Here is a 72,089-nt window from a genome sequence, read left to right as displayed (position 1 = left end):
CCGTCTCTCGATCGTCTCTCCCTCAATATAAGATCAACGCCTAAACTAGAATCGTAGAGGCAAAAATCGTGGCAAGAGAATGAATAATAGGGCGCAAGAATGGAGGATCAGGGAACTTACTGACCGGAGTAGCTTCCGGCGACTCTTCAAACCGATGACGTCCCAAGAATACCAGAGATGCTTCTTCGTGAAATCCAGGTAACGCCTTCACCGCCTCTTTGATCTCCGAAGTCCTTTCTACGATTCTCTTCTTCACTTCTTCTCGAATTCTTCTTTTTCTTTGAATTTCTGCTTTCTGAATCGTTTGCCGTGTTGTATTGAGTCTGAGTATGAGTTAGAATGGACGAGAGCACGAAAATGGCATCACTGAGAGCTTCATCGTTGCCATGTGTTGAGAAGATTGAGGGAGGTGTAGCTCTGTTGATTAGAGTTTCAGAGGTTGAAACTCTAGCAACAGTGGAAGCTGAGCTTTAGTGAGAGGGTGGGGAATTGAGGGTGGACGATGGAGTTCTGAGAGTGGAGAAGGTGGAGTGAGATTGAAGATGAGTGTGAGGGTGACGAAGAAGATGATTGAGAGAGGTGAAGATGATGATGAGTGAAGGTCGAGAAGTGGTTATGGTGTGTGTGATGAATGAAGCGTGTTCTTGAATTATGGAGGGAATGGGACTATATAGGTGAGTTGAAATCAGTTAGAGGTGAGAGATTGTGAGCCGTTAGATTTGCTGATTTAGTTATGGAATGGAGAGTGAGGATTGACTCTGATTTTTCTGTTACACTCTGTTTTGATTCAGTTGCCACTCTGCTTCTTCTCTTTTCTGTTACAGTCTGTTAGTGATGGTTGGAAAGTTGTTATGAAAATCTGTCGGAGTTAGTTACAGTTGGGGATTCTGTTATGGTTGTTAGGATTCGGTTGGGATCTGTTAGTTGTTAGAAAAGTTAGTTATAGGAATGTAACTAATTGGTTTTTTCTGTTATTCTGTTGGCTGAGTTGAGAGGTTTGTTAGTTAGTGAGGAGAAGTTATATGTAACTAATTTTGTTAGGTTAGTTGAAGTTGGTTATGGAATTTGGTTAGAGGTTGTTGGTGAGGTCTTATAGGTAGTTAAGAAGAGGTTATCATTCTGTTATGAGTTAGCTTGGTGGTTATAAGTTTTTTGGTGTGAATGCTGTAGGTTTATTTTTCTGGTTTGAAAGGTTTATGCAGGGCTGAATGTGATTTAGTGAATGTATGGCTGACTGGTTTTAGCTTTATGTGGTACAGGGACTGAACTTGATGTAACTGTATGTTTCTTTTCATTGATAGATTTTCTTGCTTAATTCTGTTTGAGATGTGGATTGTATACTTGCCCTTTGATTTTCTTGCGGTGCCTTGTTTATGGAGCTGGATTGGAATTGCTTTGAATAGATGCAGGTTAGAGATTGTGGCTGGCTGCAGATGAAATTGAAGCATGGCTTGGCAATATAGTATATGTGAAGACATGGTGACCATGGAAGCAAGATGATGAAGACAGAATCGTGGTGGTGGCAGCTTGGTTTTAATGGTTAGGTATGGATTTATAATGAATATCAACATGGAGTAAGAATCCTGGATTAGTGAGTGAATATGTATCTGTTATGATTTTTTGTGGCTGACAATTGTAGATACAGGGCTACCATTATGAAACTTGAATGATGTTGGTCATTGTCACAGACAGGTTTGGATGCACGGGACAGACACCGAGTTTCAGACAGATTCATTACGGTTATGTCGCGTTTTGAGCTTGTATATTGGCCTGAATGCTTTTCCTGATTGCATATGCGGGCAGCCTGTTGTCATCATGTTGTTGGGCAAGTATTCATGGCTGCAGCATTGTTTCTTTTTCACATATTCTGAACTACTTCTTTTCCTTTGCAGACTTTCTATTATGCTTTAGCCTGAATGAACATGTGGTGGTGAGTGTTAGGTTTGTTTATTGTGCCGGTTCTTGAGACGACATGATGCTGATACTTGAAGGCATAGAATATCATAGCCATTGGCACCACATGGTTGAAGATGAGAATTGGATGTACTGAGTTAAAGCGACAACCATAGGATTTGGAGGTTTTGGCAGCATAGGATGAGGACTTGAAACATGTCTCCCTTTGTATTTTCGTTTATGCAATATATGGATTTTTGTAATGGATGAAATATATAATGTTTTTATTGTAATGAAATTTGTATGAAGTGTATGAATGTTTAAGTGTATGGACTTGAGATGAACTTGAAATGGATTTTGAATATTTGTAATGAACTTTGACTCTTGACTTGTACTTTTGCAAAGAGACCTTGAATGTTGTGATGATATTGTATGAATACTTGAACATTTGATTTGATAAATGGTGGACTTGACTTGATGAATGAAATCGGTGAGAGACCTTGAATGACTTTGTATTCTCATCTTAATTCTCAAAAGAACGTGAATTCAATTTCCAAACAATTCACCATGCATTGCAATCAACAAATCAATGAGGGAAATGATAAAGCTTTGATCACAAGCAATCCACGACCTTATTTCTTGCATCATGAATCTAGTATCTTAGCTTGAATTAAATTCTTAAACAAAGTTTGAATAATAAGGCCGATTAAATCATCAAATTCATCCTCAAATCATCGCGACCTTAATTCAATCTCAATCCCTCAATTCAAACCAAACCAACAACCAATTACGCATAGCTGCGCCTTGAACACAATGGACCTATAAGTCTAATTCTCACACCATGATATGCATTGTACTTCAATCTGACATAACAACAATTCTTTGAGGAATTTTTGAGGAAGATAAGAATTGGAGCACATAAGAACATCTCGACCCTTGATGAATCTTCATAGAGAAAAACCTCGTAGCTTTAGGAGAAAGAAGTCCATCATGACTGACCATACAAAAACCCTAGCTTCCAAGATCTTTGATCCCATGCTTTTTAGATGTTTTATTTAATGAATGAATACAAAGCCATGCAAATGCCCTAATGGAGGTATGCAGATGAAATGGGAAGTATAAACCAGATGAAAATAAAAGGGTAGGACAAATTTGGGGTATGACAGCTGCCCCTATTTAATCGTCTTAAACCTGAAGGTGAGATTGGCGCTAGCCTTTCGAACATTCAAGGTAGAAGAAGATTAAATATCAAGTACCAGAAATTTGTCCGGAAGAGAAGATGGTGTAAGTGTTATCTTTATTTTTGTTTTGATATCTGCTGGGGAAAGAGAATTTTGTTTTTTTCTGGTGGAAGAATTTATGGTGGGTAATGGGTTTGAATGGAGATAGCTTATAACGTGATAGCGGTACCGACACGGGGTTTTCAAAGAGAATGGATGTATGAAACAATGACCGAAAGGAAAAAAGGTCTCGTACGATCTATGACTCAACACCGACTCGACACCGGGAGAGGACCTAAGCATGATCTTCAGGACTGAAAGAATAAGATCTCTTACGATCTATGACTCAACACCGACTTGACACCAGGAGAAGACCTAAGCATGATCTTCAGGACTGAAAGAATAAGATCTCTTGCGATCTATGACTCAACACCGACTCGACACCAGGAGAAGACCTAAGCATGATCTTCAGGACTGAAAGAATAAGATCTCTTACGATCTATGACTCAACACCGACTCGACACCAGGAGAAGACCTAAGCATGATCTTCAGGACTGAAAGAATAAGATCTCTTACGATCTATGACTCAACACCGACTCGACACCATGAGAAGACCTAAGCATGATCTTCAGGACTGAAAGAATAAGATCTCTTACGATCTATGACTCAACACCGACTCGACACCAGGAGAAGACCTAAGCATGATCTTCAGGACTGAAAGAATAAGATCTCTTACGATCTATGACTCAACACCGACTCGACACCAGGAGAAGACCTAAGCATGATCTTCGGGACTGAAAGAATAAGATCTCTTACGATCTATGACTCAACACCGACTCGACACCAGGAGAAGACCTAAGCATGATCTTCAGGACTGAAAGAATAAGATCTCTTACGATCTATGACTCAACACCGACTCGACACCATGAGAAGACCTAAGCATGATCTTCAGGACTGAAAGAATAAGATCTCTTACGATCTATGACTCAACACCGACTCGACACCAGGAGAAGACCTAAGCATGATCTTCAGGACTGAAAGAATAAGATCTCTTACGATCTATGACTCAACACCGACTCGACACCAGGAGAAGACCTAAGCATGATCTTCAGGACTGAAAGAATAAGATCTCTTACGATCTATGACTCAACACCGACTCGACACCAGGAGAAGACCTAAGCATGATCTTCAGGACTGAAAGAATAAGATCTATTACGATCTATGACTCAACATCGACTCAACATCAGGGGAAGACCTAGACATGATCTTCAGGACTGAAAGAATAAGATCTCTTACGATCTATGACTCAACATCGACTCAACATCAGGACAAAAGAAGACATTGTGTCAGACACTCATCAGAGATTGAAGATACCTCGCCTCGGCACCGTGGTTGGAAGAGATTTGAAATGTAGTAGCAGATATCAATCAGAATTTGTAAGGACAACCTTTTGTGTGGGGGATGTATCATCGTCTTGATTGAGGGACGATTTGTATTATCTGGCTTATGCTTTGTATGCATGTTTGAATTTTTCTGTGGCGTAATGCTCCACTTTGATGGATATGCTACGCTTTTGAGGATGCAATGCTATATGCAATGAGTACTATATGCAGAGTGCCAAATAAAGGCATTAGTGAGGTAAACACCAGGGAAAATCCCCTTAGTGTTAAGGACCATGTGGAGGTGCCAATAGATATTGGGCTTTGATTTGTAAGATGCACTTTTCTTTGACTTGAAGAATGATTTCTGACTTCTCACCATGTGCCACTGGTTGGAGGATTTTCAGTTTGAGGAGATTCCCTCGATTCACCATGTTGGGGATGAGAAATCCAGATGAGGGGCCTTGATTAGGGAAGTAGGACGACTCCTAGGAGAAATAAACTCATATGCTTGAGAAATGGAACGAACTCTCGGGAGAAATAAACTCCATGCTTGGGGAGAGATCAAGGTTCTAGGAGAAATAAACTCCTATGGTCATGGAGCGACAAAACTCAGAATTGTGCCCCAAGCTTCGTGACTTATGGAGGAATTTGCCCCAAAGGATCCTTGGAGAGATTTGTCGAATCTCGACGTAACTGCCCCAGATCGGTTGAACTCATGAGATATTCCTCGACTTGATTGCCCCAGATCGGTTGAACTCATGAGAGATTCCTCGACTTGATTGCCCCAGATTGATCAAGGCTCGAAGAGATTTATCGACATGATTGCCCCAGATCGGTTGAACTCATGAGAGATTCCTCGACTTGATTGCCCCAGATTGATCAAGGCTCGAAGAGATTTATCGACATGATTGCCCCAGATATGCTGAACTTGAGAGGTCAAACTTCGATTCAATTGCCCCTGATTAGGTACATCTTACTAGAATCCTCAATCTTTCCTTGTTTTGATGCCAAACAAACATGGGAACAACTTTACCACACTCAACGAAGTCTTCAAACTCTTCCCCTCAAGGTAATCAAAGAAAGCATTAAGTGTTCATGCCCAACGGAGTTCTTTTAGAGGAACTGCCCCTTGATGGTCAACATTTGATATGATTAGCTTTTACTCCTCAGAGTTCTCAAGTCTCTTGTATTTTGACATGATCAAGTTGCTCGCTGATTCTCATCCTTGAAAATTTCCTTGATGTTAAGCACATATTTTGTATGCAAAAGGATGTTAATTCTAAGAATGATAATCCTAATGCAAAGTGTATGTTAGTCTTGAAGTTGAAACACTTCTTATGAAATGAGGTTGCGACCTCTTGTGACTGAATCACTAGTTGACACAACCTCGATTTTTGCATATGGAAGATAAGGCAAGCATACGATACCAACATGGAGATGTGTTACGCTTCATTAGGAGTCAATTAAACGCTATCTAATCGGAGTGCGCTTTCGAAATAAACCCTACTTCAATTAGGACTTTTAAGGGTTGTAACTTGGCCGGGTTCACGGTTTTCAGAAAACAAAGGTTTTTAGGCTCAAAATTATTTGGTACCCACCCCCTTCGTGATGTTCTCCATTCCTAGGTTCCATTAACTCGACATGAGTGTTCATTTCTCACAAGGAATTTGGGATGGTTGAGGAATCAATGAGGTTATTTTTGGACATGGCAGTCACGCACTTTTATTCTTTGGTGTCTGGTCACACAACTTTGTTCTTTTGAGAAGGATTTTTATTTCGTAATCCTCATTTTTAGCTTCTGCTTTCCCTAACTTTTGCCTGGACTAATTCTTTTGAATTTTATTTTGGAGTCCAGCGGGATGCCCTAACTTTTGCCTAAGTCATTGTTTTCATGTTGTTGACTTAGCGGGCTCTTTTTTTTTTTATTCTCTTTTTTTTTGAACAAGTCGTGTGATATCGCGTTGCTCTCGATTTGTTTGAAAGATTGTGACTGCCTCATTCTTTGATTGATGAGGGATAACCATTGCGGTATTATCATCTCTTGATCTCTTGATGGAATAAGGATAATCATTGCGATTTTGACATTCCTCAACCTTTTGAAGGATAAACACTGTTGTATCCTTAGATGCATACCCTTTTGGTGAGTTTTGAACACTCAATCAAGTTAAATGAACACTACCCTGTCCCAAGGTTAAAATAAGGGTTTTTTATGATTAGAAAAGAAACTCCTTCTCCAAGGCTCAAAGGGGTTAACGAGGGTCTATCTCCCTTATATCTCCGGTGTTTGGGGATTTGAAACAATGCCTGTACATCCTCAGTAGGGTTTTTATTCGAAAACACATGATTAGAGATTTTGTATTTATTTCTTTCATCATTCTCCCTCGGCTTTTTGCCTAAGCAAGCGATTAGTAAAGTTGGTATCGTATGCAAGCAAATTATTTTATGAGTGATAACGAATGGTTTACTTCAAGACGAACATAAACAATGTATTTTTATTTTCATTCAGAAATTAACAAGTTTTTACATGCTATTAATGCTTAAACAAACAAATGAAAAATTACAATGAGAATGCAGTAAGAAACTAAATGGGTGTCGTTGTTGAGGAGACTTGACTCCGTCTGGACTTATTGAGCTTGAATACTTTCTGCAGTTCCTTCCAAACACTTCAGATTACTTCAAAAGAGAACCCCAACGAAGTCATCCATGAATTGTAAACTTTTGCCTTACTTTAGGGATTCGAGCAATGCGAGTGATGCAATGCTCAAGATAAGAGTACGTCTTGCTTATCCCTCATGCGGGAGCCCCAAGCATATTCATTGAAGAAGTATTTGCCATCAAACATGGAGGAACCTTGCGTAGTCACCAAACTTAGAGAAGCTACTTGTTGCAAGGAGAGCTCAAACACCAACTGAAACACCAACCTCCACGGATACAACTGAGCACAAAAACCTTGAGAATGAGAGATGCTTCTACCAAACATTCTTGATTTCTTTTTTTTTGGAAAAGATTATGACGAAGTTGCTCGAGAATTTGTGGTGCTTTTATTATTACCATACCAACGAGTTCAAACAAGGAGGTATCCTTCTACAAAACAGGAAATACTTGAAATGAGAATACAGAAATGAAATGATGATTTCCATAGTTGAGGAGCCTTGACTCCATTTGGGCTTATTATTATATTCCTTTTTTTTTTGGTGATACTTTCTGGAATACGGACATTCACTTATGTATGAACTCTTCGTCTTATGTGCAGGCCATTTGGAGTGAATGATATTGCTTTGGAGTCAATGAGATCTTGGACTTTGTGTTTCAAAACATTACAATCCTCAGTTGAATGTCCAGACGTCCCAGAATGGTACTCACACCTTGCATTTAAGTCATATCCTTGAGGAATCGGTGTTGGAGGGGGCTTAAACTCCCTTAGTTGGACCAAAGAATCCTTGAGCAAATGAGAAAGCAGCTGACTATAGGTCATAGGAATTGGGTCAATCCTTCTTGGTGGTCTCCTTGGCATTTGCGGACCCTGCTGATGGCAATGATTCCAGTACCCACTCTGTTCAGGTGTCTTCCTCTTTTGATCTGGCTGTGAAACAAATGGAGAATGATGAGGTGGGAAACCTGGAACCCAAGATGGTGCATTATGCTTCTGATTTGAAGTAGATCTGACATAGAAGTATGAATCATCCTTTTCTTCCACCGCAGTTGGAAACCCATTTCCTTGAACAAACATACCCTCGGGGGTGAACAAAATCACTTTTGAATCAATGAGATCTTGAATTTGCTGCTTCAGCGCCCTACAATTCTCAATATCATGACCAGGTGCCCCAGAATGGAACTCGCATCGAGCATTGGCATCAAAGGTGGGGGGAAGCTTTTCAGGCGTAGCCAATTCTCGTAGCTCAATCAACTGAAGCTCTAGCAAACGGGGAAGTAACTGAGCGTAAGGCATCGGGATAGGATTGAGAATTCTCTGAGGTATCTTAGGCTTTTTCCCACACATTTGGCCTCCTTGAAGAACAGATTGGCATGGAGGTAATGGCACATGGAGTTGAGGAGGAACTTCTTGAGGTATTCCATGAGTGGGAAGGGATCCTACTGAAGAGAAGGGATCAACAACTTCTGTTGCAGCAGTAGGAACAACATCCCCCTCCTTTCTTAGTACTGTTTTTAGAATTTCCATGACCAGGCTCACTTGAGTCTTCAACTGACTATTTTCCTCTTTTAGTGCATCCTGATTACGGACCAAGTCTCGCATCTCCAACATAAGATGACCCATTTGTTCCTTCATCTCGTCCATTTCCTCACGGAGTTGTTCCATAGTTGATCTTTGTGGCGGTGAGAAGTCAAATCCGTTATTGATCTTGAAATCTGAAGAGAAAGGGTCCCATAAGTATCTGAGAGAACCATGAAATGCATGATAGTGTGAATGCATGTTTCGTTTATGAGAGATCCTAAAGTCCTTTCGCACGCTTTTTAGTTCTCTTTTGGAATCAAAGCCCCTTTTTTTTTGTATAGAATATCTTTTCTTTTTTTCTTTTTTTTTTTGCTTTTCTATTTCTCTTTTTCTTTTTTTCTTTCCTTTTCTTTTCTGCTTTTCTATTTCCTTTTTCTTTTTCTCTTTTTTTTTGGAAATAGACTTTAGGATCTTTCATAAATGGAGTGGACAAAGCAATGATGTTATGCAATGCAAAAGCATGGGATCAACGGTCCATATAATCTTAGTAACCACTGTACAATCTTCTTATAACTGATACAGGTCAAATGTCACAGGATCAAAGGTCCGACACCTTTTTGAATACCAGGAAAACCAATAGTCACCAACAGAACAGAATAGTCACCAACGGTACCTGTCATGTATATCCCACCCCACTCACAGGTGAATCTAGGTCAAGGTAGGTCAATGGCTTCCAGCGTTATTGTGGTGTCGTTTTCTTTTACCTCCCCGTTTCACTTGGGAGGACGGCACGCTAAACCCTTCACGCGAAATTTGGAAGGAGAATGCGCCCGTGGTGGGATGAATTTTATTTCAGTTCTTCCTACGATATCACACGAACTTTCTTATTTGTCCTACGAGTAGGAAAGGGGAAAAAAGATCTCAACTAAACCCTAGGAGTTTGCTAAGTGTGGGGATTTCACCTAGACTAGAAATTCTGGAGTCCGGGAGGTCGGTTATACATAGGGAAGTGTTTAAACACCCTACATATCTGTAGTATTCTACAGGAACCTTCTCTGTGTCATTGTGTTTGTGTTTATTGCTATGATTGGGAAAGTTTCTTCTTTGTGTTAGGAGAAGGAATTGGATTGATTTGAAAAGACAGACAAACAGACAGACTGACTATTTTTGGTATTTTATTAGCTCGCTGAGATTCCTTGTGAACCTCATGCCTACATATCCCTAGTGGAAGTCAGAGCTTAATGTAGTTCGGGGAACTAACTAGGGAAATTAATTATTTTTGGTGCCTTGCTTGAAGCTCAAGGTTGAAGCTTGGAATTAAATCTCTGTTTACAGTAAAGAGACATGAAATCATCTCTACAGAGAGGTATTTATACTATTCTACCACAAACATTTTGAAAGAGTGACAGAATAACTGAATTCATTTCATTCAAGAGGGGGACCTTACTTGTGTGTGTGCAAGTATGCCAGTCAGATGCCTCTTAAATGAAAGAAAGTTGCTCGTCCAAATTAGGGAAAGTGTACAAGTCTGGGGATGTGCCAGAGCATGTCTTTCAGAGTCCTAAATGGGAGACTTTGATTGAAATTGAAATTGAAATGTAATGTTTGTTTGTTTGAATGTGGTAGAGTAGTAAAAATATCTCTCTATAGAGATAAGCTATGTCTATCTACTGTATAAAAGATTTGACTTTAGCTGGCTTGTATGAGGCCCAAGCTTGAGGCTTTTTGATTGATTAATTATTATTATTGGCTCTGGGAGATGGCTCCACTGGGGGTTAATTACAGGGTATTTTAGTGTTCTGTACAAAAGCCCAGAATTGAGGCTGACTCTACTTAGGGAGACTCTATTTATGTGCCTTGTACAAAGCCCAAGGTTGTGGCGGACTCTTAAATGAATTAAGTATGGATGACTATATGGGGAAAGATCCTAAGTGTTAGGAATCTTTGACACATGAAAGATATGGTTTATTTTCCTTGTACAAAGCCCAAGGTTGTGGCTACTGAGTGATGAAGGACTCACTGGGGAGACTCTATTATCTGCCTTGTACAATGCCCAAGGTTGAGGCTGACTCTTGACAGGGGAGTTTTATTGTTTGGGGTGCCTTGTATGAAGCCCAAGGTTGAGGCTAACTGTTTTTGTTGGTTTTGACTCTATTGAGGAGATTTTATCTATTAAAAGACTGTTTTTTGATGGAAGCTAACCCTTTCCAGGGATTTTGACTCAGCTGGTGAATTTGTCTATTAAAAGACTGACTTTATCATGTTTTTTTGGAGACTGACCCTTTCCAGGGGTTTTGACTTTTTTTTTTTGGGGAAATTATCTCCTAAGAGAATGAAATCTATTTATTTTTTGACATTTATTAATTGACTTTGGAGGCTAACCCTTTCCAGGGGTTTTGACTTTTTAGACAGATGTTGGAGGCTAACCCTTTCCAGGGATTTTTATTGAAATGATGGATGGCAGAAAGATTATCTAGTGGAGACTCTTTGTTTAAAGCCCAAGATGAAGGCTGACTCAATGCTGAGGATGACCAAAACATAGATCCTAGACTCTACTAAGGAGGATTGATGAAGATAAGGGTGACAGAGACTGTCCATGTCTCTCATTCCAAAAATGTACTCAATGTGAAATTGAGACAAACTTAGCTTGTTTTAAGTCTGGTTTAAATTGGAAGAAACTCACCAGGGTAGGCTAAAAGGTGACTAAAGACCTGTTCCTATGTTTATAAGAAACCTGATGGGTCCTTGTATACAAGCTCAAGAGGAAGCTGGAAATGCTTTTAAGAAGCCTGTGGGTCCTTGTACAAAGCCCAAGAGGAGGCTAATCGAGGGTCCTTGTTATAGCACAAGAGAAAGCTTATGTAGTTTTGAACTTATTTTGGTTCTAAGCAAATGGGTAAGAGGTTTCACCGGGAATAATTCCTCTTTGGGTGGATGTGTCCTATTATTTTTGGATTCTAAGGTTTTTGCCAAGATGTTTCACCGGGAATAATTCATCTTGGGGGTTTGAACTACAGATCTCTAATTAGGAAAGAGCCTTCACCGGGAAGACATTCTCAATCCTAGGTCATATTCCTATAATATATATATAGTTTAACTGTCCTAAGGTTTATACTCAAACGTAGTTCTAAACTAATATATGCACAGTTTATATTTGACAGTAATTTAAATAAAGACTGTAAATTGAAAGCTTGTAAAGCCTAACCTGGATGGAGTGGAGGCCATTGAAGAAGTATGTACAGAGCCTCAACAGTAATTTTTGTTGTTTTTGTTGATAACAGTTGAATGTATATGATAAACAGTTAATGGTTTTTGAAAACAGAAGAAGTGAAGATGGACAAAGGTCACATAGGTATCTGAAGAGTTTCACCGGGAATAATGCCCTTCAAATACCAGAAGAATGTTTTTGAAAACAGAAAGAAGATTTTGAAAATATAGTTTTGAAAACAAGCTAAGAAGAGAAGGTTTTTGGGACTTACACTCTATTAGAGGCCCACTTAAAAATGATTTACTGTTTATGAAAACAGTTGAAGAAAAGATTGAAATGATATAAGGTTTTGTTGTTTGAAAACCTTAATCATCTGTTTAATCGGAGATTGAAAACAATTTTGTAGATTGACAAAAGTCAACTTAATTAAGGCAAAGATGAAATCTATACCTAATTAAGACCTAAATAAATAGGGTTTTTATCATAACATTATTCACAAAGTAATTAGGTTAAAACAAAATGAATATATATATTTTAAAGTATTTAAGAAAACATTTAAAACATACTATTTTAAACCTAATTAAAATACATGAAATAAATAATATTTTTATGATTTTTTTTGATTATTTAAAAAATATATATATTAATCAACAAGTGTTTAAAAAATGAAGTCAAAATGAATTAATTTGATAAGTTAAATAATTGGTTAAAGTTGTGAAGGAATTAAGTTAGAAAAGTGATAAAAAAATAGGTTTTGGTCCTAGCAAGGCTTGAACTCACGCCCTTATAGCCACACACTCAAAACAACACCACTGAGCCAAACGCCAGTTGGTGACTATAACACGCGCGCATTTGGTTTTGTTTTAAAACAAGTTAGAAAAATCTGAAAAAATAAAAGGATGAAAAAGTCTGGGGCGAGGGGGATTCGAACCCCAGACTTGTGGCATGATGATACTAAGGGCGCATGTGTGGCCACTAGGGCAAGTTGTTTAGTCGTTAATAAAACGCATACCATTCAAAATAAAATAAAACCTGCCCTGAGATTTCAAATTTGCGCGCCACCACCATCTTCGTCTTCAACCTCAAGCTCTCCATTTTTGGATTTCTGAACTCACTCGTTTCTCAACCATTTGTCATGATGTAAACACGAAACTTGCTCTAATTTCACTCACGATTCTAAATATGTAACTCTGAAAATGGAGATCGTGAGGATGATTGAGAGCACCTGGGTTTGAATGAATGATCTCAATAGCTTCCCTGAGACTCAATGATGCTAACTGGATGCTTATTGTAGCCTGAATCCTTCTGAATTGTTCTATGGACCTCCCTCGATTTGAGCTTCAAGTGGACATGGAGGTTGTTGAATCCTGAGTTACAGATGAGCTGCAGCCATCTGGTTAGCTTCACTATGACCTGAGGAGTGTGTCTGGATGATTGGCTTGCCTTGAAACCTTCTGAATCACTCCATGGACCTCCAACTGCAAGTGCTCCAAAGTGAGAGCAACAATGGTGTTCCTCCACCTACAGAAGTGATCCAGGTGCTTGGATCACCTCAAATGACCTCCCTTGAGATGTTAGAATGCTCACTTCCCAAAGATATGCTTTGGTTTGAAGAAATCGATTCTTCTTGCCAAAGAACTTTGAAAAACAATGAACAAGAGGAGAGAAGGAGAAAGCAAGTAATATGGTTGCTTTGGTGTGTTTTTGAATGAGGAATGCATCTGTATTTATAGGCAAATGGATCAGTATAGCTGCAGAGGAGTGAGCTTCCTTAGTGAAGTTGATTTGCTTTCTTAGCCATGAAGGAATTTTGCAAATATCTCTTATGTAATGATGAGAATTTTGATTCCATTTGATCAATCCCCTAGCCCTCGATTTTGCTTGATCTTAGGGGACAATTCTGAGCCAGAAATGAGCTCTAGTTGGTTGGTGAGAAGATTCCTTGGGTGATTCATCAATTTGCCATAAATTCACAAATGTAATCATTACATAATCACATGTTCTTGTTTTTTAGAATCTTCTTCAATCCTTATGGCATGGTGAAAATGAATGCATGGCATGGTTTCAGATGTGTTATGGGTCGTGTAGCATCCATAAGAGAGGTTATTTGCACAAAATTTGCAAAGTCCAAAAGTGTCCATGACCTATAATTTTACTTCATGAGGCCAACTTTGAACAAGCATAACTCCTAGCTCAAATTGAATTTGGAGAAGGTTGAACACAATTTGGAAAGCCCTAAACATCTACTTCAAATCATTAGTTTATGTCTTCTTCAGAATCATTTAGGAAATTTGTGAAAAATGAGCCCAAAGTTGGATGAAAACTAGGTTAAAACACTTAGAAAAATTTCTAAGTGTTTATGACCTAAACTTCAAAATTTCCAAAACTTCATAAATGGTTGATCTTTTGAAAAAAGTTCCTTTGTAAGATGTTGTTTTATTTTGCAAGATCTACAACTTTCATGTTGGAAGTTTTTTGAGTTGTGTAGGTGAAATTTTGAGATCTCACCATGCCTTCAAAAACCCTAATTCCCGACTTTTCGCTCCTTGATGAATTTCTTTGAATTTCTTTGGCCAAATGACTTTGACATCCATATATTGATGATATTGATCTTTGAAAGTCATTTTTTGACCAAAAACCTTAAAAGTCAATGATGATCCTTTACAGTTGACTTTTTCCTGACAAAGTGAATTTTTGGGCTTTTGTGTAGAAATAAGATCTTCTCCACAAATGGATGATATAAATGGATTATATGGAGGTAGTAGAGATCCTTGAATCATGTCTTGAGTTTTGGATTCATGCCCTGATCAGAAGTCAACTATCTTGGTGAATTAGGTCAAAACCCTAATTTGTCGACCATGTGAAAGTAATGACTGTAGACTTTGAATTGAAGTGTGATGTCCAGTAGACCTTGTAATATGAGTTATTTGAAGATGATTGATGTCTTTGAATGACCCTCTGAGGTTTTTTAGGGTTTCCCAAATGTGATCCCTGATTTCAGTCCTTAATAGGCTCAGAACCCTAGTCTGGCGACCTGAGTAAACCTGTACTCATATGACTGGATGTCTAATCAATCATAGATGAGAAAAGTGAAGTCTTTGAGCCTCATGATTGTATTAGGGACTAATCCTTGTATTGATTGATCCTTTGCCTGAGCTTTCTTGTCTTTGAGCATCCTCGATTAGGTACCAGATGGAGAAATGACTGCTCTGGGTACTTGTCTTGACCTGATGAAAAATCCTGAAGATATGTCATCTCAGGGGGGTCAAAAATTAGGGTATGACAGATGCCCCTATTTAAGTTTCTTTTATCTGGAGGGAGAGAGATTGAGATCTCGATCTCTCCTGCGTAAAAGAGACTTAAATATCAAAGAATGCCCGAATTTTGGGCGCTCCTGAGATGTTGTAATTGATAAAATCTTTGCATGATTTGATCCTGTTGTCGCGCTTGGCGGGGGATGAGGAGACAAACTTCTGTAGAAATACTTGATGTGGATTCTGGAGAATGGATGGCAATGTAGGATGCGCAATCCATCTTCTTTAACTAAGTGTTGATTCTTAGAAAAAGGTAAAAACCCTCCTCTCGTTCCGGATGTCCAAATCTCGAAACTGGTCTTAGTTGCGTTTGGACAATATCTCAGATAAAGAGAAAATCTCCAAAGGTCTGTTTCCTCATCAAACTTCTTACCAGCGCTTGGAGGTAAGATGCCATTTGACGGCTGTAGAGAAACTTCAAAGGTTTGTTTCCTCGTCTAACTTCTTATCAGCGCTTGGAGATAAGATGCCATTCGACGGTAGTAAAGAAACTTCAAAGGTTTGTTTCCTCGTCAAACTTCTTACCAGCGCTTGGAGGTAAGATGCCATTTGACGGCTGTAGAGAAACTTCAAAGGTTTGTTTCCTCGTCTAACTTCTTATCAGCGCTTGGAGATAAGATGCCATTCGACGGTAGTAAAGAAACTTCACCATCTTCCCTTTTGACTTGACGTCTTTGAAAGATTGTCATATGGGCCCATGATCTTTTGAGGGGCTAATGACTTCGTTTGAAGGCGGACGAACTGTTTTCGGGGTGAAAACTGCCATTCGTCAACTGATGCCTGGGGAATCAACGAACTATTTTCCTAAGAGGAAAACTGCCATTCATCGACTCTGTGGGGAGTTAAGCATCCCAGAAACAGACAAACTGTTTGAAGAAACTGCCATTTGTCGATCTCTTGAGTATTTAGCAGACAAACTGTCTTTTCTTGGGAAAAGACTGCCATTTGCCAATTGCTAGGGGAGCAAACTGTCTTCTACTGGGAGAGACTGCTATTCGTCGACCCTGTCATGAAAGAAAGTGAGCAAACTGTCTTCTGCTGAAGGAGACTGCCATTTGCTGACTTTGTTATGATAGAAAGTGAGCAAACTGTCTTCTGCTGAAAGAGACTGCCATTTACTGACTTTGTTGTGATAGAAAGTGAGCAAACTGTCTTCTGCTGAAAGAGACTGCCATTTACTGACTTTGTTGTGATAGAAAGTGAGCAAACTGTCTTCTGCTGAAAGAGACTGCCATTTACTGACTTTGTTGTGATAGAAAGTGAGCAAACTGTCTTCTGCTGAAAGAGACTGCCATTTACTGACTTTGTTGGGGAATCTGAACTATCTTCTGGATGAAGACTATCATTTGCTGACTCCGCTGGGGAATCATTTGTAGATCTGCTGGGAGATTCTGAATTATTTTCTTTGACGAAAAAGAAGGTGGCATCTCTCGACCTTGCTGGGGAAATACCAGACCTGTAGGGAGTTCCGGAATGTGAAGCAGACTATCTTATCTGAAGAAGACTGTCGAATGTCGCTCTGCAGGAGATTCTCGGCTGAGGGATTCCAAAAGTGAACAAACTATCTCTTTGGGGGAGACCACCATTTATTGACTTGCTTGGGGAAACCTCTCTACATGGATCGTTGTCTTGAAGGAAAAAGTTTCTCCAGTGTTTGCAGGGGAAACTTGAGTTCATGCCCTCATGACTCGGGCATTCTCATGATAAAAAGCCTAATTTGACTATGCAGTTGTGATGTAATGTATGCATGAATATTATGACAATTATAAAATGTAAAGTGAATGTGAATAGAATTGTCGCGGATGTGAAATCCTATGATACGACTGAAATTCTTGTGGATCAGAAGATGTCCTCTTCTTGGAGTTCGAACTCTCTCGGGAATATCTGGTTATCAGTTGTCCGCTGTTTGAAATGAGTAATATGAATTGAAGTGAAGATCCGTCATCGGGAGATGTTCGCAAAGCGACCCCATGGGGAAATCTTAGTTCCCGGAGTCTCCCCCGTTCTCGGAGCAACTGTTTGCATTCTTTCCTATTGTTTGTAAGCCTTAGAAAGAACTTTCACCTTTATTTTTGCAAGTAAATTCATTTTTATTTTATGAAAACATTTGTTTCAAGAAATTGACTATTTAAACTTAAAATGCATTTCAAGAAACTGAATAAGACTAGATTGCAAAGGAAAGCACAAGGCTCAAATTATTATATATGGAATGGTAATCAGCCAAATGCTTGATTCCATGGAGTATTTACAAAGTTGGAAATTGGTAATTTTCGGGAAAAGGGCTACGATGAAACGTGACGACCGTTATCTTTCCCTTCCACTCCAAGTCGCGCTGTATTCGTGCTTCGTAGAAGATGACCTACTGCTGATGAACACTCCGCTATGGATTTTGAATGATCAAGTTTGTCCTGAACACAGTTACTTGCCATATATCCCTAACTTTTGCGCAAACTACCCCTTTCGGGTTTTAAGTTTACCGGGATTGATTATTTATTTTTTATGTCTCTAACTTTTGCCTGAATCGCCCTTTCGGGTTTTCGATTCACCGAGACGCTCTTTTTTGCCTAAGTCGCTCTTTGCGAGTTTTCAACTTAGCGAGCTGTTCTTTTTGTTTATTTAGGCGAAGTATTTCTTGACTGCGTCGACGTTCACAGGACGGGTGAATTCTTCTCCATCCATAGTCGTGAGTATTAAGGCTCCTCCTGAGAAAGCTCTCTTGACCACGTAGGGGCCGTCATAATTGGGAGTCCATTTCCCTCTCGAATCTGTGAGAAAAGATTGAAGTTTTTTGAGTACAAGGTCGCCTTCTTTGATTGTGCGAGGTCGAACCTTTTTGTCGAAAGCTTTCTTCATTCTTTGTTGATATAGCTGTCCGTGGCATAAAGCTGTCATGCGCTTTTCTTCGATTAAGTTCAATTCATCGAATCTGCTTTGACACCACTCGGCTTCTGTTAATTTTGCCTCCATCAAGACTCTCATTGATGGAATCTCAACCTCTATAGGTAGGACTGCCTCCATGCCATATACAAGGGAGAAAGGAGTTGCTCCAGTCGAAGTACGTACTGATGTATGGTAACCATGAAGAGCATATGGGAGCATTTCGTGCCAATCTTTGTAAGTGATGACCATCTTCTGAATGATTTTCTTGATGTTTTTGTTAGCTGCTTCTACAGCTCCATTCATCTTTGGTCTGTAAGGAGATGAGTTGTGATGTTCGATCTTGAATTCTTCACAAAGTTCCTTTATCATTTTTTTATTCAAATTTGACCCATTGTCAGTGATTATCTTGCTAGGAATGCCGTAGCGACAGATGATATGATTCTTGATAAACCTGACGACAACTTGTCTTGTAACGTTTGCATATGAAGCTGCTTCAACCCATTTGGTGAAATAGTCTATGGCTACCAAGATGAAGCGATGTCCGTTGGACGCTTTTGGCTCGATCATTCCGATCATGTCGATTCCCCACATGGAGAAAGGCCAAGGGGAAGAGAGTATGTTGAGCAGAGATGGTGGCACATGGATTCTATCGGCGTAGATCTGGCATTTGTGACACCTCTTTGCGTACTGGAAGCAATCTGACTCCATCGTCAGCCAATAATATCCTGCTCTCAGTATTTTCCTTGTCATGGTATGTCCATTGGTGTGAGTACCAAAGGAACCTTCATGTATTTCTCTCATGAGTATTTCTGCTTCTTTTCTGTCAACGCATCTGAGCAGAACCATGTCGAAGTTTCTCTTGTACAGAACATCTTCATTCAAGAAGAATCTACAAGCTAACTTTCTCAAAGTCTTTCTATCTTTCTTTGATGCCCCAAGAGGGTACTCTTGCTTTTGAAGAAAGTTCTTGATGTCGTGATACCACGGTTTGTCGTCGATGATTGCTTCTATTGTGAAAACATGAGCGGGCCTATCCAGGCGCATAACATCAATCTGAGGAATGTCATTCCAATGATTTATCCTAATCATGGAAGAGAGTGTGGCTAATGCATCAGCCAAATTGTTTTCTTCACGGGGAATGTGATGAAAATCTACCCTGTCGAAGAATGGTAACAATCTTCTTGCGTAGTCTTTGTAAGGAATTAGCCCTGGTTGGCGTGTTTCCCATTCTCCTTTGATTTGATTGATGACCAAAGCAGAATCTCCGTATACATCCAAGTGTTTGATTCTTAGATCCATGGCTTCTTCGAGACCCATGATGCAAGCTTCATATTCGGCCTCATTGTTTGTGCATTTGAAAGTTAATCTGGCAGTAAAGGGAATATGGGTACCCTGAGGGGTAACAATGATTGCCCCAATTCCTCGTCCATAAGTATTGACAGCTCCGTCAAAGATTAAGCCCCACTGGGATCCTATCTCAGGTCCTTCGTCTGGTAGTGGCTCGTCGTAATCTTTCATCTTGAGGTACATGACATCCTCGTCAGGAAAGTCGAAACTGGTTGATTCATGACCATTGAGTGGGTGGTGAGCCAGGTGCTCAGCTAGAATGCTTCCTTTCACGGCTTTCTGTGCGTGATACTCAATGTCATATTCTGATAACAACATCTGCCAACGGGCAATTCTCCCGGTTAAGGCAGGCTTCTCAAAGATGTACTTGATTGGATCCATATGAGAGATCAAACAAGTAGTATGTCGAATCATGTACTGGCGGAGACGCTTGGCAGCCCAGGCCAAAGCACAACACGTCTTCTCGAGCATGGAGTAGCGGGATTCACAGTCAGTGAATTTCTTGCTCAGGTAGTAAATGGCATGCTCTTTTCTTTTTGTCTCGTCTTGCTGTCCAAGGACACAACCCATGGAATCTTCTAAGACGGTTAAGTACATTATCAAAGGTCTTCCTCCCACTGGAGGAGACAGGATGGGTGGTTCGAGCAGATATTTCTTAATGCTGTCGAACGCTTTCTGACAATCGTCTGTCCAGACGCAACTTTGATTTTTCCGTAGAAGTTTGAAAATAGGAGCGCAAGTTGCAGTCATGAGATATATGAATCTCGAGATGTAATTCAGACGTCCAAGAAATCCCCTAACTTGTTTCTCGGTTCTGGGCGAAGGCATTTCTTGAATTGCCTTGACTTTGTCTGGATCTACTTCAATTCCTCGTTTGCTGACGATGAAACCAAGGAGTTTTCCTGAGTAGACACCAAAGGTACACTTGTTGGGGTTCAGGCGAAGCTGAAACTTCCGTAAGCGTTGAAACAACTTTGCCAGATTCTGTATGTGATCTTCTTCATTTTCTGATTTGGCAATCATGTCGTCCACATAGACTTCCACTTCTTTATGCATCATGTCGTGGAAAAGCGTGGTCATGGCCCTTTGATAAGTTGCCCCTGCGTTCTTCAGTCCAAACGGCATAACTCGATAGCAGAACGTGCCCCAGGGGGTGATGAAAGCTGTTTTCTCCATGTCTTCAGGTGCCATTTTAATTTGGTTGTATCCTGAAAATCCGTCCATGAATGAGAAAACTTTGGATTTTGCTGTACTGTCTACCAACATATCAATATGTGGTAAAGGAAAATCATCCTTAGGGCTAGCTTTGTTCAAATCTCTGTAGTCGACGCACATGCGGACTTTTCCGTCTTTCTTAGGAACGGGAACAATGTTGGCTAACCACTGAGGGTATTCTGAAGTGACGAGGAAACCTGCATCGATTTGCTTTTGAACTTCCTCTTTGATTTTCATGGCCATCTCCGGATGAGTTCTTCTTAATTTTTGCTTGACCGGAGGGCATTCTGCTTTTAATGGCAAGTGATGCTCCACTATACTGGTATCCAACCCTGGCATATCTTGATAAGACCAAGCGAAGACATCTGAGAATTCTTTGAGTAGCTGTATCAAACTCTCTCTAATCTCTGAACTGAGCGAAGCTCCAATCTTAACCTCTCTTCTGTTTCCATCGGAACCAAGGTTAATGATCTCTAGAGGCTCATTGTATGGCTGAATGGCTTCTTCCTTTTGTTGAAGTAACCGTGAAATTTCCTTTGATATTTCTTCGTCTTCTTCTTCCTCTGCCTCGAATACAGGAAACTTAAAGCTTGGAGAAGTCATACGGTCGCACGTTTCAACGGGGTATTTTATGATTAATCTGCATATGTGTGATAAGTTTTATTTAGACAACGAGGGAAGACTCGGTGTATGCAGTTAATGGAATATTTGATGTTTTTTTTTTAGGGTGTTTTTTAGGATTACCAATTTCCGAAAAAAGGAAAAACTAAACGAAGGAACAGAATGACATTTTTATTTATGGACAGTCATTTCTTGAAACAAAGACCCTATAAAACAAAACTCTATTGCTTTGGGCGAAGCAAAGAGGGACATTTTCCTAAGAAATAGTAAAATGCAAAGCCCTATGAAACATCTCTTCACCCTGGGCTATGGTGAGAGGACAAAATAACGGTGAAAGTTCCTACTTAGGAGTGCGAACAACAGTTGAAACTTCAACAGCTGTCCAGTAGTGGCGAACCCCATTGTGCACTAAGTAATCTGGAACCTTAGGCTTAAGCTGGCCTGTGGTAGGTCTTGATTTACCAACCACTGTCTTTGCAACACTCAGACAATCTTCTTCTACTTCAGCAGACTGAGCAGTGTGAGCATACCCCTTTCCAAGTGGAGTATGTCGAACTTTCTTTTGAGGAAACTTCCAATCTTCTGAATGGAGAGACTCGTTGTCGGAGACACTTTCGAGATCATCCTCTTCTGTATTTTGGTCTTGCTCTTCTCCCAAGATGGCATTGACTAGATATGTGAACTCTAGATCCTTAGCCTCGGAAGGTGACTTGGGGATATAATCCTCAATGATGATTTCACCAGTCGATGATGATGAATAGCAAGGGTTATACATCTCTTTTGGCTGAGAGAGGTACTCATAATCAATGTTCCATCCAGTTGGAACAATATCTTCAAGAGAGATTTTTGAGCTTTCAGGAGCGGAGTATTTCACCATGTAGTCGAATTTTCCGCTTGGTTCTCCTAATGTATCCCAAGTCTCTTCGGGGATAGGAGGAACTTCTTCTGATGAACCATGACTTCTGGTGGTGAAGCTGTTAGTAACTTCATCACTGCTTGGTTGAGTCTTACTTTCAGATTCTTCATTTGGATAACAGCAAAGTGGTTCAGACTCTGATAGGGCGATGTATCCTGATTTGTGAAGATAGGATAACCATTCCTCTTCATCGGTGCTTTCCGTATCGATGATATTGACTGTTTGTTGAACAGGTTGAAGAAAACCTCCACTGCAGAAAGTTTCTTGAATAAGGAGAACTACTTCAATCCCTGGGATAGCTTTTGATGATGTGGGAAAGAATCCAATTCCCGTTCTGTTCTTGTTGTTGGTAGGAATATTAATGTGCCCCCAACCACTGGTTGTGCCATCCTTTACAACTTGGATTGCATCTTTGTATGAAGAAATAGACGCTGCTTTCTCCTTTCCTTTGTCTAAGGAAAGTGCTTGGAATTTAGTTCCAACAACTTCTTTTGGTTCTATGTCGGAGAATGATGACAGGTTGCTGACGATCAGAGCTCGTTCTCCACATACGGTTACCAATTTGTCATTCCTTATGAACTTCAGTTTCTGATGAAGTGTTGAAGTAATTGCCCCAGCCTCATGAATCCATGGGCGACCTAGCAAACAACTGTATTGTGCTGGAATATCCATAACCTGGAAAGTGATTTTGAACGTCTGAGGTCCAATAGTTATGGGAAGATCTACTTCTCCGAAAACTGACTTCCTTGATCCATCAAATGCTTTGACGATGACATGACTTTTTCTTAGAGGGTAATCTTCGAAAGATAATCTTGACAATGTTGATTTAGGCATGACGTTGAGAGAGGATCCATTGTCTATTAGGACTCCTGTGAGTGTATCACCCATGCAGCCAACTGAGATGTGAAGTGGAAGATTGTGGTCCACTCCTTCTTCAGGAAGATCTTCGTCACAGAAACTTAGGCTAGTTCCGGCGGAGATGTTGGCAACGATGTTGTTGAATTGACTTATAGTAACACTTGGTTCTACGAAAGCTTGTTCCAAAACTTTCTGTAGAGCTTCCCTATGAGCTTCAGAACTCAATAGCAGGGAAAGAACAGAAATCCTAGACGGAGTATGTAGTAATTGATCTACAATGTTGTATTCACTCCTCTGGATTAACTTCAAGATCTCATCATTTTCTTTCGCTTGAACAGCATTGGTCGGAAGATTGTCTTGCCTATGTGGTACTTCCTCCAAAGGTTTCTCCACATTTTCTGTTGTTCTGTTGAAGACTCGTCCACTTCTGGTGACTCGACTAACATCAGCAATGTTGACAACAGACGGTAATGGTATTTCCTTACCATTTTCAATGAATGTAGCGTTGTACTTGTATGGTATAGCCTTGCTGGACTCATATGGTACAGGACCTGGTAAGTAGATGACTAGCGGTGCAACTGCTGTTTTCCTGCTATCATACTTAACTTGCATAGGTTCAACTTGATTAATTTGAAGAGATACGGTAAAGACTTCGTCATCTTCTCTGTTGGCAAGAACAGTAATGGTATTGTCATCCATCAGCTTTTGAATGTCGTTGCGAACACGCAAACATCCTCGTGAATTTCTTCGACAGATTCTGCATCTACTGTAGGCGTGGAAATCTGTTCCAAAGTAGGCAAGTCCATTTAAAGTTTTGTGGAACCTGACTACTGATCCTTCAAGGTCTTCAACTTTGTAGATTTTGTATTCTCCTGGACATCCTTGAACCATGTTGATGTCATGTTCAGTCCTGACTCGGATATGTTGAATCCATCCTAAGTCCATTTGTTCTTGTAATGCAGCTTGAATTACGGCACATCCTTGATTATTCTTTGGACAAATTTCGCATGTGAAGTAGTTGTGAGGTGGTACATGACCGTACCCAGCTTGTTTAGCGTGCATCTTGACAAGATTTTCCCCTATCTGACGAATGTCGTAGATTTGAATGACGTTGGGGTGCTGGTCTATCAGATTTACTGAAGCTTCTTTGTGCTGCGGCAAAGGATTTGCTTGGACGTTTGGATTAGTATCTTTGAAGGATAGCATTCCGCTCTTCACTAATCGTTGGACGTCAATCTTGAAAGAGAAACAGTTCTCAATATTGTGACCTGGTGCCCCCTGATGATAGGGACAAGATTGGTCAGCCTTATACCATGGTGAGGAACTGTTTGTAGGATTTGGAGGACTCCTTGTCTGAATGAGTCCTTTTGCCAGTAATGTTGGAAACAATTCTGCATACGGCATTGGTACGGGGTCAAAGGCAGGATACCTCGGAGCCCGATTGTTGTAATTTGGAGGTCGAACCTGCTGCTGAGGTTGCTGCGACCTTTGTTGAATTTGTTGTTGCGAAACCTGAGGTTGATAAGCTGGCGCTGAGTTAACAACCGGAGTTATTGTTGCAACTTGAGGTTGAAATTTCTTCTTGATTTTGTGTAAGACATTGCTGACATCTTGATCCTTTTTCTTCTGGAAAGAACTTCCATACTTCCTTGGACCAACAGAAGATTCTGGTTCTTTGTTCAAGCGTCCTTCTCGAACTGCTTCTTCTAAACGCACACCCATGTTTACCATCTCGGTAAAGTCACTTGGTGCACTTGCAACCATTCGTCCGTAGTAAAATGGACTTAAAGTTTTGAGATAGATTTTTGTCATTTCTTTCTCTTCAAGTGGTGGACAGATTTGAGCAGCAACTTCACGCCATCTTTGAGCGTATTCCTTGAAGCTTTCTCTATCCTTCTGAGTCATGGCCCGGAGTTGATCTCTGTCGGGAGCCATATCCAGATTGTACTTATACTGTTTGACGAAGGCCTCTCCGAGGTCTCGAAAAGTACGAATCTCTGAACTGTCCAAGTTCATGTACCATTTGAGTGCAGCACCAGTCAGGCTGTCTTGAAAATAATGAATGAGCAATTGTTGATTATCAGTCTGAGTTGACATTCTTCGAGCGTACATCACAAGATGACTTTGTGGGCATGAATTCCCTTTGTACTTCTCGAATTCTGGTACTTTGAACTTGTGAGGAATCTTAACATTTGGAACCAGACAGAGGTCTGCAGCATTCTTTCCAAATAGATCTTGTCCTCGAAGAGTTTTGAGTTCCTTCTGCATTTGCAGAAACTGTTCTTGGAACTCGTCCAATCTTTCATACACGCCAGCATCCTCACTTGGAGCGTGATGATATACTTGTCCGCCTTGCGGGGGAAAAGTATGTGTAATGGGCTGTGGAGAAGTCATGACAGCAGATCTTGGAATCTCAGCATTCTGTTGTGCGAAACCCATTGCCGTTGCTCTTGGAACTTCAATTTCCAGAGGTTTGTAACCCTCCGGTGGACGCATATCCATGGTGACTTTTGGAGCTTCAGAAGCTGGAGGTATGTATCCTTCTGGAGTAAAGTTATACGGCATGCCCCAAGGTCGATCAGGCGGCATGGTATACTGAGGAATAGGAGTAGAAACAATCTCGGAAACCACAGTCCTTTGCGGTTCTTCTGGCGTTGGTCGATTCTGCGCAACTACCAGGGCTTCTACCATACTATTGAGCCTTTCAACAGTACCCTTGAGAGTATTAATCTCTTCTCTGAGTTCTTCATTCTCTTGCTCAAAGTCTTCCATTCTTTTCTTGTGACTTGAACGAGTGTTGTATGGATGAGACAGCTTGAAAGTCTTGGTTCACCTCTTTCTCCTCCTCTCTTTCTGGAGAAAGGAAAGTGACTATTAGATCCGCGACAATTCTCGTGTCAGTGCGTACGACTAAAGCGATGTATGATATGCAATTAAGTTATTATTTTTCAAGGAAACACCATAATTACGTTATGAAACATCAAACTTTTATTAATTAAGCGAAAACGCCGTTTTTACACACTTTGAAAATGGAAATACAGAGAAACTGAGAGAAAGGACTCTAAAACTTTGATGATGAGCCGACTTCACGTTCTAACATCTTCTTCTGTTTCTTGAGCTGAGCGTTCTCTGACGTGAGCTGATCGATGATCCAGGAAGCAGGAGGGATATGATGAGAAAGTGACGTTTGTGTCACTTGTCGATCGAGTACTTCAAGTAACTCATCCTTCCTTCTTAGGATGTTTTGAATTTCAACATTTTCCGTGTTGACAATTCGATACTTGTTCCTCCAAGCATTCCTTTCTTGGCATACCTTGTTTAATGCCGCTTGCAATTTTTCAACATCGGTGGAGAAAAGGTAAATTGGTTCCCTTAGGGGAATAGGTTCTTGACGTTGATATGGCATCCTGAGCTTGAATGCTCTGACGCGTACCCATTGAAGGTAAGGATCCAGGGAGATGCAAAGATGTTTTCCTAACAATCTTCTCCCTTTGCTGTGAACAAGACGCCAGGCTTGGACAATTTCTTTCTTCAGCATGTTGCCATGATCGTCGATGTTTTTGAAGAACAGACCCTCCAATTGGATGTTACTTGGTATATTTTTCATGGGATAGCCGTATTGACGACGGGCTAAAGCTGGATTGTAACTAATTCCTCCCTTAGTTCCAATAAGGGGTACGTTGGGGAAACTTCCGCAACTGAAGACGATCTTGGTTTCGTCGTTGTCAGGACTACACCAATCAATGTCTGTATGAGTGAGAGACATGATTTTCTGTGACCAGTAAAGGCCATCCCTCATGTTCCAGAAAGTGCTAGACTTTGGCAGGTGTGAAACGAACCATTCGTATAACAACGGTACGCAGCATGTGATTAATCCTCCTCGCTGCAGGTTTCTTGAATGCACAGAGTGATAAGCATCCGCAAGCAAGGTTGGAACTGGATTTCCAATTAAGAAGATCTTAATTGCGTTGATGTCGACGAAATCGTTAATGTTAGGGAACAAAAACAATCCGTAGATAAGCAAAGCCAAGACTTCCTCAAAAGCGCTCATATCTTGGATGCTGACGAAGTACCGAGCTTGATCAAACAGGAAGTTGGAGGGTAATCCTTGAATTCCTCCTCTACTCACCATATGAGTTCTGATGTCGACTACGTTCAAGGGAGTAGTTGCAGCAATGATAACGTCGTCAGGATTCCTTTCCAAACCGGAGTACGGATCTTGCGCGTACACGGGTATTCCAATCAGACGAGAGTACTCCTCTAACGTAGGCATGAGCTGATAATCTGGAAAGGTGAAACAGTGATACGTTGGATCGTAAAACTGTACCAAGGTGGGAAGGATCCCATCCACCATGTTGGTATTGAGCAAAGGCAGAAGTTTTCCATACTTCTCCTTGAAAGCCTGGGGGTTGACCACCAGTTTTCCGAGCTTTCCCAGTTCCTCGACCTGGGGAATCTTGAAGGTGTATTTCCTAGCTCTCTTTCTTCCATAATCCATGGTATAGATCCTTAAGTCCTTTCTCCGTTTCTCTCTTTCTCTGAAGTTCAAAACGTTCGTTATTTAGTTTCCTTGAAAAACGACTCGAAAAAGACTCTTTTTGTTTTTAGTTGTTTATTAATGAATGATGCATGAATGCATGAATGCACACACAAGAGTTTTAAACAAACATGGCGTTGAAGGGTATAGTGGTCATGAAGTCAAAACGCAATCCCCGCCCCAATGGTAAACTAAGGTTAACGATTTTTGTACCTGTAGAACGGGTTCTAGGGGTCTCAGAGTTTTTGCTCAATCTTAAAGATACGTTGATTGGTATCTATAAGAGAGTTTTTTTTCTGAGTGTAGTATCTGCGTGACAATTACTTCCGTAATCACCGCTCTACGTCCTAAAAAAGGCTTTAAGTGGGGTTAATGTGTTTCTAGGTCCTCCTAGTACAAACCAGTCTCGGAATGCAGTGGCGCAGTTAATCACAACCAGCCAGGCAAATCCCAAGAGTAGATTTGGAAACCAAGATTAGAGGGCCTTCACCGGGAAGACATCCTCCATCCTATCTTATGTTGCACTCAAATCCGGGTATAGGATTTCTCACCACAAGGGGGAATCAAGCCCTTTCCCGATACAGAATAAACAAAATAAACAAATATATATGCAACAAACACATGATATGACACAGAGGTTAGGCAGGACCTCTCTTGTTTGAGGGGGAATTTGGCATCCCTAATTCCTCATTGGGGCTGGACCAGCAACAGGTCAACCATTGGTTTGGATGATAAACCAAGGTTTTTAACACTTATATCCCCAGCAGAGTCGCCATTTTTCTGTGGTGTCGTTTTCTTTTACCTCCCCGTTTCACTTGGGAGGACGGCACGCTAAACCCTTCACGCGAAATTTGGAAGGAGAATGCGCCCGTGGTGGGATGAATTTTATTTCAGTTATTCCTACGATATCACACGAACTTTCTTATTTGTCCTACGAGTAGGAAAGGGGAAAAAAGATCTCAACTAAACCCTAGGAGTTTGCTAAGTGTGGGGATTTCACCTAGACTAGAAATTCTGGAGTCCGGGAGGTCGGTTATACATAGGGAAGTGTTTAAACACCCTACATATCTGTAGTATTCTACAGGAACCTTCTCTGTGTCATTGTGTTTGTGTTTATTGCTATGATTGGGAAAGTTTCTCCTTTGTGTTAGGAGAAGGAATTGGATTGATTTGAAAAGACAGACAAACAGACAGACTGACTATTTTTGGTATTTTATTAGCTCGCTGAGATTCCTTGTGAACCTCATGCCTACATATCCCTAGTGGAAGTCAGAGCTTAATGTAGTTCGGGGAACTAACTAGGGAAATTAATTATTTTTGGTGCCTTGCTTGAAGCTCAAGGTTGAAGCTTGGAATTAAATCTCTGTTTACAGTAAAGAGACATGAAATCATCTCTACAGAGAGGTATTTATACTATTCTACCACAAACATTTTGAAAGAGTGACAGAATAACTGAATTCATTTCATTCAAGAGGGGGACCTTACTTGTGTGTGTGCAAGTATGCCAGTCAGATGCCTCTTAAATGAAAGAAAGTTGCTCGTCCAAATTAGGGAAAGTGTACAAGTCTGGGGATGTGCCAGAGCATGTCTTTCAGAGTCCTAAATGGGAGACTTTGATTGAAATTGAAATTGAAATGTAATGTTTGTTTGTTTGAATGTGGTAGAGTAGTAAAAATATCTCTCTATAGAGATAAGCTATGTCTATCTACTGTATAAAAGATTTGACTTTAGCTGGCTTGTATGAGGCCCAAGCTTGAGGCTTTTTGATTGATTAATTATTATTATTGGCTCTGGGAGATGGCTCCACTGGGGGTTAATTACAGGGTATTTTAGTGTTCTGTACAAAAGCCCAGAATTGAGGCTGACTCTACTTAGGGAGACTCTATTTATGTGCCTTGTACAAAGCCCAAGGTTGTGGCGGACTCTTAAATGAATTAAGTATGGATGACTATATGGGGAAAGATCCTAAGTGTTAGGAATCTTTGACACATGAAAGATATGGTTTATTTGCCTTGTACAAAGCCCAAGGTTGTGGCTACTGAGTGATGAAGGACTCACTGGGGAGACTCTATTATCTGCCTTGTACAATGCCCAAGGTTGAGGCTGACTCTTGACAGGGGAGTTTTATTGTTTGGGGTGCCTTGTATGAAGCCCAAGGTTGAGGCTAACTGTTTTTGTTGGTTTTGACTCTATTGAGGAGATTTTATCTATTAAAAGACTGTTTTTTGATGGAAGCTAACCCTTTCCAGGGATTTTGACTCAGCTGGTGAATTTGTCTATTAAAAGACTGACTTTATCATGTTTTTTTGGAGACTGACCCTTTCCAGGGGTTTTGACTTTTTTTTTTTTGGGGAAATTATCTCCTAAGAGAATGAAATCTATTTATTTTTTGACATTTATTAATTGACTTTGGAGGCTAACCCTTTCCAGGGGTTTTGACTTTTTAGACAGATGTTGGAGGCTAACCCTTTCCAGGGATTTTTATTGAAATGATGGATGGCAGAAAGATTATCTAGTGGAGACTCTTTGTTTAAAGCCCAAGATGAAGGCTGACTCAATGCTGAGGATGACCAAAACATAGATCCTAGACTCTACTAAGGAGGATTGATGAAGATAAGGGTGACAGAGACTGTCCATGTCTCTCATTCCAAAAATGTACTCAATGTGAAATTGAGACAAACTTAGCTTGTTTTAAGTCTGGTTTAAATTGGAAGAAACTCACCAGGGTAGGCTAAAAGGTGACTAAAGACCTGTTCCTATGTTTATAAGAAACCTGATGGGTCCTTGTATACAAGCTCAAGAGGAAGCTGGAAATGCTTTTAAGAAGCCTGTGGGTCCTTGTACAAAGCCCAAGAGGAGGCTAATCGAGGGTCCTTGTTATAGCACAAGAGAAAGCTTATGTAGTTTTGAACTTATTTTGGTTCTAAGCAAATGGGTAAGAGGTTTCACCGGGAATAATTCCTCTTTGGGTGGATGTGTCCTATTATTTTTGGATTCTAAGGTTTTTGCCAAGATGTTTCACCGGGAATAATTCATCTTGGGGGTTTGAACTACAGATCTCTAATTAGGAAAGAGCCTTCACCGGGAAGACATTCTCAATCCTAGGTCATATTCCTATAATATATATATAGTTTAACTGTCCTAAGGTTTATACTCAAACGTAGTTCTAAACTAATATATGCACAGTTTATATTTGACAGTAATTTAAATAAAGACTGTAAATTGAAAGCTTGTAAAGCCTAACCTGGATGGAGTGGAGGCCATTGAAGAAGTATGTACAGAGCCTCAACAGTAATTTTTGTTGTTTTTGTTGATAACAGTTGAATGTATATGATAAACAGTTAATGGTTTTTGAAAACAGAAGAAGTGAAGATGGACAAAGGTCACATAGGTATCTGAAGAGTTTCACCGGGAATAATGCCCTTCAAATACCAGAAGAATGTTTTTGAAAACAGAAAGAAGATTTTGAAAATATAGTTTTGAAAACAAGCTAAGAAGAGAAGGTTTTTGGGACTTACACTCTATTAGAGGCCCACTTAAAAATGATTTACTGTTTATGAAAACAGTTGAAGAAAAGATTGAAATGATATAAGGTTTTGTTGTTTGAAAACCTTAATCATCTGTTTAATCGGAGATTGAAAACAATTTTGTAGATTGACAAAAGTCAACTTAATTAAGGCAAAGATGAAATCTATACCTAATTAAGACCTAAATAAATAGGGTTTTTATCATAACATTATTCACAAAGTAATTAGGTTAAAACAAAATGAATATATATATTTTAAAGTATTTAAGAAAACATTTAAAACATACTATTTTAAACCTAATTAAAATACATGAAATAAATAATATTTTTATGATTTTTTTTGATTATTTAAAAAATATATATATTAATCAACAAGTGTTTAAAAAATGAAGTCAAAATGAATTAATTTGATAAGTTAAATAATTGGTTAAAGTTGTGAAGGAATTAAGTTAGAAAAGTGATAAAAAAATAGGTTTTGGTCCTAGCAAGGCTTGAACTCACGCCCTTATAGCCACACACTCAAAACAACACCACTGAGCCAAACGCCAGTTGGTGACTATAACACGCGCGCATTTGGTTTTGTTTTAAAACAAGTTAGAAAAATCTGAAAAAATAAAAGGATGAAAAAGTCTGGGGCGAGGGGGATTCGAACCCCAGACTTGTGGCATGATGATACTAAGGGCGCATGTGTGGCCACTAGGGCAAGTTGTTTAGTCGTTAATAAAACGCATACCATTCAAAATAAAATAAAACCTGCCCTGAGATTTCAAATTTGCGCGCCACCACCATCTTCGTCTTCAACCTCAAGCTCTCCATTTTTGGATTTCTGAACTCACTCGTTTCTCAACCATTTGTCATGATGTAAACACGAAACTTGCTCTAATTTCACTCACGATTCTAAATATGTAACTCTGAAAATGGAGATCGTGAGGATGATTGAGAGCACCTGGGTTTGAATGAATGATCTCAATAGCTTCCCTGAGACTCAATGATGCTAACTGGATGCTTATTGTAGCCTGAATCCTTCTGAATTGTTCTATGGACCTCCCTCGATTTGAGCTTCAAGTGGACATGGAGGTTGTTGAATCCTGAGTTACAGATGAGCTGCAGCCATCTGGTTAGCTTCACTATGACCTGAGGAGTGTGTCTGGATGATTGGCTTGCCTTGAAACCTTCTGAATCACTCCATGGACCTCCAACTGCAAGTGCTCCAAAGTGAGAGCAACAATGGTGTTCCTCCACCTACAGAAGTGATCCAGGTGCTTGGATCACCTCAAATGACCTCCCTTGAGATGTTAGAATGCTCACTTCCCAAAGATATGCTTTGGTTTGAAGAAATCGATTCTTCTTGCCAAAGAACTTTGAAAAACAATGAACAAGAGGAGAGAAGGAGAAAGCAAGTAATATGGTTGCTTTGGTGTGTTTTTGAATGAGGAATGCATCTGTATTTATAGGCAAATGGATCAGTATAGCTGCAGAGGAGTGAGCTTCCTTAGTGAAGTTGATTTGCTTTCTTAGCCATGAAGGAATTTTGCAAATATCTCTTATGTAATGATGAGAATTTTGATTCCATTTGATCAATCCCCTAGCCCTCGATTTTGCTTGATCTTAGGGGACAATTCTGAGCCAGAAATGAGCTCTAATTGGTTGGTGAGAAGATTCCTTGGGTGATTCATCAATTTGCCATAAATTCACAAATGTAATCATTACATAATCACATGTTCTTGTTTTTTAGAATCTTCTTCAATCCTTATGGCATGGTGAAAATGAATGCATGGCATGGTTTCAGATGTGTTATGGGTCGTGTAGCATCCATAAGAGAGGTTATTTGCACAAAATTTGCAAAGTCCAAAAGTGTCCATGACCTATAATTTTACTTCATGAGGCCAACTTTGAACAAGCATAACTCCTAGCTCAAATTGAATTTGGAGAAGGTTGAACACAATTTGGAAAGCCCTAAACATCTACTTCAAATCATTAGTTTATGTCTTCTTCAGAATCATTTAGGAAATTTGTGAAAAATGAGCCCAAAGTTGGATGAAAACTAGGTTAAAACACTTAGAAAAATTTCTAAGTGTTTATGACCTAAACTTCAAAATTTCCAAAACTTCATAAATGGTTGATCTTTTGAAAAAAGTTCCTTTGTAAGATGTTGTTTTATTTTGCAAGATCTACAACTTTCATGTTGGAAGTTTTTTGAGTTGTGTAGGTGAAATTTTGAGATCTCACCATGCCTTCAAAAACCCTAATTCCCGACTTTTCGCTCCTTGATGAATTTCTTTGAATTTCTTTGGCCAAATGACTTTGACATCCATATATTGATGATATTGATCTTTGAAAGTCATTTTTTGACCAAAAACCTTAAAAGTCAATGATGATCCTTTACAGTTGACTTTTTCCTGACAAAGTGAATTTTTGGGCTTTTGTGTAGAAATAAGATCTTCTCCACAAATGGATGATATAAATGGATTATATGGAGGTAGTAGAGATCCTTGAATCATGTCTTGAGTTTTGGATTCATGCCCTGATCAGAAGTCAACTATCTTGGTGAATTAGGTCAAAACCCTAATTTGTCGACCATGTGAAAGTAATGACTGTAGACTTTGAATTGAAGTGTGATGTCCAGTAGACCTTGTAATATGAGTTATTTGAAGATGATTGATGTCTTTGAATGACCCTCTGAGGTTTTTTAGGGTTTCCCAAATGTGATCCCTGATTTCAGTCCTTGATAGGCTCAGAACCCTAGTCTGGCGACCTGAGTAAACCTGTACTCATATGACTGGATGTCTAATCAATCATAGATGAGAAAAGTGAAGTCTTTGAGCCTCATGATTGTATTAGGGACTAATCCTTGTATTGATTGATCCTTTGCCTGAGCTTTCTTGTCTTTGAGCATCCTCGATTAGGTACCAGATGGAGAAATGACTGCTCTGGGTACTTGTCTTGACCTGATGAAAAATCCTGAAGATATGTCATCTCAGGGGGGTCAAAAATTAGGGTATGACAGTTATCAGTTCTCCTGAAACACCATCATTGTCGCAAATACATGCCAACAACGGTATCTCATTTGAACCTCGACTGGTCGTGGGTCTCATGATCGCAATCAACAGAACCTGACATTCTGTTGGCGTCATGACTATCCACTCTATCCTAGGTATCCTATGTGTCACTCTGGCCTGGGTATTGGGCCTTTTACCTCATAAAACATCCCACCCAACCTGCAAAACAGAACAGAAGACCCCAAGGAACACAGAATATAACCCATATGCATGATGTGCAAACAGAAATAAACATGATATGCAAGCAGAAAAGTAAACATGCAAACATATATACAAGGTATAGACATAAAAACAAATAAACACCCAGTAAATAAACAAACAAACGCAGGCTAGGATCGACTCACTAAGGATGGACCAGCAACAGGTCTAGCAACATCCCCAGCAGAGTCGCCAGCTGTCGCACGCTCGCGAAAAATGAACAGAGTCGCCACCAATATATTTATCCCATAAGGGAAAGGAATACCGGATAACCTAACAAAGGAAGGAACAAGGCCTTGCGACCAGAGAATCTAGGTGCGGGAGTCGGTTACGCAAGGGGAAGGTATTAGCACCCCTCACGCCCATCGTACTCGATGGTATCCACCTATGTCTGTTTCTATCTAAAGGGTGTATAACTATGTCTATGTCTAAATGCGAAATGAATGAAAAATGTAGGGAAAATAAAGAATTGTACTCGCACGGGCCCTACCCCGCTGCCTACGTATCCTTTTCAGGAATCAGAGTTACCGTAGCTCGGCTAAAGATTTTCTGTTTGTTTTTGTGTTTTTTAGTTGGGCGGAGTCAACGCTCGCGTTCTTGCACAAGGGGACAGCCTAGGATGCAATGGAACGGAGATAACGATGCCCTTAAGGAGAAGAAAGAGATTGGTTTGTGTCTTTTAGGGTAGATGAGTGATGAACAGTACCCAATACCGGGCCACTCACCACTTTCTCTACTTTGCTTTAGTCTGAACCATTGTTAGATGTTTTAAAGTGTTTTTGGTTGTGTATTTTTTAAGGGAAATTACTCTGCGATTCGAATCACATAAAAATGTATAATGATCGAGAAGCAGATTAGGGAATGAATCCCACTCGCTTCCATCCCATTATGTAATGTTTGAGAAACAGATTAGAGAATGAATCTCACTCATTTCTCTCCCATTAATTAATGTTTGAGAAACAGATTAGGGAATGAATCCCACTCGTTTCTCTCCCATTAAGCGATTGAGAAATAGATTAGGGAATGAATCCCACCCATTTCCCTATCACTTGCTTAATGTGATTCGCATCTTCCTTTTATTAATGTTTTAAAGAGTTGAAAAAGAAAAAGAATGCAATAGGGAACTAGATCTAACATTCTAATCTATGTTATTCTAATCTATAAATGGCCCTAAGGTTAACATGGGGTAGATTCTAAAAGAAGCATTAAAAGGGTATTAACATAGGCCAAAGTTATAGGCCAAAATCAATGTAAACACAACCATACAGAATTTAGCACAAAAGCAAATAAGAAACAAATCAACATTAAGTGCAAAAATTAACCTAAAAAAAATACTACTATTTTTATGAGTTTTTTGAATGTGAGAAATTTTACCAATTAAAAAAAATCACACTCTAAAAAAACCTAAAAGTCTAACACAATTTTAAGGGTTTTATTGATTCTTTTATCACTAAAAAAAAAAAAGGAGGAAAACTATGTTAAAACCTATATTCTAAAGGAACTAAATGGGCTCAGAGGGGGGTGTAGGCTGAAAATGGTGGTATGCCAGTAGTAAAGGCGCAGGCCCAGGGAAAGTGAGGCCCAGGAGGTTTTTGTGTGGTATTCTGAGCTTATGACAAAAAGATGACGGTGGGCCAAAGGGGGTGCATGGTGGCAATTCGGTGAGGCCCAACGATTTGATCCAGTTTTTTATTATTCAGCCTCCATTAAGATTTTACCAATTTTAAAACTTTGGATTTTAATAATAAAAAAATAAAAACGAAAATTAAAGGAAAGGGAATTAGGGTTTATCATGTTATACGCTTCAAGTCTTATTCTCAGACTCTCCTCACTCCTCCTTCTCATCGGCGCACAAACGGCAGCCCCCCCCCCCCCGGCGAGCGTTTTGAACGCCGCCGCGAGTCAATAGCGTCCCTCTCGCGAACTCACTCTCTCCGTCTCTCGATCGTCTCTCCCTCAATATAAGATCAACGCCTAAACTAGAATCGTAGAGGCAAAAATCGTGGCAAGAGAATGAATAATAGGGCGCAAGAATGGAGGATCAGGGAACTTACTGACCGGAGTAGCTTCCGGCGACTCTTCAAACCGATGACGTCCCAAGAATACCAGAGATGCTTCTTCGTGAAATCCAGGTAACGCCTTCACCGCCTCTTTGATCTCCGAAGTCCTTTCTACGATTCTCTTCTTCACTTCTTCTCGAATTCTTCTTTTTCTTTGAATTTCTGCTTTCTGAATCGTTTGCCGTGTTGTATTGAGTCTGAGTATGAGTTAGAATGGACGAGAGCACGAAAATGGCATCACTGAGAGCTTCATCGTTGCCATGTGTTGAGAAGATTGAGGGAGGTGTAGCTCTGTTGATTAGAGTTTCAGAGGTTGAAACTCTAGCAACAATGGAAGCTGAGCTTTAGTGAGAGGGTGGGGAATTGAGGGTGGACGATGGAGTTCTGAGAGTGGAGAAGGTGGAGTGAGATTGAAGATGAGTGTGAGGGTGACGAAGAAGATGATTGAGAGAGGTGAAGATGATGATGAGTGAAGGTCGAGAAGTGGTTATGGTGTGTGTGATGAATGAAGCGTGTTCTTGAATTATGGAGGGAATGGGACTATATAGGTGAGTTGAAATCAGTTAGAGGTGAGAGATTGTGAGCCGTTAGATTTGCTGATTTAGTTATGGAATGGAGAGTGAGGATTGACTCTGATTTTTCTGTTACACTCTGTTTTGATTCAGTTGCCACTCTGCTTCTTCTCTTTTCTGTTACAGTCTGTTAGTGATGGTTGGAAAGTTGTTATGAAAATCTGTCGGAGTTAGTTACAGTTGGGGATTCTGTTATGGTTGTTAGGATTCGGTTGGGATCTGTTAGTTGTTAGAAAAGTTAGTTATAGGAATGTAACTAATTGGTTTTTTCTGTTATTCTGTTGGCTGAGTTGAGAGGTTTGTTAGTTAGTGAGGAGAAGTTATATGTAACTAATTTTGTTAGGTTAGTTGAAGTTGGTTATGGAATTTGGTTAGAGGTTGTTGGTGAGGTCTTATAGGTAGTTAAGAAGAGGTTATCATTCTGTTATGAGTTAGCTTGGTGGTTATAAGTTTTTTGGTGTGAATGCTGTAGGTTTATTTTTCTGGTTTGAAAGGTTTATGCAGGGCTGAATGTGATTTAGTGAATGTATGGCTGACTGGTTTTAGCTTTATGTGGTACAGGGACTGAACTTGATGTAACTGTATGTTTCTTTTCATTGATAGATTTTCTTGCTTAATTCTGTTTGAGATGTGGATTGTATACTTGCCCTTTGATTTTCTTGCGGTGCCTTGTTTATGGAGCTGGATTGGAATTGCTTTGAATAGATGCAGGTTAGAGATTGTGGCTGGCTGCAGATGAAATTGAAGCATGGCTTGGCAATATAGTATATGTGAAGACATGGTGACCATGGAAGCAAGATGATGAAGACAGAATCGTGGTGGTGGCAGCTTGGTTTTAATGGTTAGGTATGGATTTATAATGAATATCAACATGGAGTAAGAATCCTGGATTAGTGAGTGAATATGTATCTGTTATGATTTTTTGTGGCTGACAATTGTAGATACAGGGCTACCATTATGAAACTTGAATGATGTTGGTCATTGTCACAGACAGGTTTGGATGCACGGGACAGACACCGAGTTTCAGACAGATTCATTACGGTTATGTCGCGTTTTGAGCTTGTATATTGGCCTGAATGCTTTTCCTGATTGCATATGCGGGCAGCCTGTTGTCATCATGTTGTTGGGCAAGTATTCATGGCTGCAGCATTGTTTCTTTTTCACATATTCTGAACTACTTCTTTTCCTTTGCAGACTTTCTATTATGCTTTAGCCTGAATGAACATGTGGTGGTGAGTGTTAGGTTTGTTTATTGTGCCGGTTCTTGAGACGACATGATGCTGATACTTGAAGGCATAGAATATCATAGCCATTGGCACCACATGGTTGAAGATGAGAATTGGATGTACTGAGTTAAAGCGACAACCATAGGATTTGGAGGTTTTGGCAGCATAGGATGAGGACTTGAAACATGTCTCCCTTTGTATTTTCGTTTATGCAATATATGGATTTTTGTAATGGATGAAATATATAATGTTTTTATTGTAATGAAATTTGTATGAAGTGTATGAATGTTTAAGTGTATGGACTTGAGATGAACTTGAAATGGATTTTGAATATTTGTAATGAACTTTGACTCTTGACTTGTACTTTTGCAAAGAGACCTTGAATGTTGTGATGATATTGTATGAATACTTGAACATTTGATTTGATAAATGGTGGACTTGACTTGATGAATGAAATCGGTGAGAGACCTTGAATGACTTTGTATTCTCATCTTAATTCTCAAAAGAACGTGAATTCAATTTCCAAACAATTCACCATGCATTGCAATCAACAAATCAATGAGGGAAATGATAAAGCTTTGATCACAAGCAATCCACGACCTTATTTCTTGCATCATGAATCTAGTATCTTAGCTTGAATTAAATTCTTAAACAAAGTTTGAATAATAAGGCCGATTAAATCATCAAATTCATCCTCAAATCATCGCGACCTTAATTCAATCTCAATCCCTCAATTCAAACCAAACCAACAACCAATTACGCATAGCTGCGCCTTGAACACAATGGACCTATAAGTCTAATTCTCACACCATGATATGCATTGTACTTCAATCTGACATAACAACAATTCTTTGAGGAATTTTTGAGGAAGATAAGAATTGGAGCACATAAGAACATCTCGACCCTTGATGAATCTTCATAGAGAAAAACCTCGTAGCTTTAGGAGAAAGAAGTCCATCATGACTGACCATACAAAAACCCTAGCTTCCAAGATCTTTGATCCCATGCTTTTTAGATGTTTTATTTAATGAATGAATACAAAGCCATGCAAATGCCCTAATGGAGGTATGCAGATGAAATGGGAAGTATAAACCAGATGAAAATAAAAGGGTAGGACAAATTTGGGGTATGACAATGTTATTGTTGAACAATCCTTTCATGTCAACTTATGTTTTGAACAATGTTGTAATTTGTTTTACTTTTTGTGACAATTAAGGCAGAAGTCTTACAAACATATAATGGGCAGTTTGACCCTTAACTTAATGAATTATTTACTTCCTTTTATATTGCTTTTGTTTTCCAATGCTCTAGGAATATCATATATTTAATTTCAACCATCTTTACTCAATAATTGTTTATGATTCGATTATACCATTGTTTCCACTGTAGATCTGTACCTTTGTAAAAAGTGTAGCTCTGTTCCATTGTATACAATTTGTGACAAAAAGAAGCAATAGTTTTTTTACATAGACCTATGCAAAAAGTCTTTAATTAACACATTATATTTTAAGTTTCAAGTGATTCAATACACTTCATACGACTATAGAGCAGTTGGTGTTTTTACATTAGAACAATTGAATAAACTTATAAAATTTGTATCTGAATTGAAAGGGGCAGACCTTTCACTTTGCAGAAGATGATAATATAACATGTTTGGTCGTACCAAAATGTCAAATTTAACTTTAGTGGTGCCAAAAAATGCATAGGCTTAAAATAAGTAGTTTCCACCTGGGAAGCTCAATTTTTTATCTAATTAAACTTCATCTAGGATAAAGTTGTTATGAACTTACTGACTATGAAGAAGTTAAACAGAAGGCCCTCCAAAAAAATGAGATGTACAAACTAATGTCCATCTAGACCACAAGTTGGCTAAAAAAATTTGTTATTATAAGACAACTTTTTTAAAAAATTCTTAGTAAAACATAGTTCCCATTGTAAAAGGTGCTGCCAATTTTTAAGTTTTGCCAATTTTAAGTCTTGAATTAACATCCTTGCAAAAAGAAGGTTGTACCATTGTTCCCATTGTAGATCCGTACCAAATTTGTAAATCAACTTCAACTGTAGATCTGTACCATTGTTCCCACACGAGCCCTTTAAGTCTTGAATTAACAACCTTTTTGAAATCTTCGATAAAGCTACTTTTTAAAACCTATCATAATTTTTCAAGCAACTATTACAGTCTATAATGTAAGTACCAATGTAATTTTTTAAAATCAAGTTTACACTCTAAACCTCACAACCAATACTATTATATTATCAATAAACCTACAAATACTACTTTTAATTGTTACTTTATTCAACACAAAGTACTTCCAGCTTTCCCTACAGCCTGTCTTCGATATCTTATCACCACATATTAGTACCAACTGCATTATTTCATACGCATTTCCTACATACTAAGTACATCACCCATCCTTGGGCAGAACTATTACTCACCTATCATGATAATGAAAGGTCCAATCACATTTTTAGCTGCAACTCAACTACTGGTTACTACAATGCTCATATTATCAAAACATTTTTATCAGCTTGCCAACTAGGACATATGCACATGACCGATGTTATTTAACTTATGCAGGTTGACTTTTTTCCCTTTTGCATTTTTTTTGGATACAGGCCATAAGTCGCACCACGCTTTTTATGTCTCCATCCAAACAATCAGATAAGCAGTGTTGAGTTAGTGCAGTAACCATGACTGAGTTTCACTAATATTCTTCAACTCTACACCATTGTTTCAGTAAGTTATATTGATATTCTTCTCCACTTTCAATATAACCATTTATTTATGTCAAAGGAACCTTGCCATAATTCCAACGCCGCATATAGATATATATTTAACTTCCTAACCTTATATATATAATGGCAGATCTTGATAATAACTATAATGATAATTTAACTTTTATATTTACCATGGATTCTAATTGTAGATACTAAAACTCAAGATGAATCAAAGGAAAGTAACCTATAAATTTCATCCATTAGACATGTGTGGTCTTGCCTACTGCTCATTAGAATTATTTAGACTGTACTGTTACATTGTTTTTGGGTTATTATTTTCTAACTCGTGATCTGTTTATAACATTTTATGCTAATCTTTTGCAATATAGGCCAACAAAAAAACTTCTATTATAACTGATGATTCATTATGGACGAAATCAGCCGCTAAACGAACTAGGTTCCGTCGATTTAGCATTATGAAGCATAAGAAAGTCAAAAGATTTAGACCAACAATTCCTGGATTTAACAATACCCCTACCGGCATTAGGATTCCACTGTCTGAAATAAGTCAACCACCTTCTTCTCAACAAAACCGAAACATGTTGCCACAGACTCGACCCTCTTGTACTAAACATGGAATTCACATACCTCCTAAACTGTTGGAAATTAATAACATCAGCACAAACCTACTTTCATCCTTTTCCCTAGCTGTAGCAAAACAAGGAAGAGAGAATCTAAACCCTGCTACACTTATACAACCTGGGCAGAAATCAATGAATCCCTCCGATACAGTTAATTCGACTACTTCACCCATGTAAGTTATAATTCTTTGTGTAATTATTCCATTTGAATATGACTTACTCACTTAGTACCTTTTTTAATATTCAGCATTGAACCTGCAATTCTAAATGGCACAAACACTACACAACTCAAACATGCAAGGGGTCGTCCTTAAAAGGTGACTGGAGTGCCAGATAGAGCATATAACCTTATGCGCAACGATCAGATTAATTTAACTCCACCACAGACGAAGGAAAAAGCTCAAAAAACCAATCATCCAAATCCTCCAATGTAGGGTCAATGTAATTTATCAAATATATTTGAAATAGGATGCACATATCATGCTAACCTATGATCATTTCAATATTTACAACTCTCTCAATTTCATCTCTCCAACAGTACATATTGGAGAAAGTTCACAAACTCCATCAAATCCTATTACATGCAATGTTTTTAAACCAACTGTTAACATTGATTTTGAAAGCGACAACGAGAGTGATGACGATAATGATTCTGATTATGACCCTTTCTTAGGTATTTGTATTCACTATCCATGATTAATCATACCTAATGTGCATGGCTTGAGCATTACAATATCACAGACATGCATCATTATCATTCCTAATGTTGTAACTATAAGATCTTATGTTGAAAACAGTGGACGAATCATCTGATGATGAAAGTCTAGAAGATGACGACAACACTCCTCCATTCTCAACTGCTAACCAACCACAAGCTAACACTGAAGGTATACAAGTAATATATGCATGTTCATTATTGAAAAATTTGATGTTATGTTGACAACATGAACAACACTGTGCTTATTCTAAGACTGCAATCAAATTCTGCATTATACACAGAATATTTCGATCTTGGAGATGCGAGAATGGAGTGTGGATATTGCAATGCATTAATGTGGTATCAAGAAAGGAAGGACAAGCACAAACATTTTGCAAATCCAAAGTATAACTTGTGTTGTGGAAATGGCAAGATTGAACTACCGTGCTTGAGACATCCACCATAAATCTTAGCATATTTGCTATTTGATAAAAATGCAAAAATATAGTAAAAGTTTTCAAACAAATTTGCGAACATACAACATGATGTTTGCGTTCATATCTCCTGGTGCTAAGTTGGACAACAAATTCAACAATGGTCGTGGCCCGCCAATGATTCGCATCCAAGGTCAGTGTTGCCACAGAATTGGGAGTTTATTGCCACTAGATGGTCAACGACCTAAATTTGCTCAGCTGTACATATATGATACAGAAAATGAAGTTTCAAATAGAATGGATATTCTACGGTATGAATCTATTTCTGTTATTATGGTTATTCATTTGTCAAACTTTTTATAATTGCATACTGCATTAAAATTGAGTAGTATATTAGATGCATGCAACCAAACCTTCAATATATTATATTATTAATTGAATTGCAATTAATACATTGCAGCAACAAGGACAACATTGATGAACAAATTGTTGGCAAATTGTCTGAAATGTCGTACAAGTATAACATACATGCCAAGAGTTTCCTGATGGCAAGACAAAGACTTAATGAAGGAAATGTTCACAATCTAAAACTCAGGTTAATAGCAAATAGAACCACAGATGGAAGAGTGTACAACCAACCTACTGTTTCTGAGGTGGCAGCCTTGATTGTTGGTGACATTGATACGGGAGAAGAAAAAGACATTATTATGCAAAAACAAGGGGGAAAACTTAAACGCATTGATGAGTTCCATGCAAGCTACCTCGCCTTCCAATATCCTTTAATATTTCCATATGGAGAAGATGGTTATAGACCAAATGTTGCACACAGAGATCTTGACATATTTGATGATAATCCTAGGAGTAGGCTGACTATAAGAGAATGGCTAGCTTTTCGAATCCAAACTCGGTCGCATGAAGGAAGAACTCTTTTATCATCGAGAAGGTTGTTTCAACAATTTCTGGTGGATGGTTACACAATGCTAGAAGGAGAGAGGTTGAAATGGCTTAGAAATAATCAGTCTAAACTTATAGTGTCTAAGTATAACAATCTAAACCAAGATGGAGATGAAAGCCAAACTGAAGGTTCATCGACTGGAAAAAGAGTAATTTTACCGTCATCATATGTTGGTAGTAGGAGATTTATGGATCAATTATACTATGATGGAATGGCTATATGTAGTAAAGTGGGATTTCCAGACCTATTTATTACTTTCACTTGCAACCCGAATTGGCCGGAAATTCAAAGAGCTTTAACACCTCTAAACATGAAGGCACATGATAGACCTGACATCATTGCTAGGGTATTTAAAATGAAGTTTGACAGCCTTTTGTCGGACGTCACAAAAAAAGGTGTTTTAGGCAAAACACTTGCTTGTGAGTCCTCTATTCTTTCCATAAATATATATTATATGTGTATCAATATATTGCCCTTTTTATGCACACTTATTGATATCTTTAATACTGGTGCTAACACTTTACATGTTCTGTTAACTACTTTTTCAGACATGTACACAATCGAGTTCCAAAAGAGAGGCTTGCCACATGCCCATATTCTTATATTCTTGCATCCATATAATAAATATCTTGACCCAAGTGATATCGATAGGATAATTTCAGTTGAGGTTCCAGATCCCGTGAAACAACCGAGGTTGTATAATCTGGTCAAAGCGCACATGGTTCATGGTCCTTGCGGTTTGGCAAATCCAAAATGTTCATGCATGAAGGATGGAAGGTGTACAAAGTTTTATCCAAAGAAGTTCCAAGATGTTAGGATATTTAATCAAGGTGGATATCCAGTATACATAAGAAGAGATAATGGGCATAAGATTAATAAGAATGGAATACAACTTCATAGCGGTCATGTTGTACCATACAATCCGAGTTTACTAATGAAGTATGAAGCACACATAAATATGGAATGGTGAAATCAAAGTACTTCAATTAAGTATCTCTTCAAGTACATCAACAAGGGTTCCGAGAGAATCTCGGTTGTGATAGTTCTAAATGATAGCACAAGTGTCGGTAATGTTGACGAAATCAAACAATACCTTGATTGTAGATATGTGTCTCCAAGTGAAGCATGTTGGAGAATCTTTTCATATTCTATTCATGGGAGGAAACCAGATGTTGAAAGATTGTTTTTTCATTTGGAAGGTGAAAATCCAGTGGACTACAAAGAATTTGAACAAATAGGAGATGTCCTTCTTAAAGCAAGTGTAACTGAATCAATGTTTACTTCATGGTTTGATGTAAATAAAGAATATGCGGAAGCGAAATCATTGACATATGGCCAATTTGTCTCTAAATTTGTTTATGTCAAAAAAACAAGGACCTGGAAACCAAGGAAACGGGGTTACACCATTGGTAGGTTAGTTTGGGTCCCACCGGCAACAGGAGAATTGTATTATATGAGGATGTTGTTGACTGTTAAAAAAGGACCAACAAGTTATGATGATCTCAAAACATTTGAAGGTGTTAAACATAAAAGTTTTCGGGAAGCATGCTTTGCAATGGGGTTTCTATAAGATGACAAGTAATTCATTGAGGCAATTAAAGAGGCTTATAATTGGGCTTCTGGAGTGTTTTTGCGATAACTCTTTGTTACCATGTTGTTATCTGCTTCCCTGAATCGACCTGATCATGTTTGGCGAAACACTTGGATTTACTTATCTGATGGGATACTCTATGAACAGAGAAATTTGTCAATGAATCAATGTACTATGTTCTATATATTATCTATACTAATTTGGATATTGCCATTGTGATAGTTTTATCTTGCCTTAATTTGATTACTTTAAGTTTTTATGTAGATTTATCACTATCGGACAAAGAATTACAACAACTAACTTTGATGGAAATTGAAAAGCAATTACAAAAAAAATCGAAGGAGCTTAAAAGATTTCAAGCCAATTCCATATCCGGATGATTATGTTTTTGATTTTCTTGGAAATCGCTTGGTATATGATGAACGACTATACGATGTTCCAGCTGAGAAAGCTAAATTCCAAGATCTGTTTAAGTCGTTAACAGGTAACAACTTTATGTTTTATATTCCATTAATTCATGACAATGGTCCTTCTTCATGTTGTTGTTATAATCTTTAATATGTTACACATTTATCAACAAATAAAATTATTTTCACAGTGTGCACAATTCATGCTCTTGCTGTTACAAACCTTTAATATGATACACATTTTTCAACTTGAGATAGGCCATATTCATGCTGTTACAGAACTTTCATATGATACATTTATTTTTCATGCTGTTACACATATTCATGTTGTTACAGAATACAAGATATATGAAACTTCATATTGTAAATGAACCAGCCACACATACCAATGTAAATCAAGCTGAATGAAATTATACCAATGTAACTCAGTCGAACACACTAAACAATTAGACCAATGTAAATCTAAATAAACACATTATAACTATAAAAATGGAAACAATGCAATTATCAGCATTCTGCACCAACACATTGTAGCTTGAAACATTTGATACATTCAAAACATACACACACTAAACAATTAGGGATACGAATAGTCTGTCATACAGATTAGAAAATAACTTCAAATTAAGTGCATATAATTATCAACACAAAACCAAAATAACATCCACCATATCTTGAATACCTAAACTTATAACACAACCACGATCTTTATATAGCATACATATTCCACCATGATATTATAGTATCCACTTCTTCAAACACGCCTTTTTACTGAAATAGTCATCCTATCATATGGATTAACCAAGCTGAGGTGGAGTAAATCACCTCTCTTTAACTGACGTCTCCTTGCAACCTCATACCAACCCTTGCCAATGTATTTTTCAAATTCATCTCGTTTTGCTGTCAGTATTTCACATCCATAAGGTCTACCAATGTCCAAGTCTAACATTTCGATACGTCTCTGACTCCAGAGCAAGCATTCTTCTGATGCACGTGTCGGGAAATGAGGCATAAAAAAACAAAGAAATTTTACTATATCCTTATTGTCATACCCCAAAATTTGCCCATATTATTTCTCTTATACAAATTCAAATCAATACATAAACCTCCAAGACACATTCTCCTATACAGGGCTCAGAAACTAGGGTTTGGTTTGTTCAAAGGAAAATCAATGAATCAATGGCTCCAAGGCATCCCATATGGCTCAAAGTATCTTACATTACCTCTATGACAAGTATCAAGTCGCAGCTTAAAAGATTGATCACTTAAATGTTCAGAAAGTCAACAGTCGACTGGGTTGACCTAAAAGTCAACTGTGGGCAGAGTAAAGTCAAAACTCCTGATTTTTTGTCAAGATCCTAATATTGAAGTATCATTCACCATTTGATCAAGTATTGATCATGGTTCATCAAGGAAAGATCAAAAATCAACAATTCAAAAAGTTTCTAAATTAGGGTTTTCATAGGAGAAAGTCAACTAAACTTTGACCAGCCATAACATTCACATGGAACATCAGAAATTTTCCATACAAAGCTTATTTTAAAGGAAATTTGATTCTCTACAATTTTGTCTCTCAAATGCCAAGTCTAAAAATGCTTCATTTGATAGATATGGACTAAAACATTATAGGTCCTTTTCAAAAGTCAACAAAAAGTCATTTCTTTCAAAAGGAAATATAAAGAGCATGGAAAATAATTTTGATGTGAGACCAAAGACACTAGTTAGAGAACTCTCTAAGGTTTCTAAAAAGTCCTAGAACACTTCCATACCTCAAAATTTGAGAGAGATAGGCCTTGTCAAAGTTGGACAAATTTGAAGAGGAAAATGTGAAAGAAAAGGTTTCAAAATAATTTTCTTTACGAAGAGGCCCAATCTTTTATGGTCCAAACTTGATCCTCAAGTATCCAAGGGACCCAAATTCATCTTTTCCACGAAATATATGATTTATTTAATTCATTATGATTTTTATTTCAATTAAAAGAGAATTAAAATCAAGTGAATTAAGGGAAAATCAAATATGTGGCAAAAGATATGATTTGGGATCAATTTAATCATCAAAATTGTCCCAATATTAATCAAATTTCGTGCAAATTCAAATGGGAGATAAAAGATTGAAATTGGCCATAATTAGTAATATTTTTCAATCAAATTTTGCCAAATTGCCAATCATTGATTCTAAGGGATTCAATCCATAATAGTTGACCTAAAAGCAAGCCTTATAAATACATAGACTATTCAGATGCAAAAAAAGGGGATTTGCTGCAGTTTGAAGGTTGAACCCGAGCTCACAAAACTCAAGAAAATTTGGAATTCGTTTTGAAGGTTAGAGGTTGATTCAAAGAATTCTGAAGACATAAACACGTTCCCTAGTGTTCATTGAAGCTTTTCCAATTGTTGCACGCAAGAAGCACCTCCAGAACCGTCCCAAAACGCTCACGGTTTGTGCCTCCCTAAATCTCTTCGATTACGACTCATCATGCATCATAAATCAATTTCAATTGCGTATTCGTGTTTCCCTTGATGCTTATGACCTTTCTGTATAATTAATTTAAGTTTGGTTGTGTTTTAAGCGTTATGCCATGTTAGGGTTTGTGAACCTTGAATTAGGGCTTTTTAATTAACGAAAAATTAGGACAAATTGAATAGACCATGGAACTCGTGACCTCTGGACGATGACAATGGCGCCATCGCGCCAAATTTTTGTAGCCATTTGCACGTATTCGTATTTTTGCAGGTGTAGAAAGCGAGGACTTATTATAGCTTACGTACAAAAAAGCGGTGCAAAAGGGTTTGTTGCAGGTTTGGTTGGAGAAGACGATGAGGTGTCATCGTATGGTTGGTTCGTTTGAAAAGGATTTTGGCGCCGTGTACCATGTGTGTGCCATCCACATGTTTGTGATGCGCCAGACTCATCTCAGCCGTCCAACTGCTTTCCAGATCCATCATACGTTCCAGGCTTGCAGGTCCACCATGTTCCACGCGCGTGCGCCACACTGGATCCAGCTAAGTATTTTTCAATTTTTTTTTAGTTTTAATTACATAGTCCTATTTTTATATATTAATATATATATATATATATATATATATATATATATATATTTTGTTTTTAATTATTTTCTTTTCTTTATTATAATACAACTATTATAATTATTTTCTAAAATCTTTTTCTTATAATTAATATTTATATTATTTATTTTCTTATATATTTACTTATTTCATTTTATTTAATTGCTTATATTCATTCAAAATTCCACATATATTTTATTTGTATTCCAAAAATTCATAAAAAAATTATTTTTGTCTAATTAAATTATTTTCTTGTCCCCAATTTAATTAATTAGGTCGCGAGACCAATAATTAATTAAATCATTTATGTTATTTTATTCAATTCGTACCCTAATCAGGGTTTACGAAGAACATGCCATACACTGAAATATTTGTTTTTTTGTGCCTTTTTCAGGGTTGCTCTTCAAATACGCTCCGACCGCCAACCATACCAGATCAAATTCAAAGCTAAGTGTCTAGTTATTTATTTTAATTTCTTTTATCCTTTTATTTTTTATTAGGGTTAATCATGTTTGCCTCTGAACCGATAATGCACTCACCCTACTATTGTTTCTTATTTTTCCACCTTTCAGGGTTTGCCAAATGCCAAAGCTTCGAATAGTCGGTAACCCTAAACCCTGATCTTAATTATTACTTGTGTTAGACCTATAACGTTATTATCCCGATGGTTTCAATTTCCCTTCCCCCCGCTGGTTTCATTCTCCCTCTCCCCATTATTATATTAATTGTTAATATTAATTGTCGTGGTTAGTAATTTTAGGGAGTGCAACCCTGAATTAAATTAGCATCACTTAATCATTATAAGATAATATATTCTGAACTGATCACGTGATTGGTGCATACACGCATACTTTTGGGGTAACCTCTCTGTTGCCTGTTGCCTTGTTGCCTTGTGTTTTTTGCAGAATAGTCGTGTCCCTCGAATACGAGGATACCTCAGCCATGTTGCCTCGGTAAATACAAAGGTCATAAGACCCTAATGATTCTGTCTTCGATACACCAATATGACCTCGACCCTCGGAAGTTGCCTACGAAAGGATGAGGTATCCTCTGGCTGCCTACGAAAGGCTATTCTGATTCTTCCCTTAGACTACCTGCCTCTTTATGGCATGGGACAGTCTTATGGCGAAAGAACCCTCGATGACCCTTCAACCTCCAAATGAAAGGCTTCCTGCCCTCTTATGGCATGGATAGATCCTTTCACCCTGAAAGGCTAAAAGAACTGTTTTCTACATTATTAAGGTAATTGCCCCTAATTGCTTTGCCTTGCTCTAAAACCTTTTTCATATTCTTTCTCATAAATCTTCAAAATGGCTACGCTCATTTACGAGCTAAAGTCCATATTCTTTTCTTCTTCATTTCTGAAAACAAAGAGCAAAGCAATTAAGAGCCCATGGGAAACCATGGATGCAAAGGGTGCCTTACACCTTCCCTTTGCATAATTACCCCCCGAACTCAGTTTTTCTCAAAAAGGTTTTTCTCTGTTCTTTTAGCCTTTCTGATTTAATTTGGATAAAATAAAAGTCGGTGGCGACTCTTGCTATCCGCACATTTTCGATTTAAAAGTTAGTTCACCGTATTACAGAACTGGCAACTCTGCTGGGGATTTTCGATTAAAAAGAGGGGTTACCTTAAAAGTTTATGATTCACTTAAAATGTTTTCTATTGTTTGTTTTGCTTGTTTTAATTTCCAAGGCTGTTTTGGGAATTCTGCTGTGTGAAAGATCCTACACCCGGATCTAGTGTACCTTAGGTATGTGGCATGAGACCAGGGAGGCTGTACGACATGTATCGTTATGGTTGAACTGGTGGCCACCGTTAGTGCGACGCTTTGGTTTGTCCTGATGGCCCTTGAACATGATCAAGGAGACATTTGGCTACCGCGTGGTGTCATAAGCACTAATTCGCCCTTAGAACCTTAGTTGAACTTGACTTTGGCCTATAGGAAGTAGCGAGATAGCTGGCTTTGGATTCTTGACTGAAGCCGGTTGATACTCGATGCTACACTCATTGAGATTGGACTCTAGGGATGCTTTTGGCTGGCCGATCGAGTGCCATGTTGAGACAATGCCCACGAGAAAGATCAGGGATATGAGCACCATAGAACCCGGTTACTATTTTAGGACAGGTTGAACCGACTTAACTTCAGAGGGGAGGGTACTTACCTACGAACTTCACGCAAGCCTTTAAACCTAAGGACACTTGCATGACTTGTCTGTGCTTGCTACTAACCCTTTGGTCTTCTTGCAGGTTTTTCTTGTGGGACTCACTCGTCCTTACTATCTTACGCTTTGCCTGATGCACTACATAACATCATGACATCATGACATCATACACATAACATGATTTAACTAACCCTTTCAAGGATCTTAGGAATTTAGGGCGCACAATTTCAGGTGCTCTTATCAAGGACTGAACTACTTTCCTCTCGCCACATACCTTCCAATTTAGAGACGTTGTACCTATCAAGGGGCAAGAGGATTTATTTTCCTCTAGCCATGTACCTTCAAAATTCAGAAGATCCTGAATCAGAGGCTATGACCCACTGGATATGGTGAGCTTGATTCCCATAGAAGAACATCCAAAAATCAGAGTTCTTCAAACGAAGAAGCGACCAAATCATATTGACTAAATTTCCAGAGATCCTTGAAAATGTTGCATCTGCATTCATAACATTGCATCACAGGTTTCTATAAACAGGCCTCTCATCTTTCCGTTGTTTATTTCAGCATCATGGATCTCGAGCAATCAATTAGAAATCTTCAGGCTCAGAACAACCAGTTCCAGAAAATAATCTTTCACTTGGCCAAGGGGCAAGAAGAATTAAAGGCACTTCTGACCGAGAAGGAGAAGGATCAATAAAGGGAGCAAGGTGTGCAAGATAAATGGAAATCCAAACCTAAGCGGTCATTCACTCCATTACACATGTCGTTGTCTCAAGTTCTACAACAACTGCTCGATCAGAACTTGATAACTCTATTGCCTCCGTATTCATTTCCTACCAATCCCACTCCTGGGTATAAGTACCATGCGAGATGTGCTTATCATTCGAACAGTCCTGGTCATGACACGGAGGATTGTGGACCGCTGAAGCATAAGATCCAAGACTTAATTGACGACAGGATCATTGACTTCAATTCAACTGAAGAGCCCTACAGGGCTAATGCTGTGCACAACTTGAAAGGTCGAGACAAATGCAACCAACAGGTTGGGGAAGTTCTGATCTCTACATCAGCATCACAACCACAACGTAAACATAACGCGCCTAAAAGACAATTCACAAAGATCAATACGTCACTGGCTCAAGCGTTACAACACCTGTTGAAGCTAAATTTGATCACCCTGAGGGATCCTCCTAAGAATCCTAACACCTCTGCTCCTAGTTACAAGCCCAATGCGAGGTGCGCATATCATTCTAATAGTCCTGGACATGACACAGAGAATTGTTGGCCGTTGAAGAATAAGATCCAAGATATGATCGACGCTGGTGAAATTGAATTCCCTCATCCAAAAACTCCTGTAGTGATCACTGCTCCCATTCCTAGTCACGACAAGATTGATTAATGTTTAGAAGGATGAACTTTTTAGATCATTAGATTTACTTTCATTTGCAATTTCTTTTTCTGTTTGTTTAAACATTCGACTTATGATAGACATTATTTGTCTTAATAATAATCATTAGTGCATTGCATATGTGTGTCTTGAATAAACTACTTTGTTACCACTCATTTTAAATTATGTCTTTACTTTGCATATGTTTTGTGATACTCAATTCCTGCTAAGCTGTAAGCCTTTTATGGGAGGATGACGAAGACGATACCGCAACCTCATACAGTATGCTTTTGAACGGACTATGTTGACGATGTACAGGCATTGTTTCAATTCCTAAACAGTGGAGATATAAGGATGTTAATCCCTCGTCAACCCCTTCGAGCCTAAGAAGTAGAAGTTTCATTTCTCATACAGATTAAAACCTTTAATCATAACCCGGGGCAGGGTGGTTACTCAGTTACCTCAATTATACCAGGTGCTTTACACAAGTGATGGATTCTCGTAATTCTCAAGTCAGGCAGTCAATATCCATAAAAGAAAAAGAAAACTGTTAAGTCAAAACCTATGAAGAAGACTTACCGAAAATCGAAATATCCCGCTGAATGTAATCTCAAAATAAACAGTTCAGGCAAAAGTTAGGGATAATAAAGTCAAAAAAGAGGTCACTACAAATCCTCGATAAAAGAAAAAATTACAAAAAGAATGACTACCTTTCCAAATAAACCTTCGGTACTTTAACCATCATCAAATATCAATGTTACAACTTCAAGCTTTGCTAAGGCGTAAACGCAGAGTTAACTGAGCATAGGATCGAAGAACATCACGAAGATTGGGATGGGTATAAATTAAATTTTGAGCCTTTATCCTTTGTTTCTTAAACCGTGAACCAAGCCACATTACAACCCTTGAAAGTCCTAACTGAAGCATGGTTAGTTCGAAAGCATACTGTCACCAAAAGGTATCCTGACTCCTTAAGGTTTACCAAAACTGCTGAGTTGATATTTCATTTTACAAACATCACGTTTTTACAAATATCACGCTTTTACATCGCCTGTTTTAATGTTTTTCAAAAACTCAAGACAGACGTATGCATTGCATCTCATGAATACATTATTAAACATATTCTGCTGCATAATTTCAAATGTTGGCAACAGAAAGAATTTGCACAGGGTACAACTAATGACTGAAAGTTATCCCGACAGACAAGATTACTCCAAGAAGAAATATCTCATAATCAATCAGGGGCAATCAATTCAAGATTCGAAGAATCTCTCAAATGCCAAACAATCAAAGGCATACATCCCAAGTGGATTTCAAACTATTTCTCAGTCGATCTGGGGCAATCAAGTCAAAATTCCAAGGAACTATCAAATGCCTATATCAAGTGAGTTTCCAACTATTCCCCGATCAATTTGGGATAATCAGTCGAATTTCAAAATATCTCAGAAGCATCAACAATCAGGGGTATGCACCCAAGTGGGGCCGAAGCTACCGCCCGATCAGTCAGGCGGATCATACTAAGTACTAGGGGCATGTCACCCATAGTGCACGTCTCATAAAGTCCTCGCAAGGCGAATCTTTTCAAAGTCTCTACTAGCGGGGGCAAATCTATGCAAGTCCAGTTTGACATCTTGATCAATACTCGGCAGTGTGTCTTAATCAAATCCAGGAATGGTAGTTACTATAATACTGGGGGCAATGTTCAAGGCATCCATGCTTTCCCACAGCTCCGATTTCACATGATCATATCCCCACAGAGCAATTCTCAAGAAGATATCTTAAAACATACTCGTCCCGACAAAGACATAGTTCCCCGACAGAGTTTACATCTTCAACACGGCCGGTCCCCCGACACTTTGCTCTCCTCCAACATGGTTTATCAATATCTCTTATCTCCAGTCAGGGTACATCAAGTTACTGATCATCCCCAAGCAAAAATCATAAATCCCCACCTGAGCATCTTTAAGACAAGATCAGACAACAAAATTACAAGGACATGGAGATTTAGTTTCTCAATCAAGACAACATAAATCATATTCATACGTCATAAATCATAAACATATTCATACATCGCATTCATACTGAACTCACGCATAACATACAAAGCTTCTCATTTATTTTGAGGGACTCATTACGTAACACATACATCATGACATTGCATAAAAAATATTTCTATACCTATTGCAGAATACAGGTACAGACAAATGAACGAAATCTCCAACTTTCCAAGATCTAATTCATCTACCACGAACGGTGGTGACACGATCATTTTCAAAGATCTAATTCAGTTACTACGAACGGTACTGACACGGTCAGAGATCTAATTCCATCATCACGAAGGGTGTGGACACGATCAATTATCCTCCTCAGTCTAATTCAGTTACTATGAACGGTGCTGACACGACAAGAGAATCTAATTCTATCATCACAAACGATGTAGACACGATTATTTCCCCAAGATCTAATTCGGTTACCACGAACGGTGCTGACACGATCGACATTTAAAGAGATCTAATTCTATCATCACGACCGGTATAGACACGATCATCTTTCCAAGATCTAATTCAGGTATCACGAACGGTACTGACACGATCAACTCTCAGAGATCTAATTCCATCATCACGAACGGTGTGGACACGATCAACTGCTTCTAAAGTCTAATTCAGTTACTACGAACGGTGCTGACACGACAAGAGATCTAATTCTATCATCACGAACGATATAAACACGATCATCTTTCCGAGACCTAATTCAGGTATTACGAACGGTACTGACACGATCGACTCTCAAAGATCTAATTCGTCTACTACAAACAGTAATGACACGATTAACACTCAAACAACTACTTCTCAAACACTTCAAACATAATCTAATGCATGACTTACTGGATGGCATCTTTAAGCCCATCCCCATCATACACCTGGATGGCATCTTCAAGCCCATCTCCGACAAAGGTCCCTACTTCAGCAAGGGCAAATTTCTGGGTATTCTAGTGTTCAATCCTCTTCTACCTTCAGACTCCGACTGGCGCACAAACCACTCTACATCTTCAGGTTCAAGATACTTGAACAGGGGCAGCTGTCATACCCCAAAATTTGCCCATATTATTTCTCTTATACAAATTCAAATCAATACATAAAGCTCCAAGACACATTCTCCTATACAGGGCTCAGAAACTAGGGTTTGGTTTGTTCAAAGGAAAATCAATGAATCAATGGCTCCAAGGCATCCCATATGGCTCAAAGTATCTTACATTACCTCTATGACAAGTATCAAGTCTCAGCTTAAAAGATTGATCACTCAAATGTTTAGAAAGTCAATAGTCGACTGGGTTGACCTAAAAGTCAACTGTGGGCAGAGTAAAGTTAAAACTCCTGATTTTTTGTCAAGATCCTAATATTGAAGTATCATTCACCATTTGATCAAGTATTGATCATGGTTCATCAAGGAAAGATCAAAAATCAACAATTCAAAAAGTTTCTAAATTAGGGTTTTCATAGGAGAAAGTCAACTGAACTTTGACCAGCCATAACTCACACATGGAACATCAGAAATTTTCCATCCAAAGCTTATTTTGAAGGAAATTTGATTCTCTTCAATTTTGTCTCTCACATGCCAAGTCTAAAAATGCTTCATTTGATATATATGGACTAAAACATTATAGGTCCTTTTCAAAAGTCAACAAAAAGTCATTTCTTTCAAAAGGACATATAAAGAGCATGGAAAATAATTTTGATGTGAGACCAAAGACACTGGTTAGAGAACTCTCTAAGGTTTCTAAAAAGTCCTAGAAAACTTCCATACCTCAAAAATTGAGAGAGATAGGCCTTGCAAAGTTGGACAAATTTGAAGAGGAAAATGTGAAAGAAAAGGTTTCAAAATAATTTTCTTTACGAAGAGGCCCAATCTTTTATGGCCCAAACTTGATCCTCAAGTATCCAAGGGACCCAAATTCATCTTTTCCACGAAATATATGATTTATTTAATTCATTATGATTTTTATTTCAATTAAAAGGGAATTAAAATCAAGTGAATTAAGGGAAAATCAAATATGTGGCAAAAGATATGATTTGGGATCAGTTTAATCATCAAAATTGTCCCAATATTAATCAAATTTCGTGCAAATTCAAATGGGAGATAAAAGATTGAAATTGGCCATAATTAGTAATATTTTTCAATCAAATTTTGCCAAATTACCAATCATTGATTCTAAGGGATTCAATCCATAATAGTTGACCTAAAAGCAAGCCTTATAAATACATAGACCATTCAGATGCAAAAAAAGGGGATTTGCTGCAGTTTGAAGGGTGAACCCGAGCTCACAAAACTCAAGAAAATTTGGAATTCGTTTTGAAGGTTAGAGGTTGATTCAAAGAATACTGAAGACATAAACACGTTCCCTAGTGTTCATTGAAGCTTTTCCAATTGTTGCACGCAAGAAGCACCTCCAGAACCGTCCCAAAACGCTCACGGTTTGTGCCTCCCTAAATCTCTTCGATTACGACTCATCATGCATCATAAATCAATTTCAATTGCGTATTCGTGTTTCCCTTGATGCTTATGACCTTTCTGTATAATTAATTTGAGTTTGGTTGTGTTTTAAGCGTTATGCCATGTTAGGGTTTGTGAACCTTGAATTAGGGCTTTTTAATTAACGAAAAATTAGGACAAATTGAATAGACCATGGAACTCGTGACCTCTGGACGATGACAATGGCGCCATCGCGCCAAATTTTTGTAGCCATTTGCACGTATTCGTAATTTTGCAGGTGTAGAAAGCGAGGACTTATTATAGCTTACGTACAAAAAAGCGATGCAAAAGGGTTTGTTGCAGGTTTGGTTGGAGAAAACGATGAGGTGTCATCGTATGGTTGGTTCGTTTGAAAAGGATTTTGGCGCCGTGTACCATGTGTGTACCATCCACATGTTTGTGATGCGCCAGACTCATCTCAGCCGTCCAACTGCTTTCCAGATCCATCCTATGTTCCAAGCTTGCAGGTCCACCATGTTCCACGCGCATGCGCCACACTGGATCCAGCTAAGTATTTTTCAATTTTTTTTTAGTTTTAATTACATAGTCCTATTTTTATATATTAATATATATATATATATATATATATATATATATATATATATATATATATATATATATATATATATATATTTTGTTTTTAATTATTTTCTTTTCTTTATTATAATACAACTATTATAATTATTTTCTAAAATCTTTTTCTTATAATTAATATTTATATTATTTATTTTCTTATATATTTACTTATTTCATTTTATTTAATTGCTTGTATTTATTCAAAATTCCACATATATTTTATTTGTATTCCAAAAATTCATAAAAAATTGTTTTTGTCTAATTAAATTATTTTCTTGTCCCCAATTTAATTAATTAGGTCGCGAGACCAATAATTAATTAAATCATTTATGTTATTTTATTCAATTTGTACCCTAATCAGGGTTTACGAAGAACATGCCATACACTGAAATATTTGGTTTTTTGTGCCTTTTTCAGGGTTGCTCTTCAAATACGCTCCGACCGCCAACCATACCAGATCAAATTCAAAGCTAAGTGTCTAGTTATTTATTTTAATTTCTTTTTTCCTTTTATTTTTGATTAGGGTTAATCATGTTTGCCTCTGAACCGATAATGCACTCACCCTACTATTGTTTCTTATTTTTCCACCTTTCAGGGTTTGCCAAATGCCAAAGCTTCGAATAGTCGGTAACCCTAAACCCTGATCTTAATTATTACTTGTGTTAGACCTATAACGTTATTATCCCGATGGTTTCAATTTCCCTTCCCCCCGCTGGTTTCATTCTCCCTCTCCCCATTATTATTTTAATTGTTAATATTAATTGCCGTGGTTAGTTATTTTAGGGAGTGCAACCCTGAATTAAATTAGCATCACTTAATCATTATAAGATAATATATTCTGAACTGATCACGTGATTGGTGCACACACGCACACTTTTGAGGTAACCTCTCTGTTGCCTGTTGCCTTGTTGCCTTGTGTTTTTTGCAGAATAGCCGTGTCCCTCGAATACGAGGATACCTCAGCCATGTTGCCTCGGTAAATACAAAGGTCATAAGACCCTAATGATGCTGCCTTCGATACACCAATATGACATCGACCCTCGGAAGTTTCCTACGAAAGGCTGAGGTATCCTCTGGCTGCCTACGAAAGGCTATTCTGATTCTTCCCTTAGACTACCTGCCTCTTTATGGCATGGGACAGTCTTATGGCGAAAGAACCCTCGATGACCCTTCAACCTCCAAATGAAAGGCTTCCCGCCCTCTTATGGCATGGATAGATCCTTTCACCCTAAAAGGCTAAAAGAACTGTTTTCTACATTATTAAGGTAATTGCCCCTAATTGCTTTGCCTTGCTCTAAAACCTTTTTCATATTCTTTCTCATAAATCTTCAAAATGGCTACGCTCATTTACGAGCTAAAGTCCATATTCTTTTCTTCTACATTTCTGAAAACAAAGAGCAAAGCAATTAAGATCCCATGGGAAACCATGGATGCAAAGGGTGCCTTACACCTTCCCTTTGCATAATTACCCCCCGAACTCAGTTTTTCTCAAAAAGGTTTTTCTCTGTTCTTTTAGCCTTTCTGATTTAATTTGGATAAAATAAAAGTCGGTGGCGACTCTTGCTATCCGCACATTTTCGATTTAAAAGTCACTTCACCGGATTACACTTATTATCAATCAACCATGGCATAAAGAATGATATCTTTAAGACTCACCAACACATTCCTCTTCGCCTTTAAACCAGACTTAATTTTGACAACCCAGCAAAAGTCTCCATTGTCGTTGTAAACTTCGTCATCAGAATCAGTGTAGTAACGGTCTTCTAATGAGAAACTTTCATCAGATGAAAAAGATTCAACACTTGAATCACTGGTGTAACTACTTCGCTATCACTATAAAAACAAAACTTACATAAATAGTTGAACATCAATGCAAATCTATGGTTCAGTTTCAACTAATATAACATATAATGCAGCTCCGAATTATATATTTTCATTGGTGGATACACATGTAGCTCTATATAACCATTTATCAGCTATAGATACACATGCAGCTCTATATAAGTGAAAAGAGATTCGGAAATCTGTTGTATTTTATAGATACAATTAATTTATCTTCTATAACATTTTTCTATAGTAATGTAATAATTAATATGACTAGAATTATTGAAATATGAATAAAAGTTTTAGACATGTTAGAATTCTTTTTTACCTATTAAAATTTGAATAATTTATTTCATCAATGTATGCAATATGAATAAAATTTTTGATATGTTAGAATGTTCCTATTTATTAATTTTATTATACATAAGTTATACAATTGAATTTTAACTCTTATTCTATTACCAATTAACACTAATAATATTTTTTCTCAATCACCTATGTTCAACTCAATTCTAATGGTTTTAATTTATTCATTATTACTACTATTGGAGTATTAACTTTGCCCATTACTAACACTATATTTTTTAAATTCTTACAAAGATGAACAGATGCATATTCTTAACGAAATCATGCAAGCCGTTCAAGAAGATAAAGGCGGTGTCTTTTTCTTATATGGTTATGGTGGTATTGGAAAAACATTTATGCGGAATACCCTTTCAGCGGCATTACGTTCTAATCGCGACATTGTATTAAATGTTGCATCAAGTGGTATAGCAAGCCTACTTCTACCAGGTGGTAGAACTGCACATTCAAGATTCAAAATTCCAGTACCATGCATTGAAACATCTATTTGCAACATTGAGAAGAAAGATGACCTTGCTGGTTTGTTGAAACTAACTAAGTTGATTATTTGGGATGAGGCTCCAATGGCAAACAAGTGGTGTTTTGAAGCACTTGACAAGTCATTGAAAGATATCGTGGGTACTACAGAAAAGCCTTGTGAACAAATATTTGGAGGCAAAATTGTTGTATTTGGTGGTGATTATAGACAAATTCTACCTGTTGTGCCAAGAGGAACCCGTTCTGATATTGTTCATTCTACAATAAATGCCTCATATATTTGGGAACATTGCAAGGTTTTAACACTCACAAAAAACATGCGTTTGGTGTCGGGATCACATTCAAACAATGTTGCAGAGATTGAGAGTTTTTCTAAATGGATTTTAGATGTTGGAGATGGAAAAATATCGGAACCAAATGATGGCTATGTTGAAATAACTATTCCACCAGAATTTCTATTACAAGATTTTGTGGATCCGATTGAGAAAATTGTTACAAGTACTTATCCAAACCTACTTGAAAATTACACAAATCCAGAATTCCTCCAAAGTCGAGCAATCCTAGCTTCAACTATAGAGATCGTCGATGAAATTAATGATTACATTACAAATCTTCTTCCAGGTTACTATACTTTATACATTATTTAGTTATAATAATTTCCATATACTAATATTTTAACTATCAACTATTTTCATAGGTGATGAGAAGGAGTTTCTAAGTAGTGATACTATTGACAGATCAGAAGCAAATTAGAATGAGGCTTTTGAGCATTTGACTCCTGAATTTTTAAGTTGTTTGAAAATGTCTGGTTTGCCTAATCATTGTTTAAACTTGAAGATTGGCACGACCATTATGTTGATAAGGAATTCGGATCAATCAGAAGGACTTTGCAATGGTACAAGATTGACGGTAACAAGGCTAGCAAATCATGTGATTGAGGCTAAGATTATTTCAGGTACACATGTAGGAAACACTATTTACATACCTAGAATGTCTTTGTCTCCTTCCCAGTCTCATTGGCCATTCAAACTTATTAGAAGACAATTCCCCATCATTGTCTCATTTGCAATGACAATAAATAAATCTCAAGGTCAATCATTAGACTATGTCGATTTATATTTGCCAAAAGACGTCTTAAGCCATGGACAACTTTATGTTGCAATGTCAAGAGTCAAAAGCAAAGGAGGCTTGAAAATTTTAATTCATGACAAAGACAAATTGCCACTGCATGAAACAACAAATGTGGTTTTCAAAGAGGTTTTCCATAATGTTGTATAGGTATTATAATTCCACATTATATTGTTTTAACATTTATTACTTTCATATATAGTAATAATTTATAATATGGAATTTCTTGAATTTTATTATACAAGGGAAGAAAAGGGCCTACATTAAAAGGTGACTACCAAGGATGATGTTTCCCTTTAAAATTGCTAACTATATTCCTAAGGTATATGATCATGTCCACTAATTTAATTTATTATTTTCATCTTAGACTTTCTTTAAACATATTAACACTTGTATGCAACATTCTACATATTAAATGTATTCTTATTACTGTTTTTCTGTACTTTTCAGGATACTAGGAAAATCTTGGACTTTATTTGTTGTGAACTACTTTTGAAGACAATTATTTGTCATTTCAGTTCTTTTTTCTTTTGGTAGTTTTATATAACTATGTAAAACATATTAACGGTATATTGATCTCATCTTTATTTCTGTATTATTCAATATGCGACATTATGAATTATCAAGGCTTTTATTTTCGTTTGTACAACATAATTCGCATTAAGATATAAAAAAAATCGTGTGGACGCACGGGTCTTCTACTAGTAAATATATGACAATAAATATGATAATTGAAAGTGAATAAAAAACATCAAATTTTGTTAACGTGGAAAACTCTTCAAAAAACCACAAATTATCTAGACTAAAGAGATAGTTGTATTATGATCATTGTTACAATAGAGTCTTAAAATAGTGCATAATAGTGTCAACAACTAACCAGTCAAAACAACAAAACACAAAACTTGCAACTTAGAATGAGAATAAAAAAATCTCTAAAAGAAACCATGGTATAGTGGGAATGTGATATCTCCCTGTCCATGCAATATGTCTCGCACAAACATTCTGTCAAAACATTAGTTCGATCCAACTATTAACAAATTTAGAATCACTATTTTTTTTGGGATTTCTTTGAGAAAAACAGGAATGAATATTCTTACTTCTTTTATCACTTGTGGCTAATTTTCTCCTTTCTTTTTTCTCTATCTCACACCCTAAGATGACCATTTTCACTTAAGATAAGTGATGCACAAATAAGCTAATATATTTGGAACTTTCTCCATATATAAAGGTGTTATGTGCCACTCCTAGGCCCAAAAGTTTAAAAGGCCCAATTCAAACCATCTTATAAATACCAGTATTGGCACTAAAACAGGTACGACTTTTCTGGTTGATAATTCACTCCATCTCCATTATTCAAAAATTGACTTGGGTGTTGAAGTGCTAATAGTGCAGGTCCACTCACACCACCGCATCGAAGCAAGGCGAATTGCCTTATTGTGCAGCTGCACTGACTATTCTAGTTCCAAAATGTAACAGTGACTCTGTTTGTGGAAATCGTCAACTCATTCCTACGAATTTCCATGATTATATCTTTAATTTGGTTATTCACCAACTCGATCATATCTTCCCATTCTAGATCTTTACCCATTTGACGATCACGATTAAATGGACAAAAATATTAGGGTTTCCAAATTGAGTTCATCTTTGAATTTCTCCATTGATACCGTTGGAGAAGATTCCCTTATTCAAACCAGATCTCTTCCTCCAAAATCGAGCTGATGTATATCCTTATACAAAGAACAAAAAAAATGATAGATCGATCCTAAGGTTTCTTGATAAGGAGAAAGTGGGTGGAATTTCCATTTTCATTCTTCTATTTATCATCATTTCCATAATTGCTAATCATTTTGTGTCTGGAGTTCTAATGGATGACGAAAGTTCTGCGATTTGAGTTACTTCATAATTTTAGCTAAAGTTAGTTTGAGGAAACGAGATCCAAAACCCTATGGAGACCAAACTCTACTTAACGACTCGTCTACTTGTCTGTGTTGAACGATGTACATATCTGTCAGATTTAGGGTATGGAGTGAGATAAGGATATTGAGCATCCTCTTTTTTTGTGGTCCATGTGAAAGTGTATACAACAACATCCTAGGTCGATTTTCCCTAGTAGCCTTAGAAGTTGTAGAGTCTCCTATGCCCTTGATGTTGAAGTATTACGACAACTCTGGTAGACCTTGGCCCGCGAAGATAGCCTCGGACCTTGTTGGATACAAGAAGGAATATTTAAAAATTCTACAGTTGTTGCTATCATTCTCAAGAAGGAGGCCGACGAAGATAATCGGATACTGAGCATAACTAACTTTTGCGCTCGTGATGAAGGGCATTCTGTGGGTTACGAATTGATGTCATCGACTGGGATCAAAGCAACAAAAATATGAGATTGGTCCCTGATGGAGACTTTGATACCATTTAGTTGGATGTCAATCGAATGAGATTTGAGAAGATAAGATTCATCCTACCTATTATGGTAAAGGAATGATTAGTAAACTATTTGAAAACTAACACCAAACTTTTTTCCACCATTTGAACATGGATCCTAACGCCAGGTACCTGTAGAGAAGGCGGAGGTGGAATTCCCCTGAGAAGAGAGAGGAAATAGCAAGAACTTTCTAAGGTTTGATAGACTATAATTTCATATTTGAGTCAAAGTATATTGAGTGATTGTCCAATATGGTGTTGGTTAATGAAGCCTCTAGGAAATGGTGAATGTTTGTTGGCTAAATCGATCTGAACAAGGCATGCCCTAAAGACTCATTTGTTGCTAAGTATAGATAAGTCAGTGGACAACTCATTTGGAAACAAACTCATGTACTTGATGGATACATACTTCATCTACAACCAAATATCAATGTACGAACCAGATAGGGGAAAAACCACTTTCATGATCGAACAACCAAACTATCATAACAGTCTGATGTCCTTTTGCTTGAAAAAAGTTGGGGCTATGTACCAAAAGATGATAAACAATGTTTTTAAAGATGAAATAAGAAAGACATTGGAGCTATACATGGATGATATGTTAGTCAAGCCAAGCAAAGAAGAGTTGAACGACCAATATCTTGCCCGAGTCTTCTGAAGAGTCCAACAATACAATAAAATATCTAGCTAACTCCATATAAATGCACCTTCTACGTGAGAGATGGGGAGTTATTATGCTTCTATCTAATATAGGGGAGCAAAGAAACCTAAACAAATGTGAAGCAGTTATGCAAATAATTTCATCCACCTCAAATAAATAAGTGATGAAACTAAATAGAATGCTAAGGGCTCTAAAAAAATTCATTTCAAAGTCGGCGTAGCATGCCATCTCTTTTTATGAGTTGTTGAATTAAGATGTCCAGTTTGAATGGACACCTGAGTTTCAAAAAGCTTTCACTCCCAAAAGTTGGCCCTATCCACTCCATCCATCATATCTCGACCCATTCCAGGAGAACCTCTGTTCCTTTACTTAGTCGTCTCTGAAGAGGCAGTTAGTTCTATCCTTTTTAGATAATTCGACGACCAGTAAAGCTCGGCTTATTTCATCTCAAAGACCTTGGCCGGACCAAAAACACCGTATCAAAAGATAAAGAATATGTGAGAATATGTGATTTATTCCAGCGACACACAAACATCTATAACGCACCTTCATCCAAATTACACGTGTTAATGTCACCGTAGCCTTTATTATTAACCTATTGAAATAGATTATGGGGGGTTGTTTTAGTTAAGAAAATACGGGAAGATGTGATAAAAAGAAGTGATTATAAAATAAGCTAGTCTACTGTTCCTTTCTCCCACTTATCATCGATTACATGATTCCCAAATATGTTATTTCATTATGGATTGCATGCAACTAATTTTTATTTTCTTCACTTTCCATGCCTTTTCGAAAACATGCAAGTCCCCCTTCATTAGTTAAAGTAACATAGTTATTAGAATCATACCTTGTAGAAGGTTTTATTGACTGGATGGACCTTATTAGTTGGGATTGGGATGACTTAGAATCATCACCGAGATTTTTATCCTCTGACATCTCATGTTCCTGATCACCACCTGGTTCAATATTTGACTCATCTTCAAATTGTGGATTACAAAAGTAATTGTGTGGCTCACCATTGTGAACATTATCATCAATAGTGTTCAAATTAGGATTTGGTGATAGAATTGGATCAACATCAGATAATAACTTATCTTTCTCATATGTAGTACTTTTATCCACCTTGATGATGTCTTTAATAGTTTTTTGCCACGAACACTACATCAAAACTCCTAATAAGATCTTTACTTGTAGGATCACACAGTTTCTAACCAAATTAGTCATGGCTATAACCAATAAAGATATATAACGTTTACTTTGAATCCAACTATGATTTTTCATTCTTTGGAGCATACAAAGAAAGCCTTACAACCAAAGACTCTTAATTGATCATAATTGGCATTTTTTTTCCAAACCAAATCTTGTATGGTTACTCATTATTGTGTACATTTTTTATCCTACTAATGTTTAGGTAACTTGGCTTTAAAGAGAATACACCTCACTCTCTAAACTAGTGTTTGATTCATCCTCTTTTCTAAATCATTTAGCTTAGGAGTTTTGAAATGAGTCTTTACATGTGCAATACCATGTTGCTTGCAATATACATCAAAAGGTCCATAATACTCAACATTGTTGTTAGAATAAATATGTTTCAACTTCTTACATGTCTGTATCTAGACCAAAGCATGCAACTTTTTGACATTTTACAACATTTTGTCTTTTATCTTCAAATCATAAACCCATAATTTTTTTGAACAATCACCAATAAAAGTAACAACATATTGTGCACCACTAAAATATTTTACTGAAAGGACCATAAACATCAAAGTGCACCAGCTGAAGTAGCTCTGACTTTCTTGAGAAAGATTGCCTTTTGAAGATACTCTGACATGTTGACCAACAACGAAGTGAGAAATTTTTTCCAAATTTGTCTTGTTTAATCCTATAAGTACATCTTTTTGGGCTAAATAATTCAACCCTTTCTTTCTGATATGACTAAGCCTTAGGTGTCACAAATATGCTTTTATATTCCTAACATTCACATTATATTTAGCAGCCAAAGTTTTTTTCCAATTTAGCTTACTCATTCTTTTTCCTTCTAGCCAAAACCAAGTTGCGTTTGCCAAGATTCCACTTTCCAAAATCAAAGTGATTATCAAAACCACCATCATTAAACATACAAGTAGAAATCAAATTAATGCGAACATATTACACACATTTAACTCTTTTAATAAACAACTACATTCCTATGCTGGTTTGCAAGTAAACATCACCAACACTTATTATCTTATATACATCATCATTATCCATCTTCAAAGCTCAAAAGCTACCTAAAGTATAAGAGATGAAGAACTTTTTCGTTAGTGAAACATGTAGTATAGCACCACTTAAGATGAGTGAGATATAAATGAACTAATATATTTGAATTTTTCTCCACATAGGAATAGGAAGAGAGCCAAATATCCAACAATATATTCGATAAACTAAGACATATGAAAAATAATAGTTGTAATATTAAATTTATTTACAATTAGTTTTTCCAATAATTTTATCTTTAAAAAAATTAATTACTTAATATTTTCATAAGAACATTTATTATAGAGGGTAGAAAAAAGTATAACTTAAGTTAAAGTATATTAGTAAAAACAATATATATTTAAAAATTTGAAAATATATCTTATAATTGTTTAAAATAAAATACTTATATTTAGAATGTAGTAGTCCATAATTACTTTCTTTAGTTGATTACAACATTACAAGTTTTATTTCATTCCAGCTGTGATGTGAAGTTTCTTTTTTGGATCAATTCCAGCTGTACGTTTAGATACAAGTAGGTATAGAAGTTAATTAATGGCATAGACTAAAAATTGGTTAAAAGAAAGTCAATGAAATTAAACACCGAAATCATTGATGACTTATTTCTTCACACTTTATTTATCATGTGATCAAACAGAAAAAAGTATATCCATTTAGTTACCGAAAAGAAGAACAAGTCTAAATATTTTTGAATGAGGAAAATAGGGTTTCTGTATGTTTTATCAAAAAATAATTTGAATATGATTAATTTTTAGCACAAGTGATCATTGTTTGACAATTGTTCTTAATTTTTATATATTACTTCAAATCTATTATTGTATAGATTTTTATTTATATTAATGTTAATAAAAATTTATAATTTGTAATATCTAAAAAATATATTTAAATTAAATTGCATGAAATTGAATCAAATTAAATTAAAATTTTTAATTAATTATTTAAAATTGAACAAAAACACAAGTATATGATGAACTTTTGTATCAAAATCGATTTCAATTGCATTGCAGAAACAAATAACTAGTTTTACGTATTATATTAATCAGATATCTGTGCGACCGTATGTATAAATTTATTTGATACAATATAAAATATATTTATACATATATCTAAATTTTAAATTAGTTATTAATTTAAATGAACAATAATTATATAAATTCAATTATATTATAGTATAAAGAGAAAAAAAGAACTCGGAGAGAGAAAAAAATTAATATTCAAAATTAAAGATTTTATTTTTCAAATTACGATAATTATTGATTAAAATAAAATATGTATTGTGTTAATAGTGACCTGTAAAATAGTTTATTTGATAAAATATATTTATATAAAGATGTAAATTTGAAATGAATTACTTAATCGTAAAATAAAAAATAATTATATAAACTCAATTGTATTGAATAATCTTGCAAAAAGAAAAAATGACTAGTGAGATAAAGAAAGAAAAAAAAATTAAATTTTGATATTTTGAAATAAGGATTTTGTTTTTCAAATCAAGACAAATTTTTTATCAAAATAAAATAATATTGTGCTAATAATGATTCGTGAGATAAAAAATTATTTGATACGATATAAAATGTATTTGATACATATCTAAAATTTGAAATGATTTACTTAATTGTAAAATGAACAATTGTCATATAAATTTAATTGCAATAAATAATTATACAAAAAGAAAAAAAGTACCGTGAGATTGAGAAAGGAGAAAATGGGTGATGCACTGACAGTGTAAAATATTTTTACACGGTCAACCAATCACCACCCATGTATCCAATTAAACCATTTTTTTATTTAAAAAAAAACTTAATGACATGGCACATTTATGATTTTCTATTGGATGACAGTGTAAAATTATTTTACACTGTCAGTGCACTACCTTTTAAGTCTTGATAAAGAAAAAAAATACAATATTTAAAAATAAGAATTTTGTCAACTCAATTCTTTTATAAACAACATGAATAATACCGGTGTGATAAATAAACAACATTAAGACAAAAAAGTGAAAAAAGAAGTGAAAAAAAAGAAAAAAAGAATAAAGGAGTCCATTAGGACACCCAAACCTCCCAACAACATTGACGAAAAAAGCTTATCCAACCAATAAGCAGTACTACAAACTAATATACAACTAAGGAGTGGAAAACCAAACCTTCATAGCAAAACTCAATCTGCCTTTGTCAATAATAAACAATCAATTTCAACCAAAATTTTTAATGAAATTAGACAAAACATCATCACACTTTCAAACCTATGCATTAAACACCACTGGTTTTTAAATAACCACAAACTCCAACAAATGAGCAACCAAAAAAAGAATAGAAGGAAGAATGAATGAAACAACGAAAAATATCTTTTAACTTCAACAAAAAGTCAATTGACAATAAAACATTTCAAATTAATGCAGTAATTGATTAAAATAAAATAGATATTGTGTTGATAGTGACCCGTAAAATAAAATATTAATTTATTAAAAATTAAAAAAATAAATTATTAATATTCTTAATGATGATAAATAAAAAAATTAAAATTTTAATCATGAATGAAAAATAAGTCTATAAATGCCACATGTTAATTTTAGATTAAATATATTAAGAATAAAAAATATAATACTACTTGATTATTTAAATATTATTTTTATATTACAAGTAATTTGTATTGAAAGAATAATTTACAATTATGTTTTGATTTCGTGAATCTAGAATTTCCTTCATGCTACTAAAATCACGTCAGAGTTGTTCACAACTATTTCAACTTTCAATTAAACATGCGAAAATTTTCTTTAGCATTCAATTAGCTAGCTCACTACCCATCATATCTTATCCCACTTTTGCATCCAATCCATGTATAATCATAACCTTTTTTGTTGTTTTTTGGCAACTTTTATAATTTAAATTATAATATGAAATTAAAGTGATTGATTTGGGCCAATTATTAAAGATCCACCAATTATTTAAAAAGGAATCTTTTCAATTATTGTTTTTCCAGACTAATCGCTCAATTATTAAAAGGTTAATTGTAGGCAATTTGTCTTCTAACGTGGACTACTAATACTACCATTTTCATATAAACATAATCATGAAGCCAATTGTAAATTATGATTTATTTTGATTTATGAAATTATGAAATGTGTTGTGTTGTGAGACAGTGAGACAAAGAAAAAAAACTAGAGGAATCACTCACAGGAAAATTAAAATGGCCTGTCTGTTCCTAAAAGCATGATGACAACTTACACTAAATGCTTTTGTCCTTCATGTACACAATTAAAACCTAGTGATGAAGTACACCACATGCATGTATAGGACTGATTGCAATCACTCAAATTGACATTACACCACTCTTCATTCAATAATGTTTTTGTACATATTCTTCATATATTACAACAATGATAAGGATTTTCAAATGTATAAACTCCTCAAGAATGTAAAACAACTTTCGAAGTTATGATCATTCTTTTGATGAGAAAGCACTCATGATATAATAGAGGAGTGCATTTATGATGAAGAGTGATAAGAGACAGCAAACTTAGCTTCTTATTTAATGAATATTTCTCATTACATGAATGAAACTCAAGACATTCATATTTATATTTTTCATATAAATGGATAGAAATTAGTTATGCTATTGAACATTAGGAGCCCTATTAACTCTTTGGGCCCTTATGCGAGAGTGTGTGCGCTAATTGATGAGTTTGGGTGTTGGGATCAGGCTGTTATTATGAAATGTTTTGATCTGGAGGAGGCCATGGAGATTTTGAGTATCCCTTTTTCTAAAAGTGTTCGAGAAGACAATATCATATGGCATTTTGAGAAAAATGGAAAGTCCTTAATGAAGTCTGCCTATAGAAATCTAAGCATTGCCAAAGTCAAGATGCAACCTGGAGCCTTTGCTGGTGTCATACCCTAATTTTTGACCTTAAGAATCCTCAATCATCTTGCATTCACGCAACACATCAAGATCACAATCTTAGTGAGGCTTTTAGCTTTGTCTCTTTCTAATCTTTTCTTTAAGGGATCACCAAACACCCATGTTTGTTTATCTTGTGAATACATGTTTTTGATACTAACCAAAATACAAAAAGAGGTTTTGTTTCTCTCCATACTTTGTACATTGTAGGTGTTGAATCAAGAGCGTCCATCTCTTCTCCATCTTTAGGGTTTTGATGATCGACTCTCAGTTAATTGGTCATTGATGGAAGCTCAATGGTTTAATTTCCAAAAGGAACATTCTCATCATCAAACTATCATGTCTTGAACATCTTTTAACTTCATTTGATTAAGTTCATATCAAGATCATGTGGCTTGACTCATCAAGGAGGTCCATAGGTTCATGTGTTTATTTTCATGTCTTCTTTAACAAGTTTCATCAAGCTTTAAACTTCATCATCAATTGTTCTTCAAGATAATATCATTTCAAGGTCATATGTATTTCATCATGCCTTAGTATGCAAGAAATGATCAGAGGATTCAAAGTTGATTCAAGGTGTTTGACCTAATTTGACAAATTCTTGATTCTATGGTCAAAAGGGCATAACTCTCTTAATTTTCAACATTTTTTAGTGCTTCTTTTTGCAAATGACTCTTCTTGACATCATCAACAACTTCTATTCACAAGTCAAGAAGTAATTTTGTTTAGAAAGTCATCAAATATGTGAAGACATTATAGGTCCCCCTTGAAAGGTCAAAGAATTTTGTGTCAACTTCAAAAGATCATAACTTGTTCAATGTTCCTAATTTTGAGCCCACTACTTTTGCACAATAATCTTGAGTGTGTTTACTTCAAATAATTTTCAAAGTCCAAGAGCTAATTATGAGTGGAAGATCATAAAAGATTGCAAAAGATTATAGGTCACCTATGGAGTTTCAAGGAAATTTCATCTACTTCCAAAGACCATAACTTTCTCATTTCTCAGCATTTTTTAATGCCTCTTTTTTCTATGAACTCTTCTTGATGTGATCTTCAAATCATCTTCAAGGATCAAGAGATAAATCATTGAGGAAGACCTTGGAATTATGCAAAACATTCTAGATTTCTAGGTCACTTTGAGCTCTTAACTTTGAAATTTTTCTAAGTACAAAAGGTGTTTATTTTTTCTCAAATTTGAAAAGACATAACTTTCAGTTCAATTATCCAAATGAAAACTTTTTTGCCACCTTGTGTTCCTTGTAGCAAGATCTTTCAATTACAAAAACAATGACATAAGAAAGTCTTCTACATTGTGAGTTATGCATTGATGAACAAGGCACCTTGCAACTGAAAATTTCACCATGATCAGTTTACAAATCCTTTTAAAACTTGACTAATGATGTGAATTATGGTTCAATTTTGATCTATACATATTTAACAACCTTCCAGAAGATGATAAGAACCTTGAAATGTAAGTTTTGGTTGAGTTTTGATGATTTGCAAGTCACACATTTCAAACCTTTGTCCTTCACACGAATTCCCTCAATTCTTGATCATTTCACATGCTTTTTCATTCCATGAGCTCAGCTATAAATATAGAATCATTCTCCTCTCATTCCCGAAACTTTTGAGAGCTAAAAACACCCTGACAAACTTTCTCCATAGCTTACTTTTTTGCAGATTAGAATT

The 72,089-nt window shown here is 37.0% G+C and overlaps 2 protein-coding genes across 2 annotated transcripts; both read left to right on the top strand.

The window, feature by feature from the left end:
- The first annotated feature begins 36,639 nt into the window (after positions 1 to 36,639).
- Positions 36,640 to 44,055, top strand: LOC131635112 (uncharacterized). The gene is made up of 12 exons (XM_058905725.1): positions 36,640 to 36,755; positions 37,129 to 37,201; positions 37,271 to 37,369; positions 37,453 to 37,506; positions 37,971 to 38,042; positions 41,314 to 41,715; positions 42,034 to 42,238; positions 42,363 to 42,452; positions 42,565 to 42,667; positions 42,771 to 43,007; positions 43,157 to 43,997; positions 44,047 to 44,055. Exons 1-12 carry the CDS (start codon positions 36,640 to 36,642, stop codon positions 44,053 to 44,055), a joined length of 2,301 nt encoding a protein of 766 aa, XP_058761708.1.
- A 146-nt stretch (positions 44,056 to 44,201) lies between these two features.
- Positions 44,202 to 45,221, top strand: LOC131635111 (uncharacterized). Its single transcript, XM_058905724.1, has 2 exons — positions 44,202 to 44,590; positions 44,756 to 45,221. Exons 1-2 carry the CDS (start codon positions 44,202 to 44,204, stop codon positions 45,219 to 45,221), a joined length of 855 nt encoding a protein of 284 aa, XP_058761707.1.
- Positions 45,222 to 72,089: the final 26,868 nt, after the last annotated feature.

Source organism: Vicia villosa, unplaced genomic scaffold (assembly GCF_029867415.1).
Source record: "Vicia villosa cultivar HV-30 ecotype Madison, WI unplaced genomic scaffold, Vvil1.0 ctg.001429F_1_1, whole genome shotgun sequence".
Classification (NCBI taxonomy): Eukaryota; Viridiplantae; Streptophyta; class Magnoliopsida; order Fabales; family Fabaceae; genus Vicia; species Vicia villosa.
The sequence above is the reverse complement of the archived record's forward strand: the minus strand, read 5'-3'. Positions and strand labels throughout refer to the sequence as shown.

What these genes read in the sequence shown, in the direction of transcription:
- LOC131635111 (XM_058905724.1), top strand. Translation starts at nt 44,202, where the DNA reads ATGTACACAATCGAGTTCCAAAAGAGAGGCTTGCCACATGCCCATATT. An exon ending in AATCCGAGTTTACTAATGAA is followed by an intron (nt 44,591 to 44,755) that starts GTATGAAGCACA and finishes CCTTGATTGTAG; the next exon opens with ATATGTGTCTCCAAGTGAAG.
- LOC131635112 (XM_058905725.1), top strand. Translation starts at nt 36,640, where the DNA reads ATGGCATCACTGAGAGCTTCATCGTTGCCATGTGTTGAGAAGATTGAG. An exon ending in CTGAATGTGATTTAGTGAAT is followed by an intron (nt 37,507 to 37,970) that starts GTATGGCTGACT and finishes TCATTGTCACAG; the next exon opens with ACAGGTTTGGATGCACGGGA. An exon ending in CAATGAATCCCTCCGATACA is followed by an intron (nt 41,716 to 42,033) that starts GTTAATTCGACT and finishes TATTTGAAATAG; the next exon opens with GATGCACATATCATGCTAAC.